Here is a 72,089-nt window from a genome sequence, read left to right as displayed (position 1 = left end):
TGGTAGGGAAATTCCAGTTCTTCTAGTGCTTTCCCATCATGGTAAGAAGGCATGAAGACAAAGCTGAGGGAATCATGAGTTAAGGCTGGCAATTTTTGTGCATCACAGACTTTAGGGGTCAGGGGAAGAACCATGAGGAGACCATGGGGGGAGATGGTTGACTTCAGTACCTACACTGCAGAGTAGCTCGCAAAAATTGGTGAGACACTGTGATAAGATTTCCCTTTCTTTATGGTTTTGTGGGTTGTTTTTGGTTTTGTTTTTCCAGAATATTTCCTAAACAATGAATGTGTCAACAAATTAGGAATTGCCTCCAGCGCTATACATAGTAAAAGCACATTTAGTCATAGAAACATAGAATCATAGAATTACCCAGGTTGGAAAAGACCTCGAAGATCATCAAGTCCAACCGCAGCCTAACCAGTACCCTAACTCTAACAACCCTACACTAAATCATATCCCTGAGCACCACATCCAAACGGCTCTTAAACACATCCAGGGATGGCGATTCAACCACCTCCCTGGGGAGCCTATTCCAGTCATGTGACTAAATCCTACCCTGCAGTACCAGGGTAGATAAGGTATGAACCCTTTCGTTGCAGTATTTGCTTGCATTAGCACAGCAAGCCGTGCTGTCTGGGCTGGGATGCAGAGATGAGGTCGATGAGGGCACAACCTCCCACTGCAGATTCTCACAGCTCTGACAAATAATTAACTCATCAGGAAGTGCACTTTCTGCTGCTGTCTCTGTTCTGTAGCAAAATACTTTAATCAGGAATGAAGTTACTTTGCAACAAGCTAATCCCCGCTTTCTGCTACCCCATTCTCCTCCTCTCTGAATCTCGCATTGCTGATTTTGCTTCGTTTCAGCTTCCGAGCCTCACAGCGCTGCCAGTAGAACTTTCCTCATAGAAAATCTTACTTTGGAAGCATCTACTCTCAAGAGAACGTGGTTTAATTTATACACCAATTAACAGTGTAAATTAATGCTTTGCTGTTCATCCAATCTCCAAAGATTTTAAAGTGCCAGCGGAGCTTTTCATTTTGAACGCAGATGAAAGACTTCAGAGCAGAGCGGATGAGTCAACCTCAAAAAGAAAAGAAACAAGGAAAAAAAAAAAAAAAAAGAGCATTAGAAATGTCTTGAGCAAAACTTGCTGTGGTGGGTTAAGATTTTTGCATGACTCGTCCCTGTGTGCACAGCTGTCAGAACAGAGCACAGTGATGTCGCAGCATCAGTCATCCCAAATCTCCTCCCACTGGGGCTGAAGCAGGCGCTGGGTGCCCAGCACTCAGCGTTTCCGTAGTGTAGTGGTTATCACGTTCGCCTAACACGCGAAAGGTCCCTGGTTCGAAACCAGGCGGAAACATTTCTTTTCTAGCTGCTGGGGTAATCCCAAATACATGTTAAAGAGAGCAGGGATTCAAAGGGGAGCTGAGGTCAGCAGAGTGAGGGGTTGGGGTTGTCCCCATCTGCAGAGGGGAGGCACGAAGCTGGTCAGGGCTGAAGCACCCTTCCTATAATGGCAGGCTGAGGGAGGGAGATGGGGCTTCCCAAAATGAAAGTGCAAGAAAGAAACAGAATAAAATCATAGAATCATTGAATTACCCAGGTTGGGAAAGACCTTGAAGATCATCAAGTCCAACCGCAGCCTAACCATAGTACCCTAACTCTAAAAACCTTCTGCTAAATCATATCCCTGAGAATCACAAAACTGCAAATACCACAGATATTTCTTTACAATAATTCAACAAGAAAATATACCTAAGCTTTATCTTTCCTTGTGTCATTGTGCTTCTTCTAATTGCTTTAAAAAACTGATGAAAGCATAGTAAATGCAGCAACCTGCTCTGTTACCTCATCTAGAACATTGCCTTTAGGGTACATATAAGGATGTTTCAGCAGCTGAAGGAATCTAATCTTCGAAATAAATCACCATATGCATGTTTGTCTTTGGTAATGGGAGATTTAGATACAGTTGTTCTATAATATCTATGCTAATAATTTAATAAATCTTGCACACTGACAGTTAAAGTGTTTCAAAGCTATTACTATAAATACTTTCCATTAGTACATAGTCTCCTTTCCTGTAATTCAGCAACAAGTTGCTCCTGTTGGTTTATCAGCATATTTTGATCTGCATGAGGCGATTTAGCTTTTCTGCTCTGACAGCTCTATGACAACGCACCCCCTCACTTAGCATTTCCCAATCCAGCTGGAGAGAGCTGCATCTCTTTCTCTCAAATAAAACTTCTATTAACAGCATGCCAGAATTACATGAAAAAAAATGTGCTCACCAGATTGTCCTTGCAAAAGTTCTGGATATAATTACTATTACCCTGAAATTGTTTTGCAAAACAATCTTACAGAATCACAGAATCATAGAATCACCAAGGTTGGAAAAGACCTAAAAGATCAGCCAGTCCAACTGTTCACCTATTACCAATAGCTCCCATTAAACCATGTCCCTCAACACAACATCCAGACGTTCCTTGAACACCCCCAGGGTCGGTCCAGTGCCTGACCACCCTTTCTAAGAAGTAGTATTTCCTAATATCCAGCCTGAATCTTCCCTAGCAGCCATAGCCAGCGCAATTTCCCAGAACCTTCTTGATTTCTAAAGAAATATACATAGCTTAAAGCTAAACTTGAAGTCATAACTGCTATGCAAATGCAGTATCTAAATTCAGTGTGAGGAAGGAAATTAGATGTTTTCTTTTGTATATTTCAAGCTTTCTCTGTAATGATTTTTTTTTCTTTTCTTGCTTTTGTTACATCCTCGCTTCCTTGCTTATCTGTTGATCTTATGAATCACAGAGGTTTTTAAATGTGTTTGTTTGCTTCTTTCCTATATGCACAGCCTGAGTTTATCGCTGTGGACTTTTGCTCATTCTTAGTCCATTCAGGGGAAATCTCTTTTGGTTAGTTTTTGTGTGGTTGTTTTTGTTTTTTAATGTCAATCTTTCAAAACATTTCTGCATTTTCTGATGGATTTCACAAGCATTCACTTAATGAAATGAATTTCTATCAATGAAGCCTTACTCTCACATATAACTGTATTTTCTTCTCCAAGATAGAACTTCCAATGTACTGTGTAGACTTACAATACTGGAGTTATCAAAAACCATTCTTCTAGTCTGTCAAGCAAAGAAACACCAACACTAGCCACAGTAAAAAAAAAGCCAGTGCTCAAAGTTGTATGTTGTATGTCTATTATCCTAGAATTATGGAATCCTTTCTGTTGGGAGGGACCCATCTCAGCCAACTCCCCTGCCATGAACAGGGATACCGACAGCTCAGTCAGGGTGCAGGGTCACAACAGGCTCTGCTAAAGAGTCTGTCCTTTTCTTTTTTACAGACCCCCTTTAGATACTGAAAGGACTTGAAAGGATGTTGATTTCCAGAGAGAAAAATGAGGTCTATTCCTTTTACATTCTGCTTGCTTGAAGTGAAAGTACCTTAGACACTGTCATGAAGTTCTGCAAATAAAAATGACACGGATCTATCATTGGTCACTATTCCACAAAATTCATCTTTTCTGCAATGGAAGATTAAAGGTTATTCATTTCATCAATAAATATTTCAAATTATTTTTTCTACTTTACATTATCAGAGCTTGGAATTCAAAATTATACTCAGTTATTATATCCCACCTTGCCTTCAGCTATTGCCTCTCCATTTGACAAGGTGACACTTCTACCAAATATATTAAGATTCAGGTTTGAGCTGAGTGCGCTCAGGAATGTATATGCTGTGATGGTTCACTTTTTGCCCCTGAGAAGTGTGTCTTTTTTTTCTCTTCAGATGTTTTGTCACAGTCTAGTGGCATTTTTGACACATGAATCTGCATTAAAAAAAAAAAAATAAAGTTCTTCACTGGTTTGTTCCACTCACTGGGGTAAAATGTGGCTCTCTAAGTACTATGTTTGACTTAGAAAACCATCCTTATTCTTTGCTATTCATGAGTGTCACAGTAGCCATAGTAAACCAGTCTCCAAAACAATCTTGCATTTAAAACCAGTTCTATATTATTATTTTATTCAAAAGCAGGAGCTTTTTATATCCTATTAAGGATCCCCAGGGGTTTCAGAAATTAAGAAACATCACACCTGCATTAATATTTCCTGGTTCGTGGCACAGCCTGAAGTCTGCATAAGAATCTCATTATAAATGAAATATTTGTAAGTATTTTCTAGTAAGCAGCTAATAAAGTAATTAATTTTGCTTTGCAACACCTACTGGAGACTGGCCTTCCTTTTTTAGAAATCTTTTCAGCTATGCCCACTGAGGTTAGAGACAAGATACTGTCCATATTTATTCTTTGAAGAATTTTAGTTTATTTCAGTCAATTAGAGTTTATTTGTCTAACCTGACTGAAATTATGCCTACTTTATTGCGTATTCGGAGTGATATAGCTGGACTCACTGTAATTTATCTGGGGATGAACTGTGAGCTTGGTGAAAATTACTCTGAAAGGTAATGCCAGAGCACAGTATTCCTGCTTCTGCCAGAGTTTTCTTGTAGATGCTCTCCAGACCCTCATCTGGTTGCTCTTGTCATACCTCTGAAAAAAAAAGTGGTGGGAAGAAGGGGTTTTAAACAGACTTCAAGGATATCAAGAGAGTAATCTCAGACTAGATACTAGGAAGAAATTCTTTACAGTGTGTGTGGTGAGACACTGAACAGGTTGCCCAGTGAGGCTGTGGATGCCCTCTCCGTGTAAGCATTCAAGGCCAGGCTGGATGGGGCTTTGAGCAGTTTGGTCTAGAGGGAGGTGTCCCTACAGAACTACAGGTGATCTTAAAGGTCCCTTCCAACCCAAACCATTCCATTCCATTCTATTCCATTTCATTCCATGCTGTTCCATTCTATTCTATCCTTTTGAGGTTATCTAGAAAACTCTTCAAGAGACAGCCTTCCCATAAATACGTAAGATATAAGCTAATAACACATAACAGAATTCAGCAACTTTCCCACTCTGCACAGAAATACAAGATATCATAGCTCCTATTCTGTTCTCAGACTGCCCATTGGGGCATTTTTTAAAAGGTATTTAGAATTGGTTAACATAAAGCCCCGCATCCTTTACAGATGAATGAGATAGAATCAGGAAAGTGCCCACTGTCAAGACTTCAGGGCACAAATGCAGCTTTATAATGTTGGTGTGCCCATCTCATACCTCTTGCTGCTTTACTTTTCTTTCTCATGACTTCTCCTCTGTCATTCCTGATCATCAGCAGTCTAGCCCTGCTAGCATTCTTCAGGCCAAAAGTTGTTACATACAAATCGTACCTCATGCATAGAAATGCTGATTGAAGCTTTGTTCTGAAAATACTTTAAATGGAATGAGAAAAAAAAAATCTCTCTATTTATTCACTGGTAAATTCTCCTAATCTTTTGTATAGATAAAACAATGTTGCTAGTGGCACCTGGACCACTTCTCGTAATGGCAGATCTATAGAGCTGGTAGCAGACGGTGTTTCTTTGCCTCCATTTAGCACTGGCTCTGCAAAAGTCATGTGCATTTTATGGTATTTTTTGTAAAGCTGTTTTTTGTAAGACTGTTTTGAGATTTATTGACCAACTTTTTTGGGAAGGGCCATTGAAAAAATGCTGGAAAATAAAATAGATCTTAAAGTTGTTTTGGCTTTTTTTTCCTTCATCTTAACTCCTCGTAAAGACTTAAGAAATGGTCCACATTATAATTCCTCTAAATGCAAGAACTTTTTTTTCTGCAAGATTAAACTATACCAGGGAACCTCCAGTATCAGGCCCAAACCAAGCAGTGCCTTTTACAAGTTTTTAAGAATAATTGTATTTGTTATACATACGAATACACAGAACAGTACCTACTTGTGTTTTCTTCCTTTTTGTGTGCAGAATTAGCAAATGCTTGTGGGTTTCCCTTCAGGAAAGAACTGCTTCAATGTTTCCATATTTTTAATCCAAAGGGTATAATTTATTTCTGCAGCATGATTCCTCTAGAAGAAATGGGAAGCTTAAAGTGAGTGAGAGCTTTTCCACAGCTCTTCAACAGATTGTTCATGCATCCAATGGGAAAAGCAGCATCTCCAAGGGGAGCAGGAGATAAGATGAAAGATCCCCCTCCTCCTCCAGGTCTTTTTTATGGCTTAACCAGTAAGTCAGAGTTCAGCCTTCCAGTAGCTGCCTGGACCTAGGACAAGACATGACAGAGAGAAATCTACCAAGATGTGCAGGTCCTGGTAGATTTTTTTTTTTTTATATCTGCCTTGAACTGTTAGTATGGTTTATGGACTGAGAAGATCCTCATAATACAGAATGTGGCCGAGAGTGAACTGCTGAGCTAAGACAGCTTGCAGGGGTGTTGTCTGACCATTTCCAACATTAATTATTCTAAATGTGAAGTTTCAAGTAGTTCTGAGCTACGCTACCTAATATAAGTTCCATTCTTCCCCGTATTTATGCTGCATACACATTTTCTGTGAATGCTGGTAGTGTAACTAATGAAGCATGGCGGTGAGAGACGCATAGTCAGAGCTGAAATTGCTTTTGCTGATGACTTTGATTTACTACGGAATTATGTTGGAACCAGACTGACACAGTTGGACTGTTAAGTTTTAATTGTACAAGCAGAAAAGCAGCAATCCCTTGCTGATGCTGCAAAAGTAAGTGGGCACATCTGAATGTTTTTAAAGACCTCAAGGATTAAGCTAATGAACTGATGAGGTTCCGCAGAACAGAATCAGCAAAGGCTGCCCTAATGGAAACAACAGCAACAACAAACCATTTCCTGCCCACATTCTAGGAGGTCTTGTATGAAGCCTTATGAATGCTGAACTTCTTTGATTACTGGGTCACAGATCTTTTTGTTGTCTACATCAAACAGAATATTCAATTTATATCAAACACTATTCTACCAAAAAGGACAAAACAAAATCCATCTAACAGATTTGCTTTGCTGCCTGAATTAATATTAAAAGGAAAAATGAGAAAATAGAATTGCAGAAAATCAGCAGAGGTAGAAAGACAGTTAAAGCTGTCAGCTCATCTAGGAACAGCCCCAGAACTGAATGAGGTCAAGCTGGAGATCTTCAATGAATTTCATTGCTTTTTGGATCAAGGTTCCCAGTTTATTCCTCTTAGCAGCACTTTTTCACATGTTCTGATTGATCAGTCGTCTTATCCTCAGCTCTCTGCAATTTGCTTCTCTGTACATAAAAATTCAAGGTCAGGAGACACCTGAACAGCATCTGCTGAAAGTTTCCTGTCAGATGTGAAAAGAGGCCGTTTGCCTCATTGAAAATTTATGATCCAGGAAAGTCATCTAATTTTTATGCAATCTAATCTAATCTGTCAGATTTTGAGGCAGGACCCATTGCCTGAAATTCTGCTTCTGGCAACTCTGGAAGAATCAAGCAATGGGGTGACTACATCAGGCTTTTATCTCTGTAGAATACTGGAATGAGGGATGGGGTTTGTCCATAGCCAGCTGTAGGTGTCTATAAAGTAAACGGCTGCGTGTGACCTACGAATGTGAAAGTCTCTCACATGCTGATAGAGAGAAATAGCTATTTACAGGGAGTATTTCACCTGACATGCTCTGTTTCTCTGATGAACTATCACATAAAAAAATAAGGCAAAACAATAGTGAGCCAAATATCTTTTTCTCTTCCAAGATGAGAAATAAACCCAACAGGGTGCTCTGGAAATGTTTACCACCTGGATTCCATAAAACTTGTAGTGGTAGCCATGAAAGAGGAGTTCTGGAAGGAAATGGATGTTTGTTTCTATAGTCAGACACCTTGACTTGTCTGGTTTGTGGCACATAAAAATCTATTTGTTCTTCTTCCCAGAGGTGATTCAAAGTTACGTTTTCTGCATCTTGGTATAATTTTTCAGCTGAACATAAACATGATACGTCTTTCCTTTCAAAACTCTTCCTTTTTTTGAAGACTTAAAACTCGCCAGACAAAACACAGAAACTGATCTCTTACCTGACAAGAAAGAGGTTTCCATTATTCTGGCCTGCAGTTTGAAAGTGTTTCATTTACATACAAACAGCAAATTCAAAGTTCATTACCAAACCCCACAGATTGTGGAGGATTTTGGTTAAGCTCTGGTGTAAACTTCCCCATTGTTGCTTCTTTGACATCATCAGCTGCATTGCAGAGAAAAGGCTTGCTATAACATCTACTTCCACCTACTGGCACACAAAGAATGCTTCTATATAGAATGTTTTATGCTTTCTCTCTCATTCTTTTTGGCAGGAATGTTTAAAAGACTAAAACATCTTCCTGCAGCTTAAAGCCTTGTTTGTATCATGCCACTGCTTCTACTTTCAAACACTGCTCTATGTTGTTTAACTCTCTCAGAAGCTTCAAATTTAACATGTGGCTCATCATTATGTACATTATGATTTTCTCCTTTAATTACAGATACAGAATCATTTGTGTAGGAAGGGACCTTTAAGGCCATCTAGACCAACCCCTCTGACATGAACAGAGACACCTACAGCCCAATCAGGGTGCTCAGAGCCTCATCCTGCCTGGCCTTGGATGTCCACCACCTCTCATTTTAGACTTTCTTCCTATTAAAGAGCCATTCACTTTGATTTTCACTGTGTTTAATATTACAGAATACAGTTTCAGAAGTAAGATTTTATGCCAAATGCTCTCCTTTCAAGTTCAGGGCACATTTTGTACATAATCTGAAATGGAATCAGGATTGGTTAGCTTTCTTAATTTATACTCTTTCTTCATTCTAAAATTGACAATTAATCTCAGAGTAGACATATTTAAGGTGGGGAAAAGCTGAACAGAATGAGAGAGTCCTCCAGCACAGATAGAAATGGTTCCAAAGACATACATTCAAGGTGTGAAGAAGTGCTATGCCCCTGTATTACCAAGCTCTGATGAATCTGAGTTTAGTTTATTCATAGATTTTCTTCATGTATGTCCATAAACAATTTCCAGGCCACTCAAAGTCACAGAATGCATACAATAAAACATGGCTTTATATGAAGGAACAGGGGGAGGGTAACCAGACTGCAGATTTCTTGCATATTTCTCATTTCCAATTGTATCTGGGAAAGAAAACATGACAAATGAAAAGTTTATTGTGACTAACTTCTCATATGGAGTGAAAAGTATAGAATCATAGAATCACCAAGGTTGGAATAGACCTAAAAGATCATCCAGTCCAACCGTTCACCTATTACTAACAGCTCCCACTAAACCATGTCCTTCAACACAACATACAGTCTTTCCTTGAACACCCCCAGAGTCAGTGCATCCACCACCTCCCTGGGCAGTCCATTCCAGTGCCTGACCACCCCTTCTGAGAAGTAATACTTCCCAAGCCTGTAGCATCACCCATGGTTGTTGTAGCCAAAGTGCAGGACTCGGCATTTGGTCTTGTTGAACCTCATCCCATTGGCTTTAGCCCAGCTCTCCAGCCTGTCCAGTTCCCTCTGTAGGGCCTCACTACCCCCAGGGAGATCCACACTCCCAGCCAATTTGGTGTCATCTGCAAACTTACTGAGGGTGCCCTCATCCAGGTCATCAATAAAGATATTGAAGAGGACAGGCCCCAGCACCGACCCCTGGGGAACACCACTTGTGACCAGTCACCAGCTGGATTTAACTCCGTAAGTACAAAGATAGTCCATTGTTTGCTATGGTGTGGAAGTTTTTGGGAGGTGTATTTTTCCAAAATGGCTTTGCAATAGTTCAAGGCCACTGTGGAGATGACCACCACTTAGATATTGAAACCTGCACAAAAGACATGAATGAATGAATAAAATAAAAGGTCAGCTACTGCAGATTAATGTTCATATGTTAACTCCTACTCCAACTATCTTGAATATCTTTATGATGAAAATAAATGAGTTTGACAAAATATGTTGAAAATGTTGCCTCCATTCAAGTATCAGGGAAATGCCAGAAAATAATGTAATCAGGCATCACGATCACAAATAAAATGTATTATAAAGAAGAACAAAAACTTAACATTCTCAGATGAAAGGTCTGGTTAGTAACATGCCACAGAAGGAATTACAAGTAAGTTTTGTGTAAGAAGCAAAAGGCACCCTTGATATAAAATTACAATAAAACATAAAGATGTCTATCAGTTGGAAATAGATACAAAATGTGGTATCAGAATAGGTGAACCAATAGTGTATTCAAAACTCTCCAAGAAGTTCATAATCATAATTTAGGCAGAAAACAACCACCGAGAAGCAACTTCTGAGTAGATCTATTTAGGGATAATACTGTGAAGGATAATGTTTACTTTCAAAGGTAGGAAGTGATCCGTTACTGTGAGATTCTTGTAATGCATTGCTTTATGTATTTCTAGACAGGCAACATTTATCTATACTTCCATGACAATAGTGACCTTCTTATCAGTGAATCTCCATCTATTTTAACTTAAGATCATATCCTGGAATCTTCCTTGTAAACCTACAGAAAGTCACTTGAGTTTCTCTCATCCAGGTAGGTTCTAGCCAGGTTGGCTCACTGGGTCTCTTCCCAACTCCTTACTGACACTGGTTCCAGATTTATTACTGCGATGCTTTGAAATCTTCTAAATGTCAGCTAAATTCGTCAAAGTCTGTTCTCTCAATTTACCTAACACTTACCATTAGAATGTTATTCTTTCCCTTTCTGCTAGCAGCATTTGTTAACTGGAAGTAAAGTATGTGAATCCTTGTAAAGTGCAAGAATAATCTCCACCCTTCTTTTCTTTCTTCCTCTTTATTTTTTTTTAACCCGTGTCTATGTTTGCAGCACTTTCAGTAACCTGGATTTCCAAATGCTCATTAGGAGCAGAACTACAGGCGGTATGTAGCATAATGTCAGACTAATACCTAAGTTCAGAGATGAAGGAAGATCCAAATGCATGGTGTATTCATGTACATTCAGCCATGTAGCCCTTGCCTCAACAGTCCATTTTCACATGTGGCATCACTAAAATTAATGAGATCCCTAACAAGTACACATTTAGTTTCTACTTAAATTTAAGTTAATTTTGAATTTTAGGGGGCAAGTAATCAAAATGTATGACTGGAAGACTGATTTGTTTGACAGGCTTTGCAAGTACCTTAAAGCTTTCTTAGTATGCACGAGTGCTCACATCTGCAGGATGTGGGTGCACGAGCAAGTGGAGCTGGAGGCTCTAAGTGTTTATGCCTCATCAAGATGTGCTGTGTGAAATGATGCTTGCTGCCAGTTTTTCCATCTGTGCTCATTACTTTATACTGCTGCGCTATGGCCATTTTTGAATGCAGATCCCCGTCTTTAAAACACCTGATTGTGTTCTTTAACTTGGCAAACAGGCTTATTTCTACTGAATGGTTTAAAGCTGGAATAAATAGGAACCTAAGAGAAAGATTTAAGACTGGTTATAACCACAATATCCTTTACATGACAAGCTTTATTTTGACCCATAAGTCAAGAAATGGTGTCCTTTTGCTCCATTCATAGTTACCTGCTAGTAGAGCACACAAAGCTGTTCTACATGGAAATAATGCATTTGTGCACTACACTGTTAATAGTGCATATTTTGAAACGTAAGGGAGGTAGTTAAGAAATACACAGGCAGAGTAGTGCAACACCAATAATGTGATGCTGGCACAAGAACTCGACTGAATTGAAGTATAGTCAAAATAGCAAGAGGTATGCATTACCACGTGTGTACCATTTGCGCACAGCGAACAGCTTTGGAAGTTCAAGGATGCATTCGCCAATAACTTCAATCAAATCTTTGTATGCAGCACTTGCCACGGTAACAATCAAAATTGCACTGGGCAGCTTATTATCCCACGAATTCTGAATAGAAACTGTACTACTAACAGAATGGATGATATTGAAGATTTGACTTCTCAAAGGAAAATTGCAGGGTGAGAATGCTGCTTAGGAGGACATCAATAGCATTATGGGAAGATGACTACATTGATCACATAGAGGAATTACACCACAGTGAAATCTTAAGCGCACACCAAGTGTCCTTATTTTGTATCTATCCTCACTGTGAAGTCAATAGAGCTCTTAACAGAAATATGCTGCTATACTATAAATGCTCTGGAAATAAAGAGGAACACTTATCTGCTGTTAATCAAAGATACTTTGGGATACAACAGATAACAGGCGATGAACTGATTAAATATCACAGGGGGAAATATTCCACACATCACCTCAGAATGTATTTTCACGACAGAAGGATATGTTGTGTTAGAAAGTACTTTCTCCCCAGTTACAGCATTTGTTTCCTATTTCTGAAGACATTCTGTTGGGCTACCCGTACCTGCCCCTCAACATTTTGGAAAAGATGTCACCATCAGATTTAATATGTAAAGGGTTATTTCAGATTTGCATTTACCACTGCAGATCTGAACATCTCACAGACTGCAATAGGTTAATCATAAGCTGGCCTTCATAATGGTGTATTTTTATCCCACTAGTTATATTTCCTATTACATTAAAATCTTCTCACTGGAAGACCCTTGTGGATACACAACCACCCTATTTAAGTGCTTGTCCTGATTAAGATCATTTCAAAGACCATGCAGACATACACTGATGCAGTATTATTCTCTCCTTCCCATCCATCTTTTTGCAGCAATTGCAGCATAACAATCATGAAAGGCTGAATCTTCAAAATCTGCACTAATCTAAAAAGTAGGCAACAATCATTTCAGCCACTCATTAGTACCCAAATGCAGCTCCACAGCATCTCTGTTACATTTTCATGGCTGTTCAAGGATTTTTTAGCTTGCTGTTGATGATAATTGCGTTGTTACAGAGCAGTACTAATGGGAGACTCACAGAAACAAAGAGGCGAGCAGGGAGCACAAACAGCTGACAAACAAAGGAAGGAGAGAAGCAGAAGCCCTAAATCTCTGTCTCTTTTAATAACAGAATAGGATTTCAGCTTGGCAAATAACGTAGATCAAGGGAAGGTGTACTGCCCAGGATGAAACAGACTGTCAGGCTCAGCAGGGGCCATCAGGAATGGCAGGGCTGGAGCATGCCCCGTGAGCAGAGGCTGGGCCTGGGAAGCTCATCCAGCTGGGACAGAAATGGCTCAGGGCACATCACAGCCATCCTACAGGCTGACAAGGGGCAGCCAGGCCCTTCACAACCACATGTGATGGGTGGAGGACAGATAACAGCAGTAAGCTAAAATAGGAGAGGCTTAGTCATACAGGGAGAAATGTTTTTATCAGGATGACAGGCTGGCAGTGGGATAGGCTGCCAGAGGGGTTGTGCACTCTCTGAAAGTCTTCAGTGCCTGGCTGGGTAAACCCCTGAGCAATGTGGTCCGATCTCACAGCTGGGCCTGGGTGACAAGAGCCATAAGGACCTCTGTGCAGTGATCCAAAGACTTCATAATGAGGACAGTCTCTAATTGTGCTCCAATAACACAGGAGTAAATTTCTTTAATGGCCCTATAAAACAGAGATGTATAGACAGATGAAACAGAAGATGACAATCTTACTGGCTGCAGGATCAAGTCCTGAGTCAATGGCTCAGTGTTTGGATGGAGATCAGGGATGAGTGGTGTCCCCAGGGGTCTGTGCTGTGGTTGATGCTCTGTAATATCTTCATCAGTGACATCAACAGTGGGGTCGAGTGCACTCCTAGCAAGTTTATTGATGACACCAGGCTGTGGGATGTGGTCAACACACCAGAGGCACAAAATGCCATCCAAAGAGACCCAGACATGTTTGAGCAGTGGGCCCAGGTGAACCTCATGAGGCTCAACAAATTCAAATGGAAGATCTTGCACCTGGGTGCAGGCAACACCCACTACCAATGCAAGTTGGAGGATGAAAGGATTGATTGAGCGCAGCCCTTCCAAAAAATATGTGGAGGTGTCAGTGGATGGGAAGCTGGACATTAGCCAGCAATGTGCCCTCACAGCCCAGAAAGCCAGCAGTATCCTGGGCTGCATCAAAAGCAGAATGGCCAGCAGGTCAAAGGAGATGATCCTGCCGCTCTACTCTGCATCGGTGAGGCCTCACCTGGAGTACTACATCCAGATTTGGAGTCCTCAGTACTGGAGAGACACAGACCTGTTGGAGTGTATCCAGAGAAGGGCCACAAAAATGATCCAGGGAATGGAACACCTCTCCTATGAGGACAGGCTGAGAGAACTGGGGCTGTTCAGCCTGGAGAAGGCTGTGAGGTGACCTGATAGTGGTCTTTCAGTATCTGAAGGGGAGCTACAAGGAAAGAAGACAGACTCTTTAGCAGGGTCTGTGGTGATAGAACAAAGGGAAATGGCTTCAAACTCATGGACATCTGTGGCATAGCAGCTCTTTGGGCAGGGCAGTGCCTATATCCCACAAAGGGGCCATTAGATCTCACACTGGGAAGAATCAGCACTCAGATCTCAGTTATCCTGATATCTCTTCAAATGGAGTCACTGAAAACATGCTAACAAGATCAAGCCATTCACAGCTATTTTCCTACAGTTGCAGCTACTTTCCTAAAAGAGCATAGCAACTATAATAGCACTCACCTTTTCCATATATCCTGACAACTCTGAGAGGAATGATAAACATTTATCTTGGAAATTTGCCTGACATATGAAGTAAGGCTAATGGCTTTATACTTGACTTGTTGGGGCACAGGGAAGAAGAAAGGGAGGAAGTCTAGGAGTCTTCAATGTAAAATAGGCAATTTAAAGTTTGTCAGGCTGGAGATTCCCAAAAGGAGAAGAGTCCTACAAACTAGTGATTAAAGTACCAGTGATGACAGGGGAAGGAGGGATTGTTATTCTCTCAGCTCTTGTGATTATTCCTAAGTATGGTAAGTGTAGAATGAACAAACAGTTCTAGGCCACCTCCAGATCAACATTCAAACGGTACTGGAAATTGCCCAGACTTGGAATTTTGTTTCTGCTGCCGAGATAGCACTTGCAAGGTGAGCATTGTGCCATGTGTCCTATCTCCTTCACAGAGCCTGCATTTTGTAACCTGAATTTTAAAGCTTTTGGGGTCAGCTCAATATTACATGCCCCAAGAGACTAAGATGGCCCATTTTCAGCTGTATGAATTGAAATACATCTCAAAACTACTACGTTAAGAGAACTTTAAGGTTACAAAGTCAAGGACTAAAAAGATTAGGATAAGGCTATGTAACCTTACTCAGTCTCCTTGTGAATGCACCTTAGGACGCTGTCCTTAATTACATCTGTCCCTACCGTCTCCATTCCTATTGTTTGGGGTTTTTTACCTCCCTTAGGCTGTCCTGTGCCAGTTTTCTGACTTCACTTCTCATCCAAAATTGTCTTGCTCCACTTAGCACAGCAATTCTCTTCCCTGCTGCACTTCCCCACTCCCAGTCCTCCTGTGGGTTGTTTGTCCTGTGGGTTTTAGGCTCCTATTCTCCAAGCAACATGGAAACAAACCAACCCTCCTACTTTGCTTGGGGTAGGAGTGGGTGGTGGGGTTTTCTGAAGAGATTCCCACCACCCAGATTTTTAACCTTCTTTCCTGAAGGAAAGAGAGTGTGGACTCACGTGTGTATGAGGCAGCCCTCTGCTCAGTTACAGCTGCATCTCTTTACGTGTTTTAACCAAGTTCCACAAAGGCGTAGAAGCCTCTAGTTGTTTATGCTTCTACAAGTCTCACAAAAGCCCTTATAGAGGAGAGAGATCTTAACGTAGATAAGGGGAAAAAAGGCTCAGTGCTGAGTTAACACTTAGTAGAAGCTGGAGAACCCGTCCACAGTACAAATCTGTCACACATCATTTCAACAGCTCTATTGCTCACAGAGCAATGTATTTAACTTGGACAAAGCATCTCATTTTCCTCTTCTTTCATTCTTGGAAGCAAGACCCAGCCTGGAGCAGACATTCACTATGGAAAATTTCAGCCTAGATGGTTAAGGTTTGGCAGCTTTATAAACGACTGAGAACAGGGACTTAATAATAACAGGCCGCACTAATGTTCCACCTGGAATTATCCATTATGTTCCCAAGTGAGAAACCTCAGAATGTTTCCTTGAGACATAGGAAAAGTAGTTGCATCCAGATAATTTAGGGTTTAAGCTGAATCCAGTATTAAGGCAGTGTTTACAGATGAGCACTGATTGGAGGAGGATCTGAAAACTGCCCACGGTACAGGGAGGGAATGGGCTGGCCGAAAAGCTACTGGCAGAAGTCCCTCAAATTCAACCTAGCAATGACACAAGTGCTATTTCTACTTTAATGGCATATGGTCCACGGTCATGTTAGAGAAATAATTATAATTATATATGATTGTAACCAAGATTGCAGTGAATAATATTTGACTTGCACTGCTCTAAGTGTAACTTATTGGACAGGATAAACGTACTTGTGCCAGGTCAGCAAAGAGCAGGGGGAGGAGGATGTAAGACTGAGTCCTGCTGGGGCTGGGGCTGTGGCACTAATGCAAGTCTGAGAAGGTGGAACATTCTTCAAGTGAATGGAGAAAAGCTGAAGCACTCCAGTCATAGGACAACAAGAATGAATGCATTCATCTCTGTACACACAAGTCTAAAAGGATGTCTTCATCATCATCGGTGCTTGAGAAAGTCCTATATACTCACAGAAGAGCAGCACCAATAGGGGTGAGTGCATCCTTGTGCCATTGTAGATTCCATGGTACCTCATCACCCTGGCCAGCTGTTTGTTGTACTTTCTCCAGCCAGCTGAATGCCCCTCAGAACTTCTCTAGGAGTCCAGTTCCACAGTGTCACTGTCCTTAACATATTCTGCTGTGTGTAATAAAAGCTCTTTTCTTTCCAATTACATTTTCTGTGGCTAGAAGGTGAACAATTGAACAGATATCCTCTTTATAGAAACTTTCTATGCCTAAAGCTATTTTTTCCCAATATTGATTGAATTGAATTCCTTCAAATTTACTTCATGGATTGCTTCTTCAAAGCTATTTATCACTGCCAGCGACCTCCTCAGTGCTTCTCCCAGTGTCTCTGCAGCTTCCTCATAAAGGAACAGTATCTTGCACATTTCCTTGCTAGTGGACACAGTCCATGGGGACACGGCATCTATTTGTGCTTAGATTTGGCAGGAACAGCACTACCCACTCTTTCTACAGAAGGTTTTCTCTATCAATACAGTATTGACCGCAGAGCTGAACCTGCTGAAACAACACCACTGCCCCTGTGTCTGCAGTACCACCTTTATATTTCTTAGTTTCCTCCTCCTGCTGCTCCCTTGGTGTAGGATACATGGGGTTTGGCACAGAGCAGTGCAGAGAACTCAGACCAACATCAGGATCCAAGGTGGGGGCAATGGGCCCCCTGGTAAGCCCATGTCTGCAGTGAGCCAGCTGATACTGGGCAGCAAGGAGCTCTGTTTGGTGAAGATACAATAAACAATAAAAATATGCCCGCTTCTAAGCAAAAACTGAGGAAAGGGCAAAATCTGTATCTTGTGGCTGTCAGTGAAATCTGTCTTCTGGGAGTTAGCAGGGTTTTGCAGATCTCATTCTCATTGAGAAGTAGGTGTCACACTGAGGGGTGGTGGCAGGATGGAGATCCTCCTTATGAGAACACGCAGAACACCTGGTGTAATGCTGTCTCTTCCACACAGCACTGCTATTTCATAAAAGACTGTGGACTGTGTTCAGGACGTGTCCTTTTAACATGCATCTAAGAAGTTAAAACTAGGTCTCATTAAGCAGTTTTACCAGTTTTAATGAGATTCTGTAGTTCCAAGGTAGGACTGTCACACTTTTCTTAAGGAATAGCGTATCTTGTCCTAATGATTGCTTCATTCCTGCTACTAAGAATCCTTGACTTTAAAACTGGACAGAGGATGAAGATTAAATATCCATATTCCCTCATCCATCAGAACACCATCAGAGCTGTGCTACCTGTTGCTGTGGGCATGTCTGAATAAAACAGGAGTCCCTAGCTCTCTAGCACAGACAGATAACTTTCTGCTCTGTGTTAAGTAAATAAGCTTAGTAACTATGTGCCTATCTTGCTTTCTGCAGAGTTCAGAGTCTGCTCCGCCCACGTGAAAAAACATAAGCCAGGAAGGCTTTCACAAAGAAGGGCTGTCTAAGAAAGGCTGATTAGTTTGGGTAGAGCACTGCGTATGAACACACATTTTGTTGAGAAGCAACGGAGTGCAGCAACCCGTGGCACTGCTGTGTGAAATGGGGCTGCATTGCAAAAGGCAGAATGGAAGCATCTGTACATGCTCAACCATTTCAAAACTCATGAAGTGAGAAGCAGAATGCACTTGAAAACAGACACAGGCGTGCGCTCATTCACAAGTAATTTGTGTGAAATATATATATTGCAGACTCCTTTGGATTTCACCTTAACTGATTATATTGACTGTTGTTACATTAGCAGAAGAGCCCATTCGGCACTGCCCGTGGAATCCCTTCGTTGTGCTGCCTGTGGTACGGTGCGGTGGAAGCACACCATCTTCTGGCAACACAAGATTACTTCCTAAAAGCTTGTAAAAGGAAGTCTTTGTGAGTCACTCAGGAAATCAAGAACGCCCCTCAGCTGGATCAGGGAAACATCCTGGAGTATTCATTTTTCTGTGGAAAAAATAAAATAAAATAAAAAATCTACATAGAGAAGGTAACCTGAGGATAGCACAAGGCTTTCTAGCAAAGCACACCGCCAATTAGCACTGTACTTCCAGCTAAGAATCTTGAGAAGGTGACACCTCCTTGCTCTGCATAGCTCAGGTAGGATAGACAAGTGGTGTTTTTGTGATGAAATTTCCAGTAGGAAACTAACAAGGCAGCATGTAGAGAGCTGTAGGTCCCAAAAACTGCTCACCCAAACTCCTCTGCAGTGGCAAGGAACACAGACATGGGTGATCCCTTCCATCATTTCATCATAAGGCATTTGCATTGCAACATATCAAGAAAGCTTTTCTCATGCTGTACTCCATCCCAGATGATTGTGTTGGCAGTGCACGTCCAACTTCTCCTATGAAGACTGGTTCTGAGCCTTGTGGGAATCCCAGAGGTGAGATGACAGTACTGAAGTCCTTGGAGATCTGCCTGGCCCCAGCCATGAGTCATTCAGGCCTCTCCACACCTGGCAGAAACCACGCAAGCGTTACATGATCCCTGGACAGCCCCTGTCATACCATTATAGAGACGCCTAGCGCTACGTGGAAAGAAAAACAGAGCTGTGTTTTCTTAGAGCTGTTCCTCTAAGGTGAGTTTCTGGTCTGGACATTGCTCTTGAGCTCTGTGAGAAACACAGGGATATGCTGTCCATGCCAACTTTCTGAAAGCCATAAATATTTCCCTTTTGGTATTTTGTTCCTCTCAAAAGCTCGGTGTTGTTCCTCCTCTGGTGTTGGGCATCTCCACTCACTCACAGATCTCGTATCCTCCCATCCTCCCCTTGCATCAACAGCAGTTCCTTTTTTGTGCAGCCTATTACAACATGGAAAGAAAAAAAATCAGTGGAATCTCAGAGGTGAGAAGTCACCGTTCATTCACCTCACATAATGCACGTTCCATTCCAGCTTTTGCTCATCTGGGATAGAATGGACTGCTTCCTGCTAATGCTCTGCCATGCACGAGGGCAGAGTGGGACCTGCTGGCGGAAGACTGAGAGGCAATAATCGCGTGTACAAGGTGCACTCCCTGCCTTTCAAAGCTGAGGAAGGATAACGGAGTATTTCACAGCAGCCGTTCTCTTCTGCTTCCAGTTGCAGATGCAGGCACAGCTGCTGGCTCTGCAGCTGTGCAGCAGGATCCTGATTTTCAGCCACTGAGGGATCACTTGGGTATGTCAAGAACATGAAGGTCCTCCATCCAGGTCAGCCAGGCACCTCTGCAGCCTTGGCTGTCTAGATCTATGCATTTCACCTGCTCCCCTTCCATGCACTTGACATAAAAGTACTTGGTAACATCTGGGGAACTTTTCCTGATGTGTTTATTGTTGTAGCTGTAGGCCATGTTTATCCAGCCTGGGAGCTGAATGCCACTCTAGATACTCAGGCAGCATTCATCTTCCTTTGCCATTTTATTATTTAATGACTCCAGTACACTTTATTATACTCCCGATGAATCCAGGGTCCCCAGCAAACAGTCCTTGTCCAAAACTCAGAAGCACAGCTGGAGGCAGGAACAGTTCAGCCTTTTCACTTTAGAGTGCGTTCTGTGGGTGATTGGACCTGATCATCCCCATCCTCTGGTGCCAAGGCAGGGGAATGAGGGACAGAAATCAAGTGCAGAAGGTAACTGCTTGGGCTTGTCAGCATGCTGGGAGACAGTCAGAAGTGCAGAACTCACAAATGCAGAGAACTGTCTCATTTCTCCTAGGTACCGGTGCTGAGAGAACTCCAGAGGTCACATCATAAAGGTACAGAAAGGCACCAATGCAGCTGTGGTGCTGGCCACCCTGGGGTCCGTGCTTGGCTGCTGAGAACACACCACCAAAGGATAACTTTAATTCCACAGCCTCTCACTCACTACAACTGTAGTCTCGCCTAAATAAGTCATCTGGAAAAAAGTGTGATCCATGCAGGATAGCAGAGAAAAAACAAACAAACAAAAAAAAACTTGAGATCAAATTCTCAACTATAAACACTGTTTTCCAACACAACGCTATACTACCACCATACACACAGAAACGGAGTATTCCTACCTGTACAGTGGTTTGTGATGTTATGAAGCCAAGCTTTGAAGCCTTCAGTTTTCCCTTGGCACACAGATTATCACTTGCTTCGGTGTCTGGTTTTTCTTATGGCTGAAATGCTGCCTGCAAATACTTTAGTGAATAGAAGTCCACTGGCAGGTTATTTAAGGGGCACAGGGTTAAAAGGCTTACACGTTTTATTTAATAAAAGCAAAAATCCCAAAGCCCATATTATAACATTTTCAGGAGCACTGCAGCAGAATCCTGGAAGGCAAGCCTGCTAGTCCAGGCCTTCAGTTTTATGCATCATCCCCACAAGAGATGCTGTCCCTTCATGGTCACATCAGCTTTGCCTGAATGGCCTGGCCAAAGCATCTGCTTCCCAGGGGTTCAGACAGAATAAGGGTAAAAGGCAAAAAAGGCCAGAGACTTGTTTCATTGGAGGGAAGCCATTAATCAATGAATTACATATAACTGTAAGTACGGAAAATACTAGTACCAAAAATGGGCAGGGATCTGTAGCCATTACATTCCCAGCTGTAAGCTTCTCCTTTCTTACCCTGTCAAAGAATCGTAACTTTTCAATTACAAAAAGAAAAGCCAATGTTTGAAAGATAGTTGTTTTTATTTTTCTAAGCTTGTACCTGTGGAACATAATAAATGACCTAATATAGTGACAAGTTTGCAAAAGAAGAATCCCTCCTCTCCCCACATCTGGACAGCAATATATAAATATTTACAATGAAAAAATAGGCAAGGGAAGAGAATTAAATCGACATTATCTAACTCAGATTGCTTCTACACATCAGATTTTGAACATCAATTATTTCATTCACTTTAATCTTAATTGAATCTTTCACTTTTAAAGTACTGAGTAACTTCAGTTCTTAGATCTTCTGTGCAATAGATTTACTCCTGGCTCTGCTTCTATAGTTTTCTCCTGTACAGTAACTATAGAATTTGCCAATTATTTTTTCTTTTATTTCAAATTGTAAACTTTGAAAACAAAGAAAAAATTAAATAGAAGTTTATGTCTCCAGATACAAAGTTTCTTACACAGTCAAACACATCACGAAACTGAAAATCAGCATAATGAAATGCTGGATAGCTTCATAATGAGGACATGAGGTCTGTGTCCTGATCCATTGGCTTTAACAAAAGCTCTTTTCAAATAGAACAAGTACATATAGAAAAAATAACCTTTTTATTTTCTTGTTAAAAAAGGAAATGGTGCTTTCTGAAACAAAAGATGTGATTTTTTTCGACACAAATATAAGTTACAGTGGAGGGAGCTTACAAAGCTTCAAATAAGAATGGCCTTTGTTCGAAAGGATGACTTGAGGATGAATCTAAGATGTTCAAGAAGCCCATCTACTCTGATAATTCTATAAACATTAGTGTAAAAAACAAAACAAAAAAAACCAAAAACAAAACAAAAAAAACAACAAAACAACAAAAAAAAACAAACCAAACCCCAAAATTCACAAACCTACTTTTTTTGCTTCCTGTTATACAGTGTCACACAATCACATGACTTAAAACGTTGTCTGCGGAAATGGTGGACACCTACTACGCACAATTTGGTTTTATTATGTCAACACTGATTGCCTTGTCCAACAAGAGGTTCAATATCCTTCGGATACCGAGGTGCAGTCCTTAGCAGCTGTTTCACATATGTGAGCTTCGTTTGCCTCTCACGCCCAAAGACACACGAAGCCTTGGTTCTCTTGCTTTATAATGCTCATTGAAGTCCAGTCTAAAGCTAAGAAATCGAAGGCTTTCATCAGAACTGGTTGTCAGCAAGACCAAGAACTGCTGGACGATTCCCTGAATGAGGAAAAAAAAGAAACAAACAAGAGACAGCTAAGAAGACAACATTAGTGTGCTTCACACAGGTATTCTCGGTGGTATCTAAGCCTGGCAACAGGGCAGAAGGAATCCAGGAAAGGACGAGCACAAGAATTTATACTCAAATGTTAGCAAATGAGTTATGCGGGACTTACTCTTCCTACAAAAAACCCACAGCTTGGTTTTACCTTCAAATTTTTGCCACAGACACCTCAAAATTTTCAGTGCACATAGCTCAGTCTTTCAAACAGGCCATCCCCTCACCCAGACAGGACTCTCCATCTGTTCTAAGGGTTCAGAGGCTGCAGAGGAGCATTCCTGTGTGCCTGAGTAGGCATGTCTCATTTATTTCCTAAATACTTCTGAAGATGACCAAGGATGGCCCAAGAGCTTTTCAGAGCACACAAACTATAATCTATTCACAACTTATACCCCATAAGTAACCTGACTCCATATTTCTCTGGAAGTGAGAAATGCAAAATTTGGATGCAGGAGGCAAAATCCTTCCAGATTTGAAGTCCTCCTATCAAAGCCTACACAGCCTTCAAAAAAAAAAAGACCAATATTTTCTAAACTTACCATAGTATTCTGCTTTCCTTAAAATTTTTATATGAAATCAACACTTAACAGCACTTCATCCAGCACAGCTATGGGCAATACAGAAATAGATTTAGTGGAAACAGTCAGATAGAAGGGCTGGGAAATGCTGTGTGCATGCTTGTGCAGGTGCTAAGTCATGACTACAACTGCTAAAAAGAACCCAGTTTACTCTTACAGCAGAAAAATGAGATTTTGGGTAACAACCAAGAACACTATAACCTCATTTATTTACGTAGGGAAACCAATATATCCCTACGTGTTTACTACATGGAAATGTGTGTCTACAGATGTTAAGTAATAGAGAAAAAGGATACAGAAAGTATTAACAAGCAGGAAGAAAGCAAATCCCGCAGCTTTAATTCATATTTGGTATCAATATCATTAAAAAAAAAACATCTATCTTCAGGTATGCCAAAGGTGATAAATATGAAAAGTTAAAGGCAGACTATACTACATCAAGAATTTCTTATACATGAAAGGCAAGAGTGGAGATAGGGGTAGGGTTCTGAGTTTCAGTTGACCTGGGCTCTGACTCTGAAAGGCAGCTGTAGCACATAGTGCTGTGCTCCCTTTTTCATTGCTTTCTGAACACTCTCCCCGAAATGTATCAGCTCATTTTCCTGGGGAATGGGAGCTCTAGTAGGAGATATAATAAGATAAGGCCAGAATAATTCACATCTGTGTTGCCTATTAAGGAATGGTGAAGACAGGCATCTAACTACAACAGAGAAATGAAGACCTCGATCTACAAATGGAAGTTATGCCTACCCTGTACGTGAAATTGATTTCTACATATTGTAATTAATCATCCATATTAAAAATATATATACATATCAAAAAGGGTACCTGGTAAAAGTGAGTGAGTATTCGCAGCTGTGAGCACATTTTAGGTATGGAGTCTTGAAATTCTTTTATCCTTTTCTTCTCTTCTTCTTCTTCTGATGCAGTTACACCCCATTTGCCCTACAAAGAGACAAAACGTGTAGGAATTCAGTTGTCATGTGATAGAAATTGCTAGGTGTGTCTACCTTCTGCTGGGCTGAACTACCTTGTTCCCATGATCAAATGCTGCCAAAGAAAGCCAAACATGGACCTTCAAATGCTGAAATTATCAGTCCACTCCATGGCTGTACAGCACATGAAAACATTCAGGATGTGTCACTACATGATTTTTTACAATGACAAGTTAGAGAAGTTGTTCTCACATTCCTCACAGAAAGGCTTTTGCTACCAAAGAAATCTGAGATCAGCAAAGCAGTTGAGTCTTGCACCAGCTCTGCATATTCCACATGCAAGTATGCAGGCAGGCATTCATTGCAAGAAAAATCAGAATATTTAAGGCTCTACCATTTCCTTCACCTAAGACATGCCTAAAACACCCCTAAAACATCCCATCCTTCCCAGCTGTCATGGTTTTGTAATGTTGCTGTCAATATCATAACATCATAACATCATGTGCAGTATGGATCATTAAAAGGTTCATACTCCAGTTCCGTGGAATAACAACGTCCCGAATACTCAGCTCTCAGAAGAAAACTATGTATCCCAGAGGACTTCGCAGTCAGAGATAAGTCACGGGAGAAGGACATATATAACCTCGCTCCCAGATTGGAGCTCTCTCTTACTCGGACTCTCGGAGAGTGGGAAGTGTTCCAGCCGTGTCGCCTAGAGTTCACAGTAAGCCTCTCAGTTTTTGGGGACTCTATCTCTCTGTTTTGTTCGATTTATTAGCCTCAATCATATTGTATTATATTGTGTTATCTTGTATTCCGATATCATATTTAGTAAAATAAGTTTTCCTCCTTAGATTGCCACCGCTGTTCTCTTTTCCCATTCCTCTTTTCCCTTCCCTTTCATGCCAGGGGCCCTACGGGGTGGCTGCCACCTGTCATGGGCACAGGTAAATCTATGTAACCTGTGACACCAGCCCAGTGCAAACTCTATCCACTTAGAGTTTCTGAGTAAGACACAAGTGAAAAATGTCATTTGGAGGTTTTGTTCAAACTCACTACCTACTGCTGATGACTTTCAAAAGCACCCCAAAACATTTTTCATTTCTTTTGTAGATGTAGCTGAAATAAAAAGCCCTCCAAATCAGATATTAATTAGATATTATTCAACTAGTTTTCATGTTTTAGTAATGTTCTTACTGTACCTCAAGCTCTCGTTGCTTCTTCCTCTCTTCAAATTGCAATCTTAGTTGCAATTCTTCCAGAGCAGCTCTGTACATTGCATCTTGAGCGTTCTGGAGCTCAATTATCTGATCAAAAACAGCTCTAAGTTGGTTGAGAAGTACCTGCGAGACAGTTAAGTAACCAAAACAATGGAAGAGTATTATAGTAGAAGCATTTAATTTACTACCACTCTTGAGAACGTAAGTAAATTAAGTCTTTCCGTGTTCAGCTAAAGAAACTGCTTTGCAAAGTTCCAAATCAGTTGTTGCACAAGAATTCTGTTTCTCAGGACTATAAGCAACTGGCCCACCTTGCAACAACTTTTATAATCAGCACCTATCAGTGTGTGCAAGGAGCAGCCTCCAATAACAAGGTCTTATTTGAGAGGGAGAACACTGACTTTTCCTCCTTAGTCCTGGAACCTAAGAGAAGAAGGTTCCAAATTCATAAGACAAACTCACAAAGCTACAATTTAATGCAAAGGAGAAGACTTACCCTGGAATCACTATCCAGCAAGCACCGAGCTATGATTGTGTCCAGAAAAACTTCGTGAGCTGCAATGATGTGATCCAAGTCCTGTGCTTGTTGGACCTTGTTCCAGAGTTCATCCCATGAGCATTCAAGCACCTGGAGTACAATGATTCAGGATTGGGCTGTTTTGATTGCTAGATGACAAGTTCTTTGAAACTTAAGACACACACAACACATACAAAATATTAAAAGTACTTCATTTTTAAGCAACATATTGGATGGATAGAGTATACCTCAAATGTAATGTAATACTGCATTTGATGAATGAAATGGACCATTTCTGATGCCAGAACGTGACACTGATGCAGCACCCCAGAAAGCTCTGTAAAAAAAAAAATTCAAAGAGATGGCATGTTAAAGACCACAAGGACAAGCACAGCCATCAAACCAGATTGGCAATCTTTTTTCTACCAAAATGAATACCTCATAAAACAGCCACCAGTCTTGGATAGCAGTAGCAACACTGGAAAAAACAGCTGAACAAAGAATACTGCACAATTAACTCCTTGAAAATGTTAGCCAAAGACACCAACTGCGTGCTCAGACAGCACTGGAAATTTGCAGAGTATCACAAGTGAAAATGGCCCTTTTAGTTCTAAGAGACTAAAATACAGCATGTTCCATGCTTTCTTTTGGATGAAAAATCTATAGCCACAAATCTGCAGTTCTTCTGGGGCCTCTTGTACCTCTTGCCACTAGCCTTCATATTACAGGCAGCATATTTTGTACTACCACACTGAGAAGAGAGAGTGGCTGCAACAGGAGCAGGGAATCTGTGGCTGTAGGAGTCCAAGCCTGTTCCCCTGTAAGACAGAGCATCTGTCTAAGACAGAGAAGGGTATCATCAAGACTATCATCAACTGCAGAAACCCTCTGGAACAGAGGATGCTCCCTCTGGAATCAAGTAGATACCCAAACAGAAGTCACTTCTAAAACACTGCCAAAGCTATGAGACTCTGCATTTTCCTATCCACAATGTTACAGACCCATCTAATGATCTCAGTGACAGCACAACAAGGCATTCTGTTAATTTTCTAAGCCTTCGTAGGAAGATTCTTTCATATATACTATATAGCATCTTCTTTAAATAGGGTCAATTAAAAAAAAAACAAACACAGAAGTCCAGAACTGGTTAAACAACTGGAACTGCTCTACATACCTATGTGAGTTGGATACATCTATATTCTTCATCCAATTTCTTGATAAGAAAATAGCAAGACTAGCACTACAGTTTAATAGTGGTCCTTTAAAGCATTAAGAGCCCTGGCTGTTGGGATGTTTTGGGAATGCTGATCTTAGAAAGTCAGTGCTACCACATGGTGGCTGAAAAACAAAGACCCTCCTACAGGCGCTTTCTCTTGTCAATTACTGTCTTCCAGTTGCTGCTCTGTGTCTAGAAGGGTAAGGTACTGTGCTGGGTAAGAGAAGAAAATGAAGCAAGTTCTGCTTCTTCTTTGCAAACCAGTGCTGAGGAAGTCTCTCCACATATTGAACGTACTGGAAGAAAAATTTACCCACAGTTTCCAACTTAGACAAGTCAGAGAATGAAAAAGACTGCTGTCCCTTCAGGCAGAAGGCAGATATTTGTAAAGCACACTCCTCTATCAGAGACAATGCTCAAATGCAACACTGAGCTCCTCCTGCTAGCAATAGTTATAACATCTTTGCTAGCATTTTAAATGTAAAGCATTACCTAAAAAGTAGCCACACCTAAAGGTGACAATTGGCTATGATTTAATCTACAGAAGAATACTCTATAAAAAAGCATAAGAAGGCCCTCCTGAATATGTCTTCCGAGAGTAAGAAATACCCTAGCTGTAGGAGATGGCTTCAGTATGAAGACCTTCAAGTAATGAGAATAAAAACACATCCTATTCTCAAAGGGAACATAAGGAGAGAACACAATACACCAATTGGATTCAAATCAAACAAGGACTTCTTTGGTACAAAGAAAGAACAGTAAAGTAAATCTAAGATTTTCTCTCAGAAAGGAAACTTAGTCATCCTGTATAGTCTAGAGATCAGCCTTGCAAGCTGGAGCATCTTTACAAGAGCTCCTGAGGCCAAGGTACCAGCTCCATGCACCAAACAGTTCCCAATTATTAAAGTATTTCTGTAAACACTACTATGCCACAAAGAGCTGTAACTCCCAATAGCTATTTTTTATTTTTTACAGAGTAAATGTAGTTAGGTCAGAAGTCAACCTTGAGCCAGTACAGATACTCAAAAAATTCTATATTCTCTACAGAAAAACACAATCGAAAATTCCCAAGGATACAGAGCCACTATACTTAAGAGCTTTCCTGTTTCTGCTCAAACAGCTGCTTCTCTACTATTAGTCTCTTCTGTTCTTAGCTAAACAAAAGAAAAAGAAACAGATAATGGTAAAAGTAGTAAATTTGGAAGTGTGCATGTGGAAGACTTAGAACTCCCAGCACAAGACAAAAGGAAGCAGAGGGTACAGATGGAAAGTCATCAAGGAAGATGAATAAAAGGAGATGAAAGAGTAACGGTCACTTTCCAGAGACATGGTTTTTTTCATTTCTTCATCGCTACAAAAACTTGTAATCAAGGATTAGGTTAAACAAGCAGGAAAATTCCATACACAATAAAACTACTTCATCTTCACTATATACCATTAAACAATCAGTCAAAACCAGCAAGAAAATATAAACTTCACTTGTCACAACTGATTTTTTGTCCATTTTAAAATCAGTTACAGTAATCTAAACCCAGTTTACAAGTATTTCATCCATTCAGACCTCTCACCTGGCATACTTTTCAAAAGCTTTGCATTGCACATGTGTCCTTTCCATATATCGGTAAGAATGTACTCCATTCGCTTCGCTCTCCAAAGGAAATTAAATACTCTTAAATAGTGGCTCATGCACTCACGTGTAAACACCTATAAAACAAACAAAATATCAGTACAAACAATAGATTTCACGTGTTCTGAAGAACCAATAGCATCTTCACAGTTCATCTACTCTGACCCACGCAGTTTATTGTTAAACATCAGCAGAACAAAAACAGCTCTTAGGAAAATGTTCCCTCAAGGACTGAGCTGAGCTATCCAGCATTCAAGCACCAAGCACTGCTGACAGCAGAGCTGCAGCACTCTATGTTTGAGTACTCTGGAGTATGGTCCACAGTACACTTCAGCTGTGTCTTCTTACAGCACTGTTGCATTTAAGCTTATTCTAGTTTAACACAAAAAAGATTCCTGCATTATCAGTATTTCCACACTGCATTCTTAAGAAGACTGAAGGAAAATGGAGCAGAAATGCATTAAAATTTATCTGTTCTGCATAAAAAGAGTCTTCTATTTAAGTACATTAAAATAAACATAAGTAATTCTTAGAACTGCTCTAATGCTTTTGCCAGTTCCAATTCCTTGTACAAATGTGTTTGTTGTTCTACCAGATTGGCAACTGAAAAAGCTTGAACCTGTAATTGCTTCTTGAGAGGTTTTCTTCACTTTCAATCTCATGTGCACAGAAGTGTAAGAAAGGGTGAATATGACAAAGATTGCTCTTCAAACTCCATATGTATGTAACAGTTCCTTCACATTTCAGTGTTACAACATTTTTACAGAGACTAAATGCATTCTGATCAGTACTGCTGCTGATTGTATCAAGAGAATTATTTCCTCAGTAGTTCTTGTGAACACTATCTATCAAATTTAATTTAGTTAGTACAAATAAGTTCTCCTCAGATACATTCTCCAGTTCCTGGCAAATTACCTCAAAGTAGCTGCTACAGACTCATAACAATAGTCTAAGAGGAGCAGCACTCCATTTATTAAGTACCCGTCAAAATCTCTGCTAGAACAAATAAACTACTGATTTTCAGTAACTAATGTTTTGAACGTGGTTTTTCAGCACTCCCTGTTAATTTATAAGAACTGAGGTTTTGGCTCAGGTGTTTATACAGTGGATACATCCCTGATGCTGAGGAAAAAAAAAAAAAAAAGAAAAAAAAGGAGTCTCTCTGATATAAAACACTCCAGAGTAAAAAGGTTATTTCAATAACAAAATGTTTAGCAATCCAGCTCAGCATCTGAGACATGTTCACAACCAGCAGTATATGACATTACCGTTGCTATTGGTCCGTCAACATGATAGTCCAAACTGAAGACATCCCATCCAGTGTCCCCAGGAGATACCTGTATTGAAAAGATGTGTAAACTTTAGTGGCTAATCAGAGTATGCTAGTGCAGAAGAGCTGCTTCTTCTTCTCTTATGATGAAATATGAAAAGCTAATATGAAAAAGCAAGTGACCACAATACGTGACATAGGAGTTCATTGTCAAGAGTAGTAGATTAAGCAAAAATTAACTTATGTTTTACACAATGGTGGGATTCACCTCACCCAGTTGCTGATGTTCATGCTGCCAGTGGTTTTTTTTCCATTGAAACTAGTAAAATAGAAGTAGAAGGGGAGACTTCTTAGGCAGGACTTTGCCTAAAGAACAGGCTTGCTTCAGTTGCCTGAGTTCAGACAGTTCCCACCACTGGGAACTGTCTCCAGTTCTGGCTGGAACTTCCTCATCAACTCAAGTTTCTTAGTAGAGGTCTCCTTCATGAGATGCAATTTCATTTCTCCACTCTTCCTCACCACAGTGACTACTGGTGAGAAAGAAGACCACTCCAAAACCTGCTTGCAGAACCCCAAATCAGGGCCATCTACATCAAGTACTTGACCTTATTTTGCCAATGAAATGGCTGTGCAACCACAATTCAAAATATAAACAAACAACGGGCAGGAGATGGGCAGAGAAGGCTCAAGTGAGGTTCGCATATTTCAAAGTGGACTTCAATGGAAAAAGGGGAGGACAATAATATTTACTATATGTGTTTATCAAAATTTTATTTTACATAGATGTCTGTATACACAAACACTAAATGTATTTTCATTCACTTATGTTTCAGGTCAGAGTCACCATGATGCAACAAACCTCCAGAAGTCGAACATCCAATCGTTTGAGAATCTCAGGATTATCGAACTGTGCATTAGTTGCCCTCACTGCTGTTTCAAGAATTCCTGTTAGGTTATGCTGGTACAAGGTTGTGGCTGGTCGTGCAAGCTCAGGTCTGAAAGTTAAGAAACAGAAAAGCCATGGCAGACTTCTTAGATATTCTGTAGCAGCAACTGGTTCTAACTGCAGAATGCAGTGAAATAGTTTCCTGAAAATTCGAAACCTCTTATGTTACTCTTTCAATGTTAACCACAAAGAAAATCAATCAACAGAATATTTATAACTGTTTGTATGTGTGCAGCTATACAACTGAACACCAGCATGAGGAGTAAGATTATCCTGATTCAATGCCAGTCGTTTCAAGTTATTAGCACTGCTATAATAACAGTTCTGAAAACTCAGCTGCATAGGCAGATTGACTCATCAACATGTCAGAACATTAATTCTGTTTCACAGTTTTGATAAACGTACTGATAGGCATCTCATGGGCTTAGAACTGCTGACAGAAACATGTAAACCCACTCCCTCTGTGAAACCTTTCATGGACAGCAACATGCAAGCTTTGCAATCCTCTCCCTCGTGACCAGTGCTGGAAAGTCCCTCTCTACTCCTGCCTCAAACGTAATACTGACTCCCATGCACCAATGTTGTTCTGCTTCACACTATTTTCCACTTAAAAAAGCAAGGTTATGTACAAAGAAGTTGATGGAAGCTTTATTAGAAAGCCTGCCTTTCAGAACAAAGGAAAGCTTTGTTAAGGACATTTCTGGTAGACTAAGTTTCATTAGTAACACCAGCATGAAAAAGCAGCCAGCTTGCAAAAACACTTTATGAACTTAAACTTCAAGGTATGCTTGAATGCTTAAAACAGATTGGTGAGGCATCAATTAAATAAAATAGAAAGGAACTAAGGATGCTTTGGACCAAACGCATTCAAAACATAGAAGACTAATGCTCAGAGCAATACTAACTAGAGGTGTCAAGAGCTCCAGAAACTGAACTTTGCTACTTAAACTTGCTGACAGGAGCAAGCAAAGTACAAACATCTCTGAGCCTCTCACAGGCTTGATGTAAAGGTACACTAATATAGTTTTTCAAGTCATTATGAAATAATATAGAATATACTTCCTACCAAAAAGAACAACATTTCAGCCCTCGCGGTCAAGGAAACTCAAGTCAAAATAGGATTTCAAAGTTGTTCAGGTAAAACTTTGAGTAATAATTAAAGCGCCATCTTCTGACAGCAAAGCAGTACTGATCATGCACACTTGGGAGCATCAGAAATTCACCATAATTACCCTTCTTATTCTTACTTGAGCAAATCCATTAAATGTCTGATAAAGTCTCCCTGACCGAGTAGTAAGTAACGCCTCATGGCCTGCATATGTTCCAGTAAGTTGTACTTCTTATTGAGAACATCCAGTAAGTATTTGCTGGTCTCAAAATAAGCCGCATCAATTTTCTCTTGGAATGCATTTTCTAGATCCGTGAACAAATCAGCAGCTAAAAAACAATAAGATAGAATTAAATTTGTATTTTTCCAAAAAATGAGGCAAACAAGCTTTGAAACTGAAATGTACATGCAGAGGAATTACTATTTACTTTGATCTACTGTATTATGCATTAGGTATAGCCAAAGAGAAAGCAAGTCTAAAGCAGCTCATACTTCAACAATATTATTTTTAACATGTACTTCTGAGTTCATGTTACGTTGTCACTCCTACACAGAAAGTGAGTTTTCCTTTGGTTTGTTGGAATATGGCAGTTTACAGAACGAAATCACTTGAAGGAGATCAAAAAGTACAGACTGGGAAAACCTCCGTAGGGGACGGCCCTAAATTAGAAGTCACTTTTAAGGGTAGAAGAAAAAACATACAAAGAATCAGTCAAAACATTCAACAGAAAAATTTTTCCACAGATACGTCAGAACAGGAGACGAGGGAATATGCTTGCATTATCTGGGGGACAGTCAGAAACACTTTGCTTTCCTCTCCACATTTAATGTACGGCAATTTGGGACCAGAAAGTAGGACATAGCTGTTTAGTAGGCTACGTATTTCACTCTTTTCTACAGCTATGAGCTTGTTAAGAAAGGGACTGCAATAAAGCTCCTTCTAGACAGCAAAAATATGATATCTTCTTTCAGCAAAACTCCAAATACTGGACAATCAACTATCAGGCCTTCCTCAGCAGTAAAGAATACACTACCATTTGTCACGGTTTGAACTAAAAATCCACCTGCGTCCGTGACAGGGGGCCGTAGGCCCCGGAGGGGCCCTAGGCCGAAAGGAAAAAAAAAATAATTAGGAAAAAGAAAACAGCGGCAACGATCTAAGGAGGCACACTTATTTACTAAATACTATATCGAAATACAGGATAACACAATATAATACAATATAATTGAAATTGAGCTAACGAATCAAGCAAAATAGGAGAGAGAATGAGTCCCGTAACCGAGAGGCCTACTGTGAATCTAGGCGAACGGCTGAAGGCTCCCACACACTCCCCTGAACGCCAGAACTCGAAAGACGTCAGTCTGTTCTGCGACAGAGTTAATATAGAGTCCAGGTCCCGTGACCCATCGTGTTGTTCCCTGGGAGATGTAGTCTTCTTCTGATAAGTTGCAGATTCAGTAAAATTATTCATGCTTTATATGATGTTATGATGTGGAATACCGATAGCAAAAATTACAAAATTATTAAACCATGACATTCCACCCCTTATTCTACATCATTACATTATATTTATACATACATACACACTCATATGTATAATTGTGAATAATCAGCAACCTTATTTTTTCTCAACAATCTATATTTATTCCATACAAATCCCTAAGTTGAGAACAAAACTCTATAACCTAATTTACTATTTATTAATTTTGAGAAAATGGCAAAACTGCCAGAAAAAGGAAAACATGTCAGCGGTAGAGGGGAAAGGCAGCGCTGGTAGGGCGTCCCCCACATCAAGGTGCACTCATCCTTTCCCAGCCACCACAGCAGATTTTCCTTTTGATTTATACTTCTTTCCATGTGTGCTCTACACATGCATGGCCAGTGCAGGATATAGAGTCCAGATGGAAAACTTGCTTACAGAATGCCTAATTAAGGTATATAGAGAAAAGTGTTTCCTTAACATTGATCCACTCTATCTTAAGTCCTATACCTAATTGAACTATTCTGTACCTAATTGAAATATTTTCTGAGCCTCTACCTATATATCTACAAGAAAATCATTGGCTGCACTCCCCCAACATCAAATTCCCTTGTGGTACACATTGAACATTCCCATTTTTGTCCATCACCCACCATGTGCACCCAGGTCCCTGGGCAAAGACAGTACCCCGGAGAGGTTTGCCCTTTCCAGACGCTGGAAGGACCCAAACTGTTTTTCCCAACACACTCTTTATGTGTACTACAGGAACCTTATCTCCCTCCACGGTACGTAGGGAGCTGGATTGGTTAGGACCATTACGATTACTAGATCCTCGAGTGTTGACCAACCAGGTGGCTTCTGCTAAATGGTTCTCCCAATTTTTATACGTTCCGCCACCCATTGCTTTCAACATAGTTTTCAATAACCCATTGAATCGTTCAATCTTACCAGAAGCTGGTGCATGATAGGGAATATGGTAAATCCACTCAATGCCATGATTTTTGGCCCAAGTGGTTACAAGGGAATTTTTAAAATGGGTCCCATTATCTGATTCAATTCTTTCCGGAGTGCCATGCCGCCACAGGATTTGCTTTTCCAACCCTAATATGGTGTTTCGGGCGGTAGCATGGGGTACTGCGTATGTTTCGAGCCACCCAGTGGTTGCCTCCACCATGGTGAGTACATAACGCTTACCATTGCGAGATCGTGGCAAGGTGATATAATCAACCTGCCATGCCTCTCCATATTTATACTTTTGCCATCGCCCTTCCCCCCAAATAGGTTTCATCCTCTTGGCTTGTTTAATTATGGCGCATGTTTCACAATCATGAATAACTTGAGCAATAGCGTCCATAGTTAAGTCCACCCCTCGGTCTCTGGCCCACTTATATGTTGCATCCCTTCCTTGATGACCTGAAGTCTCGTGGGCCCACCGAGCTAGGAATAATTCACCCTTGTTCTGCCAGTCCAAGTCTATTTGAGCCACCTCAATTTTGGCAGCTCGATCAACCTGATGGTTATTTTTATGTTCTTCAGTAGCCTTGCTTTTAGGTACATGAGCATCTACATGGCGCACCTTTACAGCAATGTTCCTTATTCGGGCAGCAATGTCTTTCCACAGTTCAGCAGCCCAAACAGGTTTACCCTTTCGCTGCCAATTATCATTTTCCCACTGTTGCAACCACCCCCATAAGGCATTTGCCACCATCCATGAATCAGTATAAAGATGAAGCATTGGCCACCTCTCCCGTTCAGCCACATCTAAAGCCAGCTGAACAGCCTTTACCTCTGCGAATTGACTTGATTCTCCTTTACCTTCAGTGGCCTCTGCAACTTGTCGTGTGGGGCTCCATACAGCAGCTTTCCATCTGCGATGCTTCCCTACAATACGACATGATCCATCTGTGAATAGGGCAAATTTCTTTTCGTTTTCTGGTAGCTCATTGTATGGTGGTGCCTCTTTAGCACGTGATACCTCTTCTGTAGGTGGTTTTTCAATTTTTTTACTCTCAGGCCAGTCCATGATCACTTCTAGAATTCCAGGACGGCTGAGTTTTCCCATTCGAGCTCGTTGAGTAATTAATGAAATCCACTTACTCCAAGTGGCATCAGTAGCATGATGGGTGGAGGGAACCTGTCCTTTAAACATCCAGTTTATTACTGGCAAGCGAGGTGCTAGAAGAAGCTGAACCTCTGTCCCAACTACTTCAGAAGCAGCCCGAACCCCCTCATACACGGCTAAGATCTCCTTCTCAGTTGGAGTGTAGCGCTCCTCAGACCCTTTATATGCTCGACTCCAAAATCCTAGGGGTCGGCCTCGGGTCTCTCCTGAGGCTCTTTGCCACAAACTCCAGGTGGGACCTTTCTCTCCAGCAGCAGTGTAGAGGATGTTCTTCACATCCTGTCCCGTCCGTACTGGCCCCAAGGCCACGGCACGGGCTATTTCTTGTTTTATCTGCTCAAAAGCCTGCTGCTGCTCAGGACCCCATGAGAAATTATTCTTCTTCCGTGTTACCTGATAGAGAGGGCTCACTATGTGGCTGTAGTTTGGGACATGCATTCTCCAAAAGCCCACTACTCCCAGAAAAGATTGGGTCTCTGTTTTATTTGTGGGCGGAGACATAGCAGTGATTTTGTCAATCACATCTGCTGGGATGTGACGACGTCCATCTTGCCATTTTATGCCTAAGAACTGGATTTCCTGGGCAGGCCCCTTCACCTTGCTGCTCTTAATGGCAAAACCAGCTTTCAAAAGAATTTGGATTATCTGTTTCCCTTTCTTGAAAACCTCTGCTGCTGTATGGCCCCACACCACAATGTCATCAATATACTGCAAGTGCTCAGGAGCATTACCCTGTTCCAAAACAGCTTGGATCAATCCATGGCAAATTGTTGGGCTGTGCTTCCACCCCTGGGGTAAACGGTTCCAGGTATACTGAATACCTCTCCAGGTAAAAGCAAACTGTGGCCTACATTTTGCAGCCAATGGGATGGAAAAGAAGGCATTAGCAATATCAATGGTGGCATACCACCTAGCTTCTTTTGACTCCAATTCATACTGGAGTTCTAGCATGTCTGGTACAGCAGCACTTAATGGAGGTGTGACTTCATTCAGGCCACGGTAATCTACCGTCAGCCTCCATTCCCCACTGGTTTTACGCACTGGCCATATGGGGCTGTTAAAAGGCGAGTGCGTTTTGCTAATCACTCCCTGATTTTCCAATTGGCGAATTAGCTTGTGAATGGGGAGCAATGAGTCCCTATTGGTGCGGTACTGCCGTCTGTGAACCACTTTGGTGGCAATTGGTACCTCTTGGTCTTTTACCTGGAGCAACCCCACAACAGAAGGATCATCTGACAGACCAGGTAAAGTTGACAGCTGCTTAACACCATTTGTGTTTACAGCAGCTATCCCAAAGGCCCATCGATACCCCTTGGGATCCTTGAAATATCCCATCCTAAGGTAATCGATTCCCAGTATACATGGAGCCTCTGGACCAGTCACAATAGGGTGCATTCGCCAGTTTTTACCAGTGAGGCTTATTTCGGCCTCCAACATAGTCAATTCTTGGGAACCCCCAGTCACTCCATGGATATAAATTGGTTGTGTCCCTTGGTGACTTGAGGGCATTAGGGTGCATTGTGCACCAGTGTCCACCAAGGCTTTATATTTCTGTGGTTGAGATGTGCCAGGCCACTTAATCCACACAGTCCAGTATACTCTGTTGTCCCTTTCCCCCCCCTGGCTGGGGGCAGGGCCCCTCTATTGTTTACCTCGTTGACTTGCAGCAACTGGAACTCTCCCCCGTTTGGAAGAGTTCACCTTGGTGGTTGTTTTGGATTGTAATTCTTTCACTCGTGCCTGAAGTGCAGAAGTGGATGAGTTATACCACTTCTTTATATCCTCCCCATGATTACTCAAGAAATACAACAAAGCAAAACGTATGGTCTTATCATTGTCGTTTGCTTGAATACGAGGTCGTCTCTTTTTTATGGTTGAGATTTTCGATGATACAGGTCGAGAGGAACTCATGTTGTTTAGCTCTCTCAATAGGCGATCGTGGAAATCCTGGTTTCCATCATCTGGTACCACCGTGGATTCATCTACATCAGGCACATTAGCCAATTTGTCAATAATATCACTTTGTGTTTCCTCCACTTTGTCTAACCTTTCCACTATTTTTTTTCCCATTTGGACAATGGCTGAAGTATAAAGCTTAACTTCTGTAGCGCTTATAAATAATTCAAGCTCCTGAAGTCTGCTAATTAGCTCATTTACAAGGGGCTTTCTTTCCCCTTTGCCATATACCAATGCAAGTGCACTGGCATGCTTTTCTGGAGCTGCCTTTGTAAAGTCACGCCACATTTGTCGTGGAACGTGGACTGCTTCAGGATCATGTAATTGGTTTGGATTGTTACGATTGAACTGGGGGCTGTAGAGCATTTCCACCAGAGCCCTTTCTCTCAAAAATTGGATACCTTTCTCCATATCAGTCCATTTCTTTTTCTCAGGCTCCAAGTCCCGTTTAAAGGGGAATCTATCTCTTACCGCTATCAACATCCGCTTCCAGAGGGTGTAGGACCGATTTTGGCATGTGCCTATACCTCTGTCCACACGTGAGTCCCTGGAAATGCTACCCAGTTGGCGAGCTTCACTGCCATCGAGCCACGCACTGTTGGCACCATTGTCCCAGCAGCGAAGTAACCAAGTGACCATATTTTCTTTTGGCTGACGTGTGAAATCCTTTCTCAGATCTCGAATTTCACTCAGTTTAAAAGATCGATCAATAATGGTCGTAATACTTTGCTCACCTTTTGCTCTATCAGGAGTCCCAGGTGTTAATGTTGGCAGCTGTGTTGATGAGGCTGCCCCATCTATAAGTTTGGACTCGAGAAATTCTCGTAAAGAAAATTTAGCTTTTGGCTCCTCGTCTGACTCTGACCCTGACTCTGACGCTTGTGTTATTTCCTCCAGGCGACCTTCCTCCTTCTTCCTCTCTCCTAACTTTCTCTGCTCCTCTGACTTCTTCTCCTCCTCTAACATCTTCTTATACTGCTCTAACAACCTCTGCTCCGCCGACTTCCTCTGGTCTTCTGACTCCTCCTGCTCTCCTGAGTCCCCCTGACCTCCTGAGTCCCCCTGCTCTCCTGAGTCCCCCTGCTCTCCTGAGTCCTGCTCTCCTAACTCCCTCCGCTCTTCTAACTCCTTCTGCATTTTCTCTATCTGAGTTGAAACTCGTTTTGTTTTTCGCCCTCTTACAGGGGCAACCAACATTGTATCTGGTGCCCCCGGTGGTTGGTTAAGTTGGAGTACATACGGTTCAGACTTGAGGGTGTCGCATTCCGCCCTGAGGACGTTATAACTAGACTGGAGGGCGTCGTGCTCAGACTGGAGAGCGTCGTAGTCAGACAGGAGCTCGTCGTACACAGACCGGAGGGTGCTGCGACTGGCTTTGAGGGCGTTGTAGTCGGCCTTGAGGTCAGTGTACAACGAGTCAATAGAGTCATGTTTGACCTGGAGATCGACGCACTTACACAGGAGGGCGCTGTGCTCGGACTGGAGAGTGTCGTGCTCGGACCGGAGGGCATCGCGCTCAGTCTGGAGAGTGTCATGCTCGGACCGGAGGGCATCGCGCTCAGTCTGGAGAGTGTTGAGCTTGGTCTGGAGGGCATTGTGCTCGGTCTGAAGAGTGTTATGCTCGGACTGAAGAGTGTTGTGCTCGGTCCGAAGGGCATTGTGCTCAGTCTGAAGAGCGTTATGCTCGGACCGGAGGGCATTATGCTCGGACTGAAGAGTGTTGTGCTCGGTCTGGAGGGCATTGTGCTCAGTCTGAAGAGCGTTATGCTCGGACTGGAGGGCATTATGCACAGACTGAAGAGTGTTGTGCTCGGACTGGAGGGTGTCGCAGTTGGATTGGAAGGCATCATGCTCAGTCTGGAGAGTGTCATGCTCGGACCGGAGGGCGCTGTACTCGGACTGGAGAGTGTCGTGCTCGGACCGGAGGGCGCCGTGCTCGGACTGGAGAGCGTCGTGCTCGGACCGGAGGGCGCCGTGCTCGGACTGGAGAATGTCGTGCTCGGACCGGAGGGCACTGTGCTCAGACTGGAGAGTGTTGAGTTGGGATTGCAGGGAGCTTTTCTCATCCCAAAGTTTTTCTGCGTCAGCTCTAAGACTCTCTTTCTCGTACCAGATTGAGTCTCGTTGGTACAGGAGATCTTTTCTCTCAGCTTCAAAAGCTTTTTCTCTCTCTACCTTCTCATCCCAAAGTTTTGCTGCGTCAGCTCTAAGACTCTCTTTCTCGTACCAGATTGAGTCTCGTTGGTACAGGAGATCTTTTCTCTCAGCTTCAAAAGCTTTTTCTCTCTCTACCTTCTCATCCCAAAGTTTTGCTGCGTCAGCTCTAAGACTCTCTTTCTCGTACCAGATTGAGTCTCGTTGGTACAGGAGATCTTTTCTCTCAGCTTCAAAAGCTTTTTCTCTCTCTACCTTCTCAGTCCAAAGTTTTTCTGCCTCAGCTCTAAGACTCTCTCTCTCAGGAATGGTATTGACTAAGGCCCAATAAGCATTAGCTAGGCCCAAAATCATTTGTGCCTCCTGAGATCTGCCTGAGCCACAACATTCCTGCCTCAAATATGCAATCAAACTCTCAGGATTCTTCAAGTGTTCAGGAGTGAAGCTCCATAACACTGAAGATGTCTGTCCTTTGAGAATCTCTTCAATTCCCTGCCACTCAGTATTCTCTGGTTCTAGGGAAGACTTCCTCCGGATGTTATAAATCCAGATACTGAGTGAGATTATTACAATAATCAACAGTAAGATCAGGGAGATTAAGAGTGTGGCCCACTGATCATTCAAGAACTGCATAAAGGATTCATAGAAAGAAAGAGGAGCACGCTTAAAAATCACCATTTCTGTATACTTAGTTGCATTAGTTGCTCCCTCTGGAGCTGTATACAGATACGAAGTGAGCATTGCTAACCATGCTTTCAATTCATTATACAATTGTATAGCTCCATAAGAAAAAGTGGCTAGCTTAAACATGGCCCAATATGTTCGGAGCGTCTCAAAAAAGGAACCAATGGCACACAGTCCCTGGTAAAACAAATTTAGTAGAGAAAACATTTTTTTTTTTTTTTTCCTCCAATAGAGAGAAAAAGTAAAAGAAAACAAAGCTCAGCAGTGTTTATAAAATATACCGGAGTATTGGCAGTCCGCCTGGACTTTCAAGGTCAAGCTCGCAGGTGCAGAATCGCAAACACGAGATAGCTCCTTAACAGGGAAAAAAAACTCGTAGCTCTGTTAAAAGCTAAAAGAGCAACAGAAGAAAACACAGAAAAACAGCAACTCAATTTGCCCGCATCCTCCACCAAAAATCTGTCACGGTTTGAACTAAAAATCCACCTGCGTCCGTGACAGGGGGCCGTAGGCCCCGGAGGGGCCCTAGGCCGAAAGGAAAAAAAAAATAATTAGGAAGAAGAAAACAGCGGCAACGATCTAAGGAGGCACACTTATTTACTAAATACTATATCGAAATACAGGATAACACAATATAATACAATATAATTGAAATTGAGCTAACGAATCAAGCAAAATAGGAGAGAGAATGAGTCCCGTAACCGAGAGGCCTACTGTGAATCTAGGCGAACGGCTGAAGGCTCCCACACACTCCCCTGAACGCCAGAACTCGAAAGACGTCAGTCTGTTCTGCGACAGAGTTAATATAGAGTCCAGGTCCCGTGACCCATCGTGTTGTTCCCTGGGAGATGTAGTCTTCTTCTGATAAGTTGCAGATTCAGTAAAATTATTCATGCTTTATATGATGTTATGATGTGGAATACCGATAGCAAAAATTACAAAATTATTAAACCATGACACATTTTCATAAGTTTTTCATTCTACAGCAGTTACTCTAAAAAGTAGAAACCAGAGGTTCATGCATCAAGACAGCACACTTCAAGAATTAGCTACAATCTGCACTGCAGATATGAAAAGTTAGAACCAAGTTTCACATGCTATTCTGCTGAGATTCAGCCTCAATTACTAAATTGCTTTTAAGCTTAATAAACAAAAAATGATTCTAATAAGTAATTCGCTCTTCGATGAGGCAAACTTCACAAAGTCCTATCACCTTTTGCGAGGGTAGACAGTGCTAGGACGAGGGGGAATGGTTTTAAGCTCAAGGAGGGAAGGTTTAGATTGTATGTCAGGGGAAGTTCTTCACACAGAGTGGTGAGGTGCTGGAACAGGATGCCCAGAGAGGCTGTGGATGTTCCATCCCTGGAGGTGTTCAAGACAAAGTTGGATGGGGCCCGGGCAGCCTGGCCTAATACCAGATCTGGAGGTTGGTGACCCTGCCTGTGGCAAGGGGTTGAAACATAATGATCCTTGGGATCCCTTCCAAAGCAAGCCGTTCTATGATTCTGTGTCTCTAAGTCTGGTTCGATGGAAGACTGAAGTTTCCAAACTGTCATTCAGTAACCTATGAAGCTCTCCAAAGGACACCAAATACAAGCATATGCAAAGAGAATTCACAGATATTTGCAAAAAACATGGCTGTGCTCAAAATCAACATCGTAACTCTAACCTTATTGTAAAGAATAAACTCCCACAGAACAACCATAAATGCCATATGAGCTCTCATACATTAAAACTGAAGTCTCTTCTAAATAGTAAGAAATAGTAATAAACACTCTGAGGAAGTTCTGAAATTAACTTTAATTTGGTTTACGGTCAAAAGCTGGCAAACCAATTTTAAAGTCTTCAAAAACAATTTTACTAGCATCCCACATATCCAACTTTCATTTAATATACTACAGTGGTAGAATGCATTTACAGAAAAACTTCTGTCCTGCCTGTTTTACTGCTCATTTTCTTACTTACAATTAATGTGCTTTTAGTTACCTTCTTAAAATCACAGAATTATTAATATTATTATGGAATCATGTGATGTGTATTTGATGAGAAGTCAAACTCTAAATTCTCATAGCAACACTCACAAATTTGCCTGCCCTCATCCTATTCCTCCAACTTAAATGCAATTAACCAGTTATAAAACAACCCTGCATTTTAAAGGCAGATGGGACTTTTGTACTCTTTTCCATCTTTTTATCTAAAACGTGAATTTATAGATTAAACCACATGCTGCACAGTTCAAAGGGAAGAAGTTGACAAATACTGATACCCTACCACCTTTTGAAGATTCTGCAGATTTAGCTACAGCAATCATCTTTGTGGATGGAGTTTGATCATGGCAAACTTGATGCAAGAAGTTTATGGATTTTCCTATTAGGAGGACCTAAAAACAAGAGATTATTATTATTTTTTAGATTCAATTGTCACTTGCATGTTAGGTCAAAGTTAACAAAAAGTCCACCCACAACCACCACAATAGTTTGTCGTCATCTTTCTTCACTCTTAGCTTAGCAATCTCCACCACAGCAACCCAGAACTCCAGTGACAAACACTCAAAATCTCCTTAAATAAAGTCTACCAGTTAGAAAGTGGGAAAAAAGAAAAATCCCTGAAAGAGTCCTTAGTCCTCCTTAGTACACAATTCTATTAATTTAGTTATTCTTAGGATGAACACCTATTGTTAGTTTTGGTCTCCATTTTCTTAATAACAATCTAAATGGTAGCACAGGCCAACAAATCATCACCAGATTCATTATAAATATCATACCTTTTTTGATTGCTCCATTGTAATAAAAGAAGGGATCATTGATTTCCTCAGAGTGTACTTGTCATGCCACAACCGGTCAGTTTTAACTGTAGGATCTGAAGCTACAAAAAACTGTAGATTGAAATAAATATTAAAATCAAAAGAGGAACATGAGCCGCAGAATAACTATGCAATTTCTAGAGGAAGTCTGCAACCATCAGCTGTTCTATCCCATCTACCAAAGCAAAGGTACTTACAAGACTAGAGATAACAAGAGGTACTCAAAGTAGAATATTCATTCTAAAGTTACAAAGAACTCTGTATACATTACTACTGCTACTAAGCAGGAAGATACAGAGATGATACTTGGATCAGAAGAGAGAATCTATCATTATTAGTCCATTATTTTGCCTCTATAAATAGAGCCAGGATATGATTTATTGAAGACAACACATTGTATCACTGCGACCTCAGGACATCTCACTAATACTGAATTCATTAAGCAGAGCCACACTTCATGTTGACTGTACACATTACTTATTTACATGCTTACATCACAATTTACTTCTTCAGTTCTCCCCTAAGCTTCCTACAGGCTTCTATAAAGCAAATGAACAAAGATAATACATTTCTTATATATTAATTACCTCATGGTATGTATCCTCCAGCTCTCCATCATAAATCCATCGATAAAGAAAATTCAGTACAGGATGGGATACCAGGCCAAGAATGTGCTGAACCAGAGACCTCATGTAGGGATCTCCTGTTTTAGTATAGGCATGAACAGCTGAAGCTAGTTCACCACCTTTTCTTCCTGTAAGTTCATAGGGAAAAGGAACAGAAATATATGAATGAAATAAAATATTCCACAATTAAATTCAGAAGCCATCAATTTTAACTAGTCTCATATCTCTGAAAGCTTACTGAATACACTACTAAAATGTATAGAAAGTAAATTTTTACCATTGACTGGGAATGCTTAGGTTTTAAGGCATGAATCATTAATCTCACTGAAGTATTATGCCTATTTTTGACATGGCATTCTGTTTGTACTGCCTATGTACAAACTGCTATGTACACTGCAGTAATGTAAATTTACAGAATCAGATCACCCACAAAGGCTGACTCTATGCTTCCTTTCTTCCTCAGAAGAGTGTTGGAAGTATAGTGTGAAGCTATAGTATTTATTTACTTTCTATCTTGTACTTGTCTCTCTCGGATAGTCTGTGTGCAAATATAAACACAAATGTATCTTTTCTGCTTCGCAGTTACAGTCTCCTCCATAGTTCCACTTATAGGTATCACCTCCCGTCATCTTCCAATTGAAACAGATCAAATAAAATATATCCAGCACTTGTTTTGCTGTTGTGCTATAGTTTAAAATGTCCTTGTAGAACAGGCCTAGGTTGGTTAGTGACTAAGTTTTGGTCAACTCCAGCGCCACTCCCCAGTTCTTCATTGTGGATCACCACCACATACTTCTTTCAAATTTGGGTAGTTTTGCTGTTTCACATCAATCTGCAGACAAGTTGCAAATTGCTGCCAAATGTCAGCTTGTGTAGAAAAATACTCATACCCATTGAAAAGGCTGAACTAGTCATTTTGTAATATTGGTGGGGTTTACCACAGTATAATTATTCTCTGAAAGACAACTAAAATTGAATAATTGAAAAGTGTGAAAGGTATGTCCCTAAAATTTGAAGGATATTTTCAGCATGTCCTAGTTTAATGTTTCAAACAAACAAACAAAAAACCAACCAAGACATTTAAGTGCATCTACAAAGCACTCAAATTCATCAGTTTTCTGCTTGAAGTAAGAAAAGGAAATACTCCAGAAGATGAGCTACTCAAAATTGTCCAAAACATGTAATCGCAATATTACTGATATCCACAGTTAGCAGGCACAGCCACTCAGAAGTTAAATAACTTCCCCAAAAATGTCAGATGAACATTAAACAGACCTTGACAGTGATCAACAAGTGCTGCAAGGGTCTTTAACCTTATTTTAGGATCATATGTCCAGACGAGAAGACGACGAAGTGTTAAGCTGCTTTCAAGTCCCAAATTTACGCCCTGATCATCTTCCAATTGGAGCTGATAAAATAGACAGATGTATCAAGGAACAAAACTGGAAAGCACCGAAGCATGAAATAGCGTTTCATCGTTTTTGTTCTGTAATTAACATTTTACTAATAAAAGCACAAAGAACAGCGTGGGGAAAGCAGAAAGAAGTTCATGGTGATGGAATTTGTCTTCCCAAATGTATTAAGCCCTGCTTTCCAGGAAGAGACTGGACATCTGCCTGCCGCTAGAAAGTGGTGAATGAATTATTCCTTTTGCTATACTTGTGCACAAAGCTTTTGCTTTCCCTGTCAAACCATTATTAATTCAATTATGTTTTTGCCATGCTTCCAATTTCTCCCCACCTTCTAAGAAACAAGACTGAGTGAGAAGCAGGATAAGAACTTGGTTTATCAACCCAAGTGAGTGGCACTAGAATCTTCCTTTTTTCATCATTATGTTCCTCCTCCCACTAGAGTCATCAGTTATTTGAAAGGAGGAAGGGTTAAGAGGTCTGAAAGCTTTGTTTCAAAGAAATCAAATATTTTCATGGTGAAAAAAAAATTTGGAAGTTATAATAAAACTACAGCAAACCAAAAAATCAAACATATTATGGACAGAGCAAGAAATAATTACTAAAAGGTTAACAGGTTGGTAGCCAGGAAAAAATACAAGAAGTGATAATGACAATCACTCAAAAGTTATAAACGTTAAAGAACTGCCCTTGTTCCTAGCTTCTAAGCTACAAGTCGCTTGGAACAGAGAGAACATTTTTCTCCCTTCTCAAAAATGTGTGATGCCATTTGGGATCTGAATGACAGAAACATCACACAAGATGAAACTGGCTAAAGTGAAGCAAAAAGGGACAGAGGCTTAGAATCATCTGTTACATTTCTTGCTCACGAAAAACATCAGATTTCTGAGAGAAAAATATTTATGAATATATATATCCAAGGAGTAAGTAATATACAAGTTACAGTGTATTGCAACCATTGTCAATAGCAGCTGTTGAACATCCTTCCTGCTCTAAAAGGATACCTACATGTACATTTAGGAGTTGCTTTGCTTCGCAATGTCTGAATAAGCTAAGAACCATCTAGTTTACCTGAGAATGCAAAACAGACAGAAGTCGGTAGTATTCTTTGAGTTCCTGATGTAAGGCTGCACAAAAACTCTGAAAGAGAAAGAAAAGGAAAAACTGTCAGGAAACATCTTCCTGGTTTAATGTAGGACAGACCTTTTATCCTTTTATCATACTGTGAAGGTAATTAAAAGCTTCCTTAAAGTAACTGAGCTACAAGTTTCACCACATAAGCCAAGTCTCAGAAAACTGGCCTACACGCGAGTGCTTCCACTAGAGATGTGCAGTCCTTTTCCAAGAACAAATTCGGATGACAATGTGCATATATTACCATCACAATGACAATGTGAATAATTACCACAAGGAGTGCAAAACAAAACTTAACCGAGAAGACCTTTCTTAATTATTTAAGAGGCATTACATAACAAAGAGCAGCATTTCAATTTCAAAAAGGCCTCTAATAAAGGAACACAGAAGTTAGACAGCTACCATTATGTATATTGTACAGACTATGGCATAAACAAGAAAACACAACTGTCATAAAAGAATACTTCCATTAAGTGCTGCTGTACTGAGTAATCCAAACTTCTGTCCTTTTACCCATTGGCAGCTATAGATGATTTTTCACTTCACATAAAGGAAATGAATAATACTGAGAATACACAAAGAAACTTAAAGAAAGCACAAATGTTAACGGGTCCGAACTAAAGAAAAGACTGCTCTCTATGAAACAATTCTAAGCATAGCTACTTTGGGTTACTGAAATATAAATATATCAAGATTATTTTTTTAAGATAGTTCTTGAAAGAATACTCGTTTAGTAATGGATAATGCCCTACAGTTTGGGAATCCCAGGTATTTTGTTTCTTATTTTTGTTCTTAACCTAGCATGTAGACTGAAAATACTAGTGCAATGTCTTCTAAAGCTGAAATAGCAATACTACTCAATTTTGGACCACATTGAAAAATTTGGACTTTAAACACTTAAGAAATAAGGATGCTTTTTATATTTTAAGAATAAAGAATTACTCAGGCACCTCTCTTCAACCCATTCTAAGCAATGTTTAATAAAAAAAAGAAAGAAAGAAAACCATCTCACATGAACCCAAGAGCTTCAAGTGAAATATTTATTCAATAAAATACATACAGCGCATAAATCGCTACTACAAGAACAAGAAAAAAATTGATCTTCTTTCCTGACAAAATGACTACCTACTAAGACAATAAGAATCCTAGGGGAAAAAAAAATACAGTGACAAAAATACAACAAACACGAATCTTGCTATTGTATGTTTTATTGAAGAAAAAGCCTTCCTTTCTTCAGCTCTACTTTATCAGTTAGAAAGCCAGACCAAATGCATTTTATTCCAAGGATACTGAAGGGCAAAATTAAACTCCCTTATGTGTGATTGCACTTTTCATTTCTTCTCACTTGCTTCTTCAGTACATTTTGAAACTTATTTAAGCAGTATTTGTCAAGACAGAGGGCAGGGTAAAGCCTCCAATGAAACATCTGAAGGCATTGCAAGTGTATACAAAAGTGAAAACACTATCACTGACTTTAAAGTGAAAATTTACATTCAGTGCCAATCCCAGCATTGAAAATCACAGATGGTTGTTTCCCGAAACACTGCCCTGGAATTCTGATTTAGTCTACAGCAAGACAGCTCAGAAAGAGAGAGAATGCTTGCTAAAGAGAAAACATTTTAAATGCCCGCTACACTAAATGGGTATTTTTTTCAAATGGGCAAAATGTCAAAATACAAGGCAAGTTTTATTTCATTGCCAATGATTTCTGAGGACTACGTAAAACTTACATACTAAGTAGCAAACACTGAAGTGCAGTATATATAGATATACCTCTACTTCAATAACTGTTGTTCCTGATATTTTGCCTGGTAAAAACAGTTGTTTCATTCTACATACACCTTATCTTACACAAGCATTACCTTAGACAAGCATTCTTTTAAAATAGTAAGCAAAAGTAAGGTACTGACAGAAGGAGTAGAAATGTTCTTATTTGTATACTTATGCACTAAAAATGTGGCAAGTATTTGCCTCAAGCAAAATTAACAGCGTTAGAGGTATGCAGATTCATCTAGCTACCTGCATAGCTCTCTTCTGATTATCTGAAACACCTACATATGGTAACCAAGATATTGAACATTCATATTCTTTGAATAATTAAAGTTCTCCCCTTGCTGTAAACTTGCAGATTAAAGACAGAGACAGGGAAAAGAAGCATAAGTATGGAGCTACTAGGTAAATAACTCAAAACTTCACCCATATAAAAGGTGGAGAGTCTGAAGAAAATGTATATACGGTAACACTACTTTATAAAGCATGGAAATCAGCACTGGATCACTAGAAAATATTTATTTGTAGCTAAAAGGATTATTTAGAATAAGAGACAGAAGGGAACAGAAAAAAACATTAGAATAGTAGGAAGCACTACAGTATCTCTACTGACCTCTTAAGAAAAATTAGACTGAAGGGAGAAGCACTTCAATTTCTTTGCAGATTAGGTAGGATGTAATGGCTAGAGGCAAGGACAACATTTCTGTCGACTCAGAAGGGATAATATCCAGTTTTACAGAGGAAGCAAGTGAGAGGAAACGAGAATGCCTTAGCAGTAAATGTGGTTTTGGGTATTACAGCAGCTGTGAAGTTACTGTAGACTACAAATCATGATGATGAAACCTATAAAAACAAAAATTGACATTCTTTTGATTCTGTATTTAAAAGAAAGGGCAGACGATAATGGGATATTTGCATTTTTATGTAGAGTTAATTAGTATTAACACATGACCATCAACATTAGCTGGCAAGACAAGAGTGTCTCCTCATAGGTCACCTTAACAACTGAAGGAACGATGAGGTCCATCATCTCATTTAAGCCATGTTTTTGTTTCTAAACACACATAAGCACTTCAATTAAAAAGTGAGACGAAAAACAAAAGGATCCTATGCAAGAAACCTTCTTGCACCATTCCCTTGCCTTCAGTCTTTGACCCACAGTGGCAGGCCATAAAATGAGTAAATCGAAGGATGAATGGTCCAAGACACAAATTCTCCTAAGTTTATTCAGCATTCTATTTCTGCATTTCACTTGGTAGTTTCTAAGGAAATAAGACCAAAATACTGTAGCAAAATCAAATTTTTTCAGTAGACCTACCTGACCCACAAGTCCAAATGCACGATCCAAACTCCTTTGGTCTGTATATTTTCTTATTTTATTATGTAGCCATCCCAACTCTGCAAGTCTGCTTGTGGTGTCTCTGAGAGATTTGGACAAGCTCACCTATAAAAATTAAGAGAAACAATACCTTCTAAGTTGAAGTCAAAGCATGCAGACCCATTTCTTCCCTAAAGTCTTTCTCATAAAACAAACCAATTCAGGAATGCATAGTTTTATCTTTCACTGCAGGGATACTACCAAAAAGCAGACAGCTATGTAATCAGCATTAAGCATATACATGTAACCCATGGAAAGGCAACAGCAACAAATAAATTACAGTCAACTCTGGGATCTTCTTTTACATTTAGCAATTATGACAGTAACAAAAAGGTGATGTAGTATCACACTTTGTCTTAACTTGAAAATCAAGACTGGAAATACTGGGTCTCCAAAAAAAGCTGCCTATGACTGAAACAAGTAAAGAAACCTAGAGAAAATAATTAAATAAATACTACTAATAATTAAACAAATACTAATTGGTAGTGAGATCAGAGTTCAGTCCTGAGCCCTCCTGTTTAGCCATACAAACACAGCCTCAACTGCTTGAACAATTTCTAAAGAATAAATTCAAGCCCAAATATGGTTCAACACAGACAGAAATGCTGCCACAGCTACAACATGCAAAAAGAATTATTCAGAATTCTACAGTTAGAGTGGTTGGAAAACATTAAACACAATTACACATCCGCTGAAATCAAATGAGGAACAAGCAAAATTGGCTTACTGTTATTATATTTGTATCTATTAGATCTAATCAGAAGCTTTCAGCTTATACAGTGCTGAATGTCATCAACCGATCTAATATTAAGGATGACATTAGAAAACACTCATGTAAGAATCAACAGCTTAGCAAGTATGTTACTGTCTGGAAAATGACTGCACATTACAAACATTTTTAAATAGAAGATTGCTTCCATTCTCTGTTTAGGCAAAATTGTGTAGCTATGGGAAAACTTTATGTTTTGACTTGTTTGGTTTTTTTTCCTTAACAAGCAGTCAAAACAATTAAGAGTAGGTAAGAGATTGCTGGTCCTCATAGACCAGTAAGTTCCAGCTGCAGCTCTACTCTACCTATTAAGTCCTCACTATAGCTCAGTATAAATGCCAACAAAGAAGAAGGAGGGAAGACAACTGACCCCACAATCAAATCAAAGACAGATAAAAGACATGAAGCTCTAAGCAAGTAGCATTACTGACCACAAAGGACTTGAATAATCAAAATCCCAGTGTTAACGGAATTAGGGGTTTGTAGTAACACAATTTTCCACCTCAAACTAGCCTACGCAATGTGGAATTCATGCAGAAACATGGTAAAATCCACAGCACTAATTCTGCTACTACTCATTACATTTTCTCTATGTTCCTTTAAAAAAACCTGTTGCCCTATTTTTCCTTTGCCATATACAATCTAAATTAGATGTGGAATGTAATTATCACAGTGCAAGTGTTGAGGAATTAGAAATTTTGCAGCATCTGCAGGTTTAAAACACGAGAGCCTTAGTCAATTTATTAACAAGATTTAAATGAATATAAGTTTTCTATTCCCATAAGGAGCCCTAAATGTCATTATAAACCTATGGGAGGAACAATGATTTACGTCAATTTTCACTACTATTACAGAGGAAAAAAAACAGTTCAGATATAATCAAAATCTTGGACATGAAATAGCCCAAACATAGTTCCCAACACTTTTGCACTTGTATTGTATATGCTCTTAATGCAAGTGAAATTTAAAGACATTGTCTTTCCATTTGAGCAAGAACATGAAAAGCAATTAGTGAGCTGAAATTGAATTGTGATACAGTACTCTAAATACTGAATAAGACATTAAGGCAACTAGAGCCAACTGAATGACCTCATCTGAACCACTGTAACTTGTAACCAAGTCCATAAGGTCAAATGGCTGCCTAGCATCCATACTGTATCACAGGCTGCTTTCTTAGACCAAGAAAGATGTGGTCATCTTTCTTGCCTGCATCTACTTTACATTAATTTTTATACACCGAGGAGGGCAAATGATGACAAAAGTCCTCAAATTAAGCCAAAACTTAGGAGTCTTTGTACTGGCTTAATATTTTGAGTCCACCTTAGATATTCCTGGCCTGATACTACCTCTGAACAACTTTGAAAATGCAGGTTTCTTCAGGGAACTCAGTTCAGCCATTATTTTTAAATTTCTACTGGCACATTTATGTTGCTTTTTGATACAGAAACACACGAGAACTTTCAGCCTTCACTATGACAGCTGTTTCCTAATGTTGCTCATTCATTCAGCAGCCAGGAGAAAGCAGTCAAAAATATTTCCGAAGTCCTTATTTTACAATATTTTCTTTCACTTTTCAATTCTGATATTACATTTATCCAGGATAATAATGACACTATTTGTGCATCTAATTCTGAGCACGTGTAAAAATTCAGAGTAAGCAATATGCTAACAGTAACAGATATGTTCTTTCAAACATGCCATAATATAAAAGCTAGAATTCCATGTCTTTGCCTCTGGATATAAAGAGAAAGTAGGCAAAAATGCACATGGACTTGAAGCACCTGAGTTTCCTCCTCAAAATAAAAACAACAACAACAACAAAAAACAACCCAAAACCTAAAACCCACCCCAAAAAAAAAAACAAACAAAAAACCCAAAACGTTAATTTCACTCCATAATGCCCCCTACATTTGTTTGACAGTGGCTTTCTTTCCATCCATCTGAATGCATAAAGAAGGCGCTCGGTTTGACTGAAAACAGAAGGTTGTTTAATAATTCCTGAAACTACCCTGTTAAAACTAAATAGCTATTCTTCACTTGAACATCTGTCTTCTCACATACAAAATACAAGTTCCCATACAGTACCTTCCCCTCAACTTTATAGCAATTTTCAGAATTGCACATTTTGATGTTTTTGCCATCTATTCCCTGGAAGACATACAAAACATCTCTTACAAGGTTAGCTTCAGTTATCTCAACAGAACCTAGAAAGGAAAACAAGAAAAAAAGTGTTTAGATTTGCCAGAAAAATCACATCAGATTTCATCACAACTTTAAAAATTTATGTGTAAAGAATTTTTAAAGACATTTAATCCAACAAAAGGAAAGGAAAGCCAAGAACTCCCACTACTTCAATCAGGTCATGTAGTATGTTACATTTTAATGAATACTTCAGCAAGTTTTAAACTTGTTATCTTTTCTGATCCTGTCAACACTGCAAGATTGGAGGTAAGCTTTATAATAAGTTCACCTTTCTTAGAACAGTTGATGCTCTTAACTGGGTCTTACAAGAACAAACTGTAGCATGGAGAATATCAGAGTTAATTCAGAATAGAGAGTTGCTTGTTTATATGTGTCTTGAATGTCACTGTTCAGTGTAAAGAGGTGAATAAAAATCAGTCTGTCAGCTGCATAACAGCTACAGAGTTGACCAGCAGAAAGCAGTATTGTTTCTGAATCTTTGATTGAGGAAAGCTCTTGCTATCCCAACATTCATTCTGCCTTCTGGCTCATATCTACAGTTGGAGGTTAGATTACATTTGAGATTTAAAGGGAATAACAGACTGAGAAAGATATTATGCAGGCCACTGAAACTATTCCCACCTCTTCTGGGCTATAAAGCATCATCTCTTTTCTTGACTTCATTTAAGGCATCAAGAATGAAGCAATTTCAACTATCCAGACCATCCAGAAACTGAGATGTTACAACATCCTTCTCCCAAACTTGACAGCACTCTTATCCTGATCAGTTTACCTCTCAAATAGATCCACCTAGCCAGAATAAAAGCAACAACAACAAAAATACATTCTTTTTTTGACAAAAGTAGCCATTGCCTTAAGGTGCTCTTCAAAACCCAGATTTCTTTCATAAGCTCTAAAAGTGCCCAAGTGTGGGTATTCCCTTTTAGGAACTCTCAGTGAAATCATAAATTAGAAGAAATGTAAATTAGAAGATATTCACAGAAATGCATCTTCTTAAAAACAGCTTCTCACATTCTGAGTGCAGTTCTACTTCAGCAAGTGACTGCATGCAAAAGAACTGTCAGGCCTTAGACCTGTTCTCCAATCAAGAGTTGTGGTTGACCAGTTCAATGAAATAAGTCTCTGCTGCTCTTTGTAGCAGTCAGTACAGTAGGAAGCAGAGAGAGGAAAAGTTCACACATCCTCTCCCACACCAACAGTACTGTTAACTTGGTTTCAGTTGCCAAATCTCACCCTCATCTATAACAGTGCAACTCTGTTTGTTCTATTTTCTTTGTGTCCTGTTAGTAGTTTAAGAACTCAGCTGTATTTTAACATATTTGACAAGCTCTGCAGAGGCAGGTAGTTAGACTATTTTTTAGCTTTTTTTTTTTTTTTTGCCAGAGAGCAGCAGTAACGTAGGATGACATCTATTATTAACTAACTCTCTTACTCAGAAAAGTCTCCTATTTTTATAGTAAAAGTGGAGTGGGTTGAAACTTCCACAGCAATTGCTGCAGAGACGACCTGCTAAGCAATTTATCCTCAGTTACACTTCTGTAAATACAGCATACATCCCTTACACATCAGCTTCATGTTTGCTGCCACTCAAAGAACTAAAATGGCAAAATGTATCTATTTTTAATTTTGTTGACAATAATTTTGGTAACTTCTTCAATTACAATCTATAAACACTGTACTAATTTAACAGAAAAAAAAATAGGATTAAAAATTCTATATTCTAAAGCACATTTCCAAGGTTTGAGGTACAGAATCAGAAACAATTTGGTGTATTTCAGCAAGTTCTATCAGTTGATCTGTTGTTCTGACTTCCTAATAGCATAGCATCTCTTCATCAACACTGGAATGACCAAGAATGCAGCTATGATCACTTAATTCTGACAAACACTGCAACAAAGTCACAATCTATTAATAACAAAATGATTTCAATTGTAGAAAGCTAACTTTGACAGACACATCTGTGCTTACCACTTGTATCTCCTTCTCGCCTTGACCTCGGTACGCCACGTGAGACAGCATTTGAAAAACCTTTTGAGGTAGTGTTTTGTAAAGAAGGCTGGCTTGCAGTTAGAGTCCATGCAAGACGTGACCCTAATTGCTGACGGAGGCAATCTCCAACACTTGGAGCTTGATAGGATTGTCTAAAAGGACAAAAGAAAGAAACGTCTTCAAAACTTGGACTCTACACCCATCAACTAGTTTGGGATATGCTAATTACAAAAGATACATTGAGCTTGAGAGCAAGGAATGCTTCTGCTCCCACACTTCATTGCATCATAACTCATGGTAAGGCCATGCATAGTACTTAACTGGACTGTAACTGATAAACAAGAACAAGGCCTGCAAAACACAGCAACTCTGTTGTGTTCAGCATTCCTAATGCCTCAACAGTATAATACTGAATTTAGCAGGTTATGGTTCAAAAAAAAATATACATCAAGAGACAAAAGGCAACATGTATAAAGAGAAGTACAGGAGGAATGATGCTCACAGACCCATCCAATTTGGACTGCCCAGTTAACAAGCTACAAGCCTAAGGAGTGAAATTGCTATAAAATGTAAAGACCAAGAATAGGTGAGGAACAGCATAGGTTCTGATAATATCTGTAAGCAGGCAGATAAATGAAATAATCCCACTGACATACGTTCCTATACTGCATCAGGATCACAGAATGGTGAAAGTTAGAAGGGATTTTCAGATAACCACCTACTCAAACCCTCCTGCTTAAAGCAAGGTCAAGTAGAGAAGGCCGCCTGTCCAGCCAAACTTTAATATTTTCAATTATGCACACTATAAAACCACACTGGGCAACCCTTGCCAGCATTTCATGATACATATTTCCACCACAACCCCCATTTCAAGTAAAAGAAGGTTTTTCCCTTATGCCTAAGTGGCACTTCTTAAGTCACAAGTGCTGCCCTTTCCATGGGTACTACTCAAAAAAGCTGGACTTCGTCTTCTCTGCTCCCCTGGTCAAGTAAATGACACACTGCTAAGAACCCCCTGAATTTTCTCTTCTCCAGTCTGAACAGTCTCAGCTCTCTCAACCTCTCCTCATGCGACAAGTGCTCCTTTGTTTTGCAGTCTCTTTTCTAGACTCACTCTCCTATGTTCCTGCCTTCTGTAATGGAGTGCCCAGAACCCAGCTCTCCACCTGCATCCTTACCATTGCTGAGTGGAGAAAATCACACCACTCAGCCCACTGATAATGCTTCTTCTAATGCAGCCATGAAATTCTTGGCCTTCTTTGCTGCACACTGCACTCATATGTTCAACTTTTGGTTTCACTAGGACCCCCAGGGCCATTGCTGCTAAGCTGCTTTGCAGACAATCAGCCCCCAGATTCTTCCTTTTGTTGAACTTCAGGAGGAGCTTGTCAGACTATTTCTGGAGCCATTCAAGTCCCTCTTTATTTGTACACTCTCATTTGCTGTGGACCTCACTCTGTTCCAGTAGCTTAAAGGCCTGCCTTGGCTGCATCACCCTGTATCTGTTGCCTACCAAGTGGATTTACCACTTTCTTGACTGCAAATCTTTGTCACTTCCAACTGTTCCGAACTTCAAGCTACTGGTATATCTAAGATGTATCACACAGCACTATAAAATAGTACTAGTTGTGCTATTAAAAGAAATTCAATTGTAGAGCACATTAATGACGACAAAATCCAGTTGTCAGCACCTACTTACAAAATACAAGTTCTAAAGAGTAGGCCAAGTACACTGTATCAAATATATATATATATATATATATATATATATATATAGGTCCAACCATTCATGAGAAAAGGGAGCCCAGATGAGATTACTAAGCACCCCATCCAATTGCATATTAAAAACTAAGCAATGGGGATTCTACCGGATCCCCAGGGAGGCTGTTCCAGTGATAGGTTGTTCTCATCTTCAATCAAGAAGAAATCTCCCATAGTGCAACTTGTATCAGCAGTCCAGAAGAGTTTTCTCCACGTGGCTTCCCGTAAAGAGCACCTCCATCCTCTTTGAAGCCACTCTTCAAGTACTGGAACACTGTGATGAGGTCACAACCAAGTCTTCTCTTCTCCATGGTGAAGAGACCTCACTCCTTCAGTCTTTCCTCATAAGGCAGGTCCTCCAGCCCTTTGATCACCTATCCAGTCTGTTCATGTATTTGTTGAACTCTAGGTACCAGAGCTGGACACAGTACTCTGGGTGCAGCCTGACAAGCAGAGTAGAGTGGAATGATCACACACACACGGCAGAGTACCAGCCGTTACTCTGCTGGTAACGGCTCTGAAGAGGCAGCCTAGGATCTGATTTGCCTTCACTGCTGCAGCAGCACACTGTTGACTCATCTTATTGTCTACCAGGACCCTACATGTCCTTTTCATAAGAGCTGCTTCCCAGCCACACACATCTGAGCCTGTGTGTTTATATCCATCATATAAATCATTTCTGAAGATGTGGAATCATGGGGGTCACTACCTGTCCTTGAGGAACCCTATTTGTTTATAATGCAGGCTGACAACCTGTCACAATAACCATCAAACACTGTACCACCACAGTCTTTTAGCCAACTTCCTTTCAACCTCAGACTACTCATCTATATCTTGCTAGACAAGAATATTACTTAACACCTTCCTTCCCTCTACACCTTTTCCAATGTTTGGATAAGGCCAATGAGCTACTGAACACTCTACTTCATCACCTTTAATTATAGCCAAAAGGCTGCAATTTAAAGATGCAAGTTCAGAAGCAAATTGACAACCAGGGAAAGTGAAGGAACCAGAACTACTACAACTAATTACTAAAATTAAGTCTGTACTGTGATGTCTGACATCCATATTTACATACTTATGCAAAAGCTGATTGCAAAGGCACTTGCCATCAGCCTGAATAGACTGTTCTTTAGAACATCTGTGAGCACTTCCTGCTCAAGTCCGGTCTAATTTAGATCTTCTGATAGGCATTTTCAATACCACAGTATCAACCAGTGTTACTAAACTATGGAATGTAAAGAAGGCTACAGCAATAGACTTTAACAGTGGACTAACGTAAACACACCAATTTCAGAACTTAAGAGTATGCCTGAATCAGGTTCTTGCTTGTTTACACAGAAGACTGTGTTCTCTGAAACTGTATATATTAATTACAAATAAGCACTCAGAAGAGCTTGTACTTCAGAATTTTTAACTTGGTTAAACTGTCTGCTGTTGAGTCCAACAGAGGGACACAAAGATGGTGAAGGGCCTGGAGTATCTCCCCTATAAAGAAAGGCTAAGTGAACTGGGACTGTTTAGCCTTGAGAAAAGAAGACTGAGGGGGGAACCTGATCCAGGTCTATAAATATCTGAGGTGTGGGGGGCAAAGTGGCGAGGCCAGACTCTTTTCAGCAGTGTGTGGAGACAGGACAAGGGGAAAAGGCCAGAAACTGGAGCATAGGAAGTTCCACGTGAATGTGCACAAGAACTTCCTTACAGTGAGGGTGACGGAGCACTGGAACAGGCTGCCCAGGGAGGTGGTGGAGTCTCCTTCTCTGGAGACATTCAAGACCCGCCTGGACGCCTACCTGTGTGACGTGGTGTAGGGAGCCTGCTTTGGCAGGGGGGTTGGACTCTATGATCTCTAGAGGTCCCTTCCAACCCCTACAATTCTGTGATTCTGTGATTATCTCTAAGACCTTGGTAAAAACAATACTGCTCATTACCATTGGGTAAGACCTTATATTAAAAACAATCCTTGTCAGTTATGAAGTAGGTTTCGTTGTTTTTTTTTAAAGTAAACAATTTGTAATGGCAATGGGATTGTTATATAACCACATAAAGATTAACATATGTATTTCCCAAGATAGGACTTATTCCACTCTCCTTTCATCTTAATAAGGAATCAAAAAGAAACCCTTATTTGCAAGGGAAAATCCCTTCCTCTTGTAACCCAGGAAGAGATATTTCAGTAGTCTCTAATGCCTTTTCTAACTAGCTCTATGAGTCACCAAAAGGGGTTGAAAAGATTGGCTAGCCCAGGAACACTGTTAGTTTTATCATCAGTCATCTTAAAGCATATAGTATGAAAGGTAACTAACACACTGTAACATAATTTTCATCTTGGCTGAAAAACTATAAATTTCCCCTTCATTTATTTGTTGTATCCATGCTTATATTGTGCAAAGCACTATATACATCCCGACTGCTGCTAGAATGGCTCAATAGTGTATGACAGGCTCAGTATTCCCAGCTTCAGTAAGGCTAGTTAGGATGGAGTTTATTTTCATCATAGCAACGTGTGGTGCTGTGTCATGGATTTATGTTAGTCATTAGTCTAATTAACACTGATCTTTTTACTGTTAATGAGCAGTGCTTGCACAGCATTAAACAAAACAAAACCAAAAAAACTCGGGAAGGAAGAATAAGCAGCTCATCACCAGTCTTCCCCAAACCTATTTATTAAAAAGAAAGGTTTAATTTACCCTGGAAGGAGCGACTGTGGAGTTGGTGTTGGGCCATTTAGGGCATACAAGTTGATGCTGCTGATCCCACTGCTCCCCATACTGCCAGAACTCTGGGCAGACTGAGCGCTGCGGTCTTGGTAATTCAGTGGAAGGCTTTGAGGTCTGGCATAGTAATAGGGAGTTGAGTGAGCATCCCGTGGCAATGCTTGAGCAAAAAGCGTGGCATAACTTGACACCTGAAAAGTGATTTGGAAAAAAGGAAATACACTTGAATGGTCTTAAGTCATGTCTTACCTGCACTACAACATTCAAGAATAGAAAGAATTGAAGATCATGATTATGCAAAGATAATAATATAATTAAAAGTAAGACAAAGGAGCAAGTCCCTGACTGTAAGGGAAAGTCCCTCTAGAAATGCAGTTTATTTTTGCCTGTGAATTGTCATTAGCAGTAGCACTCTGGTCTAGTTCCCAGAAGTGCTTACTGGGTCTGGTTAGCAGCTCTGTGACCTCTCAACTAAACAACATAAATGTATTGTTTCTCAAAACCAACAATGATTCCTCACTTACCTTGTTAGATTGTTTACGTGGGTCTTCACTGAGGCTAAGCAGGAGGTAGAGTATTGCCCATTTATTTTTCAAAATGCCCTTTCAAAAACAAACCAAAAAATACAAGTTGGTCATAGCACTCGATAGTTGCTGGTTTTTTTTTTTTTAAGTCATCCAGTCCACTGCATTGTGCACATATAAATGATTTTACCACACAAATAAGATTAACCTTATAAACTAGGAATGTGCAATGTAGATTGCAAAACACTATTATTATATGAACTTTCTCCACTGTGTTAAAAGCACAAACTCTCTCATCTGCTCTAAAATCAGCCAAGTAGTCTCAATTTAAAATTCACAGACACTAAGAAAGACGATTATAAAGTCAAACTTTTGCTGGCATTCCTACATACTTCACCATTTAAAACACCTTGGACTGGCATCTAGCACCAAAAGCAAAGACAACAAATTTCTGGTATGACTGTTAACAACCTTTTCTTCAAAGGTTCTTTCAGCAAAAGTCTTTTATCCACTTTCCTCTTCACCTTTCTTAAGGGAGGCTTCAATAGCTTGAAGCTGAGATAAAAATTAGGGCAATTTGCCTATTATACAGTAAAATACCAGGCCTAGCACAGCTGCTAGCTGGGTAACAGAAGGAATTGTCCTGCTCTGCATGGCCTCACCTTCATGCACTGGGTACACACTTAGGCACCAGAGTATAAGAAAGACAAAACTATTAGAAAGCCTCCAAAGAAAGGAAACAAAGAAGAAAAGGATCAGTAGGGCAAGGTGTGTGAGGAGCAGCTGAGGCCCCTCGGTGTGCTCAGCGCAGGGCAGAGGAGCTGAGGGGAGGCCTGATGGTGGCCGCATCTCCTCACAGTGAGTGGAGGGGCAGCGCTGGGCTCTGCTCTGTGTGACAACGACAGGGCCAGAGGGAACAGCATGGAGCTGTCAGGGGAAGGGCAGCTGGGGGTCAGGGAAAGGGGTTGCACCACAGGGTGGTGGGCATGGAATGGGCTGCCCAGGGCAGTGGGCACAGCCCTAAGCATTCAAGGTGTATTTGGACAGTGCTCACAGACACAAGGTTTGAATTTTGGGGGCTTCTGTGTGGAGCTAGGAGTCTGACCCTTGTGTATCCCTTCCAGTTTAGGACGTTCTATGACTCATTTATTTTTGTGGAAAAACAAAAAACAACCCACAGAGATTCCACAACTTTCCTTGGCAACCTGATCCAGTTCAATCATCCTCTCAGTTTAAAAAAAAAAAAAAAAAAAGGAAAATAAAGAAATTAATGATCTGAGCACTATCTAAAACAACTTTATAATATCAAAAGAATTTGAGTGTGCTTTCAGTTTCTTCACGTGTTTATTACACTACCTGCGAACCGAGCTTTCTGTAGAGTTCTGAAAACAAAGCAGCATCTGCTTCCCTTCTTTGTCGCACAACTGAAAGAGATAAACGTAGATTAAAAGAACTAGAACAAGAATAATAGTCATGTTAGAAACTATACATTTTGTGTTAAATAGGAAAACATAACCAAGAAAGCATTATGATGCTCAACTGTTTTGCATTACTTACTCAAGACTTCTGAGAGTTTTTTCACACTTACTTGTATTCCCAGCCTCAACAGTTCTTGCAGGGGATATCACCAATGTAAACAGTAACCATTTCTCTTATAGCAACAAAGGAAGTGTATACTGTAGAATACAGGGTTTTACAGCTGTATCTAGAGAAATTCTAGATGGGCTTATTTGTCAGTTAGTAAGTAATGGAAACCTTGCATTAGCAAAAAATACACAAGTACTTTAAAAGGTTACAACCACTGCCTTCAGTGATTCTAATTCAATCATCCTGACCAAATGTTCAGAGTTCCTGAGCACAGATAGAAGCTTTAATTTAATCAGGAACTGCTCCTGAACATTCTACTGTGGAGCTGAGAATCTGCTGAAAGCATTACTTGGCTTTTTAAGAATGCCTCATAGTCCAATGGGATTAAGAGCTCAGCACCTGACTCAGAGCAGCACAGAGCAGAGTGGAACATAACTGCAGTAACTTACTGTCACAGTCTAATGTTTTGGCTCTGGGAAGGCTGTTGTAAATAAACGTTTATGAAAACAGAAGCCGAGAAATATCAGGTAATCCGCATGAACAATGATTCCATCCATCCCCAGAATGCTCATTCATTAAGATTCACATATGTGCTCATGAAGTTAATTGTGCCAAAGTGTAGCTCAAAAACATCAGTCTTCCAAAATGAAGTATGTATTTATGAAGTCTGAATAATAACAAAATGAATGAAATGTAAATTGCTCTTTATTTCCATGGTGGCTAAGATGGGAAGTCAATGGCTTGCACAGAAGCAAGGGAAATTTAAACTAAGCATCTGAGCTCAGGAGGAGTAACTAGGGGATTCGTAGAATTGCCATCACAAGATTTTCAGGAACAGGCAATAAGAGCAGTAATCAGTATTAGGTAAATGAGGCAGAACAGTTCCACCTTCAGAGGAATAAACAGAAACACACATACGTTCTTTCTTGATTTTCTCCGCCACAAGAAATTCATCCCGTTCGACAGTAGGAGCAAAGTTGCTTCCAATAACTCTCACTGCATACTGGAACTGCTGGGCTACATCAGCTGAAAAAACAAAGGGAAACCCACTCAATTAAGCAGACTGCTAAAGTACTATTAAAAGAAGGAGAAAAAAAACCCACAAGATTACATAGCTGTGACTGAATTTGGCATAAACGTACTCAGCTTTGATCAGATTCTGTTATATTCCTCAGATACACTTCCAACCAGAGGGCAGTGAAGTCTATGCTATCCTGGGGGGGAGATTAACAATACTTCAAACACACCTGTACAGACTCTGCTAATTAAACATACGCAATAAATACTTCCTGTGCTTTGCTGGTTGAAGAGACACTTTGGCCTGATGCTATTAGAGAGCATCAGCAAACTTCAAGAGGCTCTGCAACGCCCTACAGCCTGAAAAGCTGTGCAGGACTTGCCAGTCACGCAATTCAGCTTGCACACAGGAAACACTGCTGTGATTGTTCCTAAGGAAAATAATGTTCAGAAATTAACTTTTACATCCACCTCCATTATCCTCTCTTAGCACCTTTTACATTAAAAAAAAAAAAAAAAAAAACATTAAAAACAATTCCCTGAGGTCTCCATGAGGGGGCTGGCAGAACAAACCTCCAAATAACCTTGCCTGAGGAGGGTCAGAGTGCAGCATAAGCTCAGCAGTTAAGCATTCTCCCTGGTCTGCCAGCACAGCTTTAGCAGTATTAGGCACCACCTCCTGCCCAGACTGCAGCCACAGTGCATGAATGAACAGATATGGAAGATGAAAGATCCCAGAGATTTCTGAAAGGAGTTTTGGAGATTTAAACTTAAGTCCTCAGGCTAATAGAAACACAATAGATATGCTATCAAAAGTAAGTAGCAAAGGCTGGGTGTTCTTTAACAGGGAAGCTTTAACAGAGCTCATAAATAACCTTCTATTCAAAATTAGCTATAGCAAGACTAATTAAAGCACAGACACCTAACTAAGTTTTTCTAAAATGTCCTAAAGAGGCATTTGGGAAAGGTCTCAAGTCAAAAACTTACAATCCCATTAAAGAATGCTGCAGATTAACCCTGCTACATGACTAACAGTATGTTTTGAAGAAATCCACTCTTTTCACCATAGAATCACAGAATGGCTCCTGTTGGAAGGGACCTCAAGGATCATCAAGCCCCAACCCCTCCATCACAGGCAGGGCCATCAACCTCCACATTTAACACTAGACCATATTTAATACTAACGCACATAGAGATTTGCACTGGAAATCACATAACTTCACCACCTGTAGTGCTTAAATGTAATATAATTCAGATATCTGTCAGTGGAATAATCTCATCATTTACAACTAGTAGACATGTTTAATTGCCTCAAAGATCATTAAGATGGCAGGCAAGTGTAAAGTACATAGCTGTGTGTCTATATGTGTACACGCTTTCCCATCAGAAAGTGATGCAGTATGACTCTCTCACCCCAGAGCAGAGCAAGCTATCAATAATTCAATATCTACCATCTACCCAACCATTTGCACTTCCCTACAAACAACACGGCATTCAAGATGAATTACAGCCAAAGGCAGATGCCGTTTTAAAGTCCCAGAAAGTACAAGTGGAGCACAGAGAAGCAATGCGTAACAGCTTCTTCTTCCCACTCAACACTTCATAAAGTCATTGTGAAACAATGACACTCTAAATCACATGCAACGGCCCACATGTGGTTCTAAATGACTACTGTTGGAATCTACTCAAACACCACCGCTGTGATCTAAGTCATGCTCAAGAGAAAACGCTCACTAGCAAGGAGCCTGTATGTAACATGCCAGTGCTTGTGGGGGAGGGATGCGCTAGTAAGATCCCACAGTCTTGTGCCCTGGTGAAGGAGGAGGACAACATACCTTTTTGTATGAAGAACACAAGGGCTGGTGCGAGGCTGTTGGCTACAGAAGCACCTACGTATGGTCAAGAGGGTATTAGGGCTTATTCCACCCAAAAGGTGGCCCAGCTCAGGTGCTTTTACCCTAATGCACACAGCATGCGTAATAAACAGGACCTGGATGCCATTGTGTGGTCAGAAAGCTATGATACAGTCATTAGTAGGGAAATCACAGTATCACACAGAATCACAGTCTGGTGCGGGTTGGAAGGGACCTTAGAGGTCATTGAGTCCAACCCCCAGGATTCGAGCCTCTGTGTAGCTGAGCGGCACTTCTACCACTTGCGCCACAGGGGGGATTCGAACCCAGGGCCTCCAGTGTTGCAAAGCGGCATTCCTACCACTGCGCCACCAGTGGCGGGATGACTTGCACAGCTGGAGTTATACGATTGATGGCTACCAACGTTTCAAAAGAACTAAGCAAGGCAGGAAAGACAGTGGTGTAGCTCTCTGTGTTAAGAAAGAATGCAAATGTGTGGAAATTAACAACGGTGATGATAGGATTGAGAGCTTACAGGTCAGAATAAAAGTAAAGGCCAATAAGACTGATATTATCATGGGAGTCTGCAATAGGCCACCCAACAAGGAAGATGTGGAAAAGATACTTCATAGGCAGTTGGGTGAGGTCTCAAGGTCTCTTCCCCTTGTTCCTGGGGGGACTTGAACTTCCCAGATATCTGCTGGAATTACAGTACAGGTGTAAGGGAACAGTCCCAGTCAAAAAGGGGAAGCAAAATCCCAGACTTGCTGTTTGTTAACAGAGATGATCTTGTGTGGGATGTAAAGGCTGAAGGCTGTCTGGGGCAAAGTAATCATGAAATGATAGATTTTACAATCCCTGTTGAACCATGGAGGGGAGTCAGCAGAGCTTCTACCATAGACTTCCAGAGGGCAGACTTTGGTCTCTTTTGGACCAGGGTTTAGAGAGCCCCTTGGGAGGTAGTTCTGGAAGCTATGGGAGCCCAGGAAGGCTGGGAATACTTTAAGGAAGTGTCATGGTTCCATGATTTTTTGTTATCAATATTCCACATCATAACATCACGTAGTGCACCGGGGGTTAAAGAGTTAATGCTCCAGTTCCACGTACCTGTCTCAGAAGACAAGAACTACATATCCCAGAGGAGTGTTGGCTGTTCTGTTACCACTTCCTCTCAAAGAGAAAGATAAAAACACTGTTCACAGATCACAAGACTCCCCCCTTCTTTTTGACCATCTGGCTCATCTGGCCATACCACCTCAGCTTACTTAAGAGTAAGGCCTCCAGCTTGTCAAACATTCTCATTTTATTTGATTTATTAGCTTCAATTCTGATTACATTGTATTATAGCGTGTTATTTTGCATTTCAATATCTTATTCAGTAAATTAGTTCGTTGCTCCTCAGATCACTGCCGCTGTTGTTTTTAGGCCCACCTCTCTACCCTTTTCCCCAGCACGGATTCATGGTATCCTCCCAACAACCCCCTCGCCCCCCAGTTAGTCACAGAACTGGGCCAAACCAGCCCATAAACCATTGACAGGAGGTTTATTTTAAAAGGTGTACAAGCTGACCATCCCCAAGTCACAGAAGACAAGCTGAAGGGGAAGGAGACCAGTCTGGCTGAACAGAGACCCTTAGCTGGAACTCAGGAACAAAAGGAAAGTTTACAGTCCCTGGAAGATGGAGCAAGCAACTTGTAATCAAAAGTATGTAGTGAAGCTGTGCAGGGAGAAAATTAGGCAGGTCAAAGCCCAGCTAGAACTGAACTTAGTCACTAAGATGAAAGACAGCAATAAATATTTATAGAAATATATCAACAGTAAGAGGAGGGCAGGGGAGAATCTCCATCCCTTATTGGATGCAGAGGGCAACACAGTGACCAAGGATCAGGATAAGGCTGAGGTGCTTAATACCTTCTTCGCCCCCGTCTTTAATAGTAAGACTAGTTGCTCCCTGCACACACAGCCCCTTGTGCTGGTAGACAGGTACGGGGAACATACCTGCATAATCCATGGTAAGATGATTTTGCACCTGCTCTGAAAGCACTGGTGAGGCCCCATGTCAAGTACTGCATTCAGTTTCGGGCAGCTCAATGCAGAAAGGACATTGAGGTGCTGAAACAGGTCCAAAGATGGGCAACAAGGTTGGTGAAGGGCTTGGAGAATATGTCCTATGAGGAGTGACTGAGGGAACTGGGGCTATTCAATCTGGGGAAGAGGAGGCTGAGGGGAGACCTGATTGCTCTCTTCCAATACCTGAAAGGTAATTGCATTCAGAGCGGAGTTAGACTCTTCTCACTGGTGACAGGATGAAGGAAAATGGCCTGAAGTTGCATCAGGGGAGGTTTACATTGGATACCAGGAAAATCTTTACAGAAAGGGTTGTTAAGCACTGGAATAGGTTCCCCAGGGAGATGGTTGAGTCACCATCCCTGGATGTGTTTAAAATCCATTTGGATGCGGTGCTCAGGCACATGATTGAGTGGAGGGTTGTTAAAGTTAGGGTAGTATGGGTAAGTTGTGGTTGGACTCAATGATCTTTAAGGTCTTTTCCAACTTGAGTAATTCTATCATTCTACAATCAAAGCTGTAAAACTTAACTGACAGACTCTCAGCTGCTCTCTTATGCATTTTAGCTGTATCAAAGATTATCAGTATGAATTACTACCAGAAAATAAAACAATTACATCAATATTATGCCATATAGAATCACTGAGCAGCTTATGTTGGAACTGACCTTAAAGATCATCGCACTCCAATCCCTGCTGTGGGAAGGGCTGCCACCCACTACAGCAGTCTGATAAACTAATAGAAAATACTGATAGGCAAAAATACTAACCTAGAATGCCATCACTGTTCCTATTCAAAGCTAGTTATGTGTAACAAAACCAAAACATTTTCTTAATGTTAAACATTTTCAGTGTATTTTTGATTAGTCCTTCTAGTTATCCACATTCCTCTCATATAAAAGATAGAGCAGAAACAATTGCTTCCTGTCCCCATTGACTTACCAGCAAACATAGGCAGACAGTCTGCCTGGAACTCCTTGCTATATTTTATTTCCTAAATTATCAACATTTGCTTCTGTTATTATATGCACTTCTATCTCCATCTCAATTTTTTAAGGAACTCTGTGTTCTCTCTGCCATGAAAATTAAATATTTATGCCGATAGATCAGAGCTTAAATAATAAACATGCAACAAGAAAACCTCTGAGATTATACATACTAAACTAAGAGCATAGTGCAGACTTTAGATAGCAAACTGCTGCCTAAAGACTCAAATATCACCTTCTAGAGCATGCTCACCTTCAGAAGCATTAGGAGAGTCTGGCATTTAAAAATCTTTTCACAGTTCCAAACCAAATAGACACAGCCTGAGTAGGAACTACAGTACTATTTCATATACTAAGAGCTCTTACAACTGTAATGTTCATATAGCAGTGTACAAAGTAGGACTGCCCAAGACTTCCCATAGATTTCTGAAGGATAGCCAAAAGCATGAAGATTTGTCAGGAGCATTAAATTCACACTCACAGAGCAGCATGAAACCTTGTCTAACTGCTGGAGTCCCCAGGCAGGGAAAAAATGAATGAAATCTGAATACCTCAGCATGCCCAAAAACAGTAACAAGCCCTATGCAGGAAACACTCATCTCTTGGAAACAAAGGAAGCCATCCCACATAGCAGATGATCTCAGAAACGGACAGATACAGAAGGCAGATCTGCCACCAGGAACCTCTTGTGGTCACACTGCATTCTAACACAAATTCACTTCAACACAGATTTGCAGTGAGCAGGCCTCACAGGGCATCACTCAGTCTCACTTTAAGTACTGGGCGCAGTTTGGGGCACCACAGTGCAAAAAAGACATACAGCTACTAGAGAGAGTCCAAAGGAGGGCTGAAAAGATGGGGAAGGGTCTGTAGGGCAAGGTGTGTGAGGAGCAACTGAGTGCCCTCAGTGCGCTCAGCGCAGAGCTGAGGAGAGGCCTGATGGAGGCTGCAGCTCCTCACAGGGAGCTGAGGGGCAGCGCTGAGCTCTGCTCCGTGTAACAGCGACAGGGCCCGAGGGAATGGCATGGAGCTGTCAGGGGAGGGTCAGGTTTGGGGAAAGGGAAAACTACACCAGAGGGCGGTAGGCATAGAACAGGCTGCCCAGGGCAGTGGGCACAACCCCCAGTGTCAGAGTTCAAGGCGCACTGGGATACACCTCTCAGACACGGGGTTTGAATGCAGGGTGGTGCTGTGTGGCAGCAGGAGCTGTATTTGATGATACTTGCAAGTCCCTTCCAATCTGGGATATTGTGACGCTATGGTCACAGACGGGAGCTAGAGAATGTCCAGCAGATAAGAGACTCAGACTTGTTGAAGGCTTCAAGCACAGCACTACAGACCGCACACATGGATGTCATCACCCACATCAGCTACAGCACACTCCCACAGATGTTATATGAATGGAATCCTTCGGCTCCTGCTGATGCCATGGCTTCCACACGAACATAACAGCAAACAAGCACTGATAACAAACACTGCCAAGCTGATGAAGCCCTCTGAAGTACAGAGAGGTCCAGGGAACGCACAGGCAGGACGATCCATTAGATCATCTCAACTCCTTTCTATGATTAGTCCACAACATTTTACCCAATTACTTTGATAACTCATTTTTCATTAGAGTGCTTATTGTAGGAGGGTACCAAAAGCTAGAATTTCAAGCCAGGTCTGCAGCAGGATAACTACACAAATGCATAAAGATCACTGTCTGCACTTAGCTTTTGCTTCTTATTTTTTTTTAAATAAACTAGTAACAAAACTTCTTAAGAGATTGAACTTCAAATTCCTATAAGTAGTTAAGCCTCTTTTCCTGTGTTGAAAGGAATTCAGAGTTAAAAGCTTAAAGAACGACAAGAAACTACCTGCTACTGGAGCACACACACAATACTTCAACACAAAGGATACTGGTAGCAGCAGTCTCAATTTGTCCCTTGGACCCAGGAAAGAAAAGGAGATTCCTCACACAAGAGGAAAAGAAAGAAAAAAAAACAAGTCTGAACACCTTTCATGACTAGGATTTATCCCAAAGGGACTTTGTATTACAGCCTCCCTGCACTGCCTACCAATAGCTGGGCTGGCGGCCAACTAAGAGACAACAGTTGACTGTCCCCTGAGAAACTTTATGTCAGAAGCGCTTGGGTCTCTTGTACCACAAGGAAAAGAGCAAATAAGGATGAGCTTCCTACCTGCCAAATGCAAAGAACTATAGCAACAGTAAACACCGTGGAGAGCACACATGTCATAGGCCTAAAAAAGATATTAAACATCAATAAAAACAACCATAGATTAAGTTTAGGTGACAGTTCTCAAAACTAAGGATAAGTCATCAGGAAGACAGGACCCAGCAGGACAGCATTAGCAGTATAGAAATAAAGGCCTCAAAGAGAGCACTGCTACCACAATAAATTAAGAATAACAACAGTCTTAGGTAGAATTAACATGACAACTTCAGCTTTTAAGCAGTGAAAAGCTAGAAATGGTCTTGCAGGCCAACATATATACCAATTGTATAATAACACATCTTTCAAATAATTTTAAAGTGAAAACAAACTATCAAATAAAAGCTATAATAGTATATTTGAATGGAAGGCTGCTTTGAAATACCTTATAATATATTACCATATAATATATTAAAATAAGCGTGATTACATAAAAGCACAAAGATGTTACACAGCTCGGAAGCTAACAATGATTTGAAGGAGGCTGGGGAAGAGTAGGAGCTGAGAAAAGCTTCACAGCAGAAATGTCTGACACTGAATTCTTACAGAATGGCAGTTCTGGAAATGGTAATTTATGGGTTTGGGGATTCAAATGCACAATGAAAAGTGTAGGTGAATCACAGAATTATCAAGGTTGGAAAAGACCTAGAAGATCATCTAGTCCAATCATTACCAATACTTCCCAGCTAAATCATATTCATCAACACCACATCCAAACGTTTCTTGAACACTCCCATGGTCGGTGACTCCACCACCTCCCTGCAGACCTCTGGATGCATGGAAAGGGGAGAAAGAGGTAGGGGAGTAAACTCAGATCTTGTCCCTTGTTTTCTGTACTTCAAGGAGCAGGAAATCAGTCAGTTCAAAGTTGTTTGCGTGATGACAGTGAACACCTCAATGTAACCTGCAGTGACTTTCCAGAAGACAGCGGCAGAGAAGGAGGAAAAGAACATACTGGACTTCACAGCTACTAACAGGGGAGGAAGCCACCTCAGAATCACAGAATGACCCGGGTTGGAAGGGACCTCAAGGATCACGTAGTTCCAACCCCCCTGCCTGGCAGGGCCACCAAACATACACATTTACTAGATCAGGTTGCCCAGGGCCCCGTCCAACCTGGTCTTGAACACCTCCAAAGACGGGGCATCCACAACCTCCCTGGGCAGCCTGTTCCAGGGTCTAACCACTCTCCTAGTAAAGAACTTCCCCCTAACATCCAACCTAAATCTTCCCTCTTTCAACTTAAAACCATTTCCCCTAGTCCTGCTATTGTCAGCCCTTTCGAAGAGTTTACTCCCCTCCTGGGAGTAAGTTCCCTTCAGGTATTGAAAGGCTGCAATGAGGTCACCCCGCAACCTTCTCTTCTCCAGGCTGAACAAGCCCAACTCCCTCAGCCTGTCCTCATAGGGGAGGTGCTCCAGCCCCCCACCACCTCCCTTACGATGAAAAGGCCACCACGAAAACCTGGCCACGAACGGGGAGCAGCACTCACAAAGAGAGCAACTCCAAGAGCACAAGAGCGGTCGCACCTCTCTCCCTTTCCATCTCCCCGCTACCCGAGAGCGGAGCCATCGCCTGTGCTGCACCACACACAACTTACGCAAGCGGCCGATGCTCCCACCCGCCGCACCGACACCACGGCCCCGAGCTGAGGCCGGAGATGAGACAGACCGCGGCCCCCGCCCGCACTGACAGCAAGCCGTTACCTTCGCTCTTGCCCAGGATGCGGCAGCACAGGTTCTGCAACAGAACATTGGGGGATTTTTGGTCCGGGGTCGCCATGGCCGCCCAGGAGGACGGAACGGGGGTAGATAAGGAAGAAAGCGGAGAGGCGGCGCCGGCCGCCCGGTGCGAGCAGCCCCAGCCCGCTGCACGTTGGGCCGCTGCCTACGGCGCCATTTTAACAGAACCGCCGAAAGCCGCAGCGGCATCCGCTCCGCTCCCACAATGCGCTGCGCGGGGAGCGGCATCGCTGCGTGCTGCTCTCAACTCCCTCCGCCGCCACACAGCCGACTCCGTGCCGGGGTTCCGATGTGCCGTCGTTCCGGGCCGTCCCCATCTATTCTGAACTCCTGATGTGCCATCTACAGTGCTGTGTCCAGGCCTGGGGCTGCCATGCTTAGCTTTGAGAAAAGAAGGCTGAGAGGGGACTTGATCCAGGTTTATAAATATCTGAGGTGTGGGAGCCATAGTGGTGAGTCTGGTCTCTTTTCAGTAGTGTGTGGGGACAGGACTAGGGGTAATGGGATGAAAGTACAGCATAGGAAGTTCTGCACAAATATGTGCAAGAACTTCTTTACAGTGAGGGTGACGGAGCACTGGAACAGGCTGCCCAGGGAGGTGGTGGAGTCTCCTTTTCTGGAGATATTCAAGACCCGCCTGGACGCCTACCTGTGTGACGTGGTGTAGGGAACCTGCTTTGGCAGGGGGGTTGGACTTGATGATCTCTAGAGGTCCCTTCCAACCCCTACAATTCTGTGATTCTGTGATGAGAAAGTCATAGGACTGCTGGAGTGGATCCAGAGGTGAGCCACAAAGATGATCTGTGGGCTGGAGCACCTCTTCTACAAAAACAGGCTGAGGGAGATAAATTTGTTTAGGCTGGAGAAGAAAAGGCTCCAGGGGGCCTTGTTGCAGCTTTCTAGTACTTAAAACCTACAGGAAAGATAGCTAGCTCTGATCCAACCAAAGCATCAGCTGCTTCTTGCCTGGCCTAACAGATCTGGAGGATGCAGGAAATGATGATGTAAGGGACAGGAAGCTCTGGAAATAACATTGGAAATTGTCAGAAAGAGGCGGGAGAGTGCAAGTTGCTGGGAAAAACAGGAGACAAAGCTTCATTAGTTTCACTACTCACAGAATGAGTTGCTTTTCTGCCTTAGAAATGGTAGCTGATATGGCAGTTGGGTAACATATGCAGGTTATCTAGACTCTACCAGTTCCAGTACACCTATGATCACTTAAATCAGCTTAAGATAC

At 41.0% G+C, this 72,089-nt stretch overlaps 1 protein-coding gene and 1 non-coding gene across 7 annotated transcripts; one reads left to right on the top strand and one right to left on the bottom strand.

The window, feature by feature from the left end:
• Positions 1-1,297: 1,297 nt before the first annotated feature.
• Positions 1,298-1,370, top strand: TRNAV-CAC (transfer RNA valine (anticodon CAC)). Its single transcript has one exon. It is a non-coding gene; the product is annotated as a tRNA-Val (tRNA).
• Positions 1,371-21,207: 19,837 nt separating this feature from the next.
• On the bottom strand, positions 21,208-71,111 carry TUBGCP3 (tubulin gamma complex component 3). 6 transcript variants are annotated; one of them, XM_085552454.1, is made up of 22 exons: positions 70,817-71,059; positions 61,891-61,998; positions 60,742-60,809; positions 59,386-59,463; positions 58,835-59,052; positions 54,363-54,535; positions 52,278-52,396; positions 49,364-49,489; positions 46,213-46,281; positions 45,008-45,140; positions 43,694-43,860; positions 43,068-43,178; positions 42,575-42,683; positions 32,046-32,235; positions 30,712-30,847; positions 29,851-29,919; positions 28,524-28,659; positions 25,988-26,076; positions 25,719-25,850; positions 25,205-25,345; positions 23,896-24,012; positions 21,208-22,464 (listed from the first exon to the last, which is right to left on the bottom strand). In XM_085552454.1, exons 1-22 carry the CDS (start codon positions 70,890-70,892, stop codon positions 22,270-22,272), a joined length of 2,760 nt encoding a protein of 919 aa, XP_085408580.1. In that variant the 5' UTR covers positions 70,893-71,059; the 3' UTR covers positions 21,208-22,269. The 6 variants fall into 6 exon arrangements, with proteins under 6 accessions (XP_085408580.1, XP_015704665.1, XP_085408588.1 ...); XM_015849179.3 differs by having other exon boundaries at positions 21,208-22,428; XM_085552462.1 differs by having other exon boundaries at positions 42,578-42,683.
• Between the last annotated feature and the right edge of the window lie 978 nt (positions 71,112-72,089).

This window comes from Coturnix japonica, chromosome 1 (genome assembly GCF_054131305.1).
Source record: "Coturnix japonica strain WE chromosome 1, WE-NBRP24, whole genome shotgun sequence".
Classification (NCBI taxonomy): domain Eukaryota; kingdom Metazoa; phylum Chordata; class Aves; order Galliformes; family Phasianidae; genus Coturnix; species Coturnix japonica.
Note: the sequence above shows the minus strand (reverse complement) of the source record. Positions and strands in the feature narration are given on the sequence as shown.

Bases quoted from the DNA above. Each gene is read 5' to 3' on its own strand.
- TUBGCP3 (XM_085552490.1), bottom strand. From the start codon at position 71,080: ATGCCGCTCCCCGCGCAGCGCATTGTGGGAGCGGAGCGGATGCCGCTG. The intron at 46,282-49,363 runs GTAGGTCTACTG...TTTCTCTTTCAG, and splicing joins CATTTGGACTTGTGGGTCAG to AGTTTTTGTGCAGCCTTACA. The intron at 43,179-43,693 runs GTAATTAATATA...TTCAATCTACAG, and splicing joins TGGAGGATACATACCATGAG to TTTTTTGTAGCTTCAGATCC.